General features: G+C 46.5%; 3 protein-coding genes across 4 annotated transcripts; all 3 read left to right on the top strand.

Annotated features, from left to right (window-relative positions):
• The first annotated feature begins 29,803 nt into the window (after window positions 1–29,803).
• Window positions 29,804–33,392, top strand: LOC123112866 (aspartate--tRNA ligase 2, cytoplasmic). Its single transcript, XM_044533966.1, has 10 exons — window positions 29,804–30,389; window positions 30,502–30,612; window positions 30,766–30,879; window positions 31,324–31,617; window positions 31,690–31,800; window positions 31,905–31,958; window positions 32,139–32,218; window positions 32,313–32,428; window positions 32,790–32,904; window positions 33,031–33,392. Exons 1-10 carry the CDS (start codon window positions 29,859–29,861, stop codon window positions 33,155–33,157), a joined length of 1,653 nt encoding a protein of 550 aa, XP_044389901.1. The 5' UTR covers window positions 29,804–29,858; the 3' UTR covers window positions 33,158–33,392.
• Window positions 33,393–35,554: 2,162 nt separating this feature from the next.
• On the top strand, window positions 35,555–40,764 carry LOC123112864 (DNA-(apurinic or apyrimidinic site) endonuclease 2). 2 transcript variants are annotated; one of them, XR_006455757.1, is made up of 11 exons: window positions 35,555–35,865; window positions 36,171–36,279; window positions 36,425–36,661; window positions 36,782–36,867; window positions 36,971–37,086; window positions 37,881–37,961; window positions 38,373–38,573; window positions 38,652–38,803; window positions 39,428–40,131; window positions 40,228–40,372; window positions 40,458–40,764. XR_006455757.1 is itself a non-coding variant. In XM_044533964.1 (10 exons), exons 1-10 carry the CDS (start codon window positions 35,755–35,757, stop codon window positions 40,303–40,305), a joined length of 1,875 nt encoding a protein of 624 aa, XP_044389899.1. In that variant the 5' UTR covers window positions 35,555–35,754; the 3' UTR covers window positions 40,306–40,764. The 2 variants fall into 2 exon arrangements, 1 of the variants encoding a protein (XP_044389899.1); XM_044533964.1 differs by having other exon boundaries at window positions 40,228–40,764.
• Window positions 40,765–63,121: 22,357 nt separating this feature from the next.
• Window positions 63,122–64,760, top strand: LOC123112865 (BTB/POZ and MATH domain-containing protein 2). The gene is made up of 2 exons (XM_044533965.1): window positions 63,122–63,262; window positions 63,353–64,760. The coding sequence occupies exon 2, from the start codon at window positions 63,360–63,362 to the stop codon at window positions 64,527–64,529; it is 1,170 nt and encodes a 389-aa protein (XP_044389900.1). The 5' UTR covers window positions 63,122–63,262; window positions 63,353–63,359; the 3' UTR covers window positions 64,530–64,760.
• The last annotated feature ends 6,789 nt before the right edge of the window (window positions 64,761–71,549 follow it).

Below are 71,549 nucleotides of genomic sequence, written 5' to 3'. Positions count from 1 at the left end.
GGTTGAACTTTGGGGCGACTGGCTCCATCGCATAGACGTCCCGTAGTGCTCGCTTTCGTTCCCATTTGGGAATGTGGGTGGCATAGATCATATTGACTGTTTTCACCTGGGGAGGAAATCTCTTCTGTCCCCCCGTGTTCGGACGCCAGGGCTCCTCGTCATTGTCGCTGTGCAGCCCCTTGTCCTTGTTCTCGGCATTTATTTTACCGGCTTGTTTAAACACCCAACAGTCCCTGTTAGTGGGGTTTACTGGCTTATCCGGGGTGCCGTGAATTTGGCACGAGCGATCAAGTATGCGGTCCAGACTGGACGGTCCCTGATTGTTTCTTTTGAATGGCTTTTTCCGCTGACCGGATTTTGAGCCACTGAATCCGGCATTAACTGACATGGCTTCAGTGTTGTCGCCATTGTTCCGATACTTATGTCTGTTGCGCCGTGGCTTGCCGTTGTTGTTGCGGACATCTGAAGTGTCGAAGTTTATTGGCGTGATGCTACTGCGAGCCAACCAGCTGTCCTGGCCCGCGCAAAAGTGGGTCATGAGTGTCGTGAGGGCCGCAATGGATTTTGGTTTTTCCTGGCCGAGGTGTCGGGCGAGCCACTCGTCGCGGATATTATGCTTAAAGGCCGCCAGGGCTTCGGCGTCCGGACAATCAACAATTTGGTTCTTTTTAGTTAGGAACCGAGTCCAGAATTTTCTGGCTGACTCTCCGGGTTGTTGGGTAATGTGGCTCTGGTCATCGGCATCCGGTGGTCGTACATACGTGCCCTGGAAGCTGTCGAGGAACGCGTCCTCCAGGTTTTCCCAACTGCCAATGGAATTTGCCGGCCGGCTATTTAGCCAGTGCCGGGTCGGGCCTTTGAGCTTAGGGGAAGATACTTGATGGCGTGTAGATCATCACCACGGGCCATGTGAATGTGGAGAAGGAAATCTTCGATCCATACTGCGGGGTCTATTGTGCCATCGTATGATTCAATGTTTACGGGTTTAAACCCTTCTGGGAATTCATGATCCATCACTTCATCAGTGAAGCAGAGGGGGTGTGCGGCGCCTCTATGCCGGGCTATGTGGCTACGCAGTTCGAATGAGTCTGGTTGGCTGTGTTCGGCCCGGCTGGACTTGTTGATAGTGTATCCGGCATGACGATCATCGTCACGTGTTGGGGCGCGTCCCCGCGATCCGTAGATCGATCTTGGCTATCCTGCCTTGTTTTCCAATATGTCTCGCAGGTCCTGCCTATTGCCTTGGTCCATAGTGTATTAGCATGGGGGTGCGGGCTGGTATTCGGGCTGATATGCCGTTTTATCCCGGCCACGAGGTGGCCGGTCAGCCTCGTCCTGTGCTGGTAGTATAGGCTCCTCCTCGAGTTGAGGTAGCCACTTGTGCTTTGGATAACCTTTGGTGTGGCGCTCGAGTCCATATTCCTCGGCCGCCAGGACTTCAGTCCATCTGTCTGTGAGCAGATCTTGATCAGCTTGGAGCTGCTGCTGCTTCTTTTTCAGGCTTCTCGTAGTGGCCATAAGCCGGCGCTTGAAGCGCTCCAGCTCTACGGGGTCCTCAGGCACACCGAATTCGTCGTCGCCGAGGCTAATCTCGTCTCTGGAGGGGGCATGTAGTTGTCCTCCTCTGGGTACCTGTCCGTTGCCTGTTCGTCTGGGCTGACCTGCCCGTATTCCTGTTCGGCCTGCTCGAAGGCAGGATGATCGGGGTTGTATTCATCTTAGGCACCATCCAGATTGTTTTCGTCTCCTGTGCCGGTATTGCTGTGGCGGGGCTTGGACCCGCGCCGATGACGCCCATGCTTTGCTTTCTTTCTTTAGGGGTTATCCTCTATTGCCTCATCACCATTGGTTTCTTTTGGAGTATCCACCATCTATATATCATATGAGGAGGTGGCTGTCCAGCGCCATGTGGGCGGTGGTTCCTGTTCATCTCCCGCATCGTCGTCCATCCCTTCGATGTCTTCAGAGTCAAAGTCAAGCACATTGGTCAAATCGTCGATCGTGGCAATGAAGTGGGTGGTGGGTGGGCAACGAATTCCCTCATCGCCTGCTTCCCACTCGAGTCGGACATAGTTCGGCCAAGAGTCTCCTAACAAAGAGAAAGACTTTAACGAGTTCAGCATGTTGCCAAAGGGCGAGTGCTGGAAGATATCCGCAACAACAAACTCCATTACCGGAGCCCAGCCAGAATCGGCGGGCTCGGGGGCGCGCGGTCTGGGGCCTACAACCGGACACGAGTCCAGAGGTCCGGAGACACGGGCTTCCTTGGGGGTGAGTCTATGTTCGGCTCTACCGCCGATGAGTGTGCGGCCTCCGGGGCGGGGTCCATCCACCTGTCCTCGAACGATGCAATCTGCCCCGGATTAGGTCCGGGGCTCCTGCAGGTGTGATATCCCGAGTATTGTCCGACAGCAGGTCTAAGCCGTGCTCATCGTGACTGTTCGGCGCTCCTGGCACAGGCCCGAATCCATTGAAGATCAAGTCTCTGCGGATATCGGCCGTGTAGTTCAAGTTTCCGAACCTGACCTGATGGCCAGGGGCGTAGCTGTCGATCTGCTCCAGATGGCCGAGCGAATTGGCTCATAGTGCGAAGCCGCCGAACACGAAGATCTGTCTGGGGAGAAAGGTCTCACCCTGGACCGCGTTGTTGTTGATGATTGAAGGAGCCATCGAGCCTTGCAGCAACGACATAGAGGAACTCTCAATGAAAGCACCAATGTCGGTGTCAAAACTGGCGGATCTCGGGTAGAGGGTCCCGATCTGTGCGTCTAAGGCTAATGGTAACAGGAGGCAAGGGACACATTGTTTTACCCAGGTTCAGGCCCTCTCGATGGAGGTAAAACCCTACTTCCTTCTTGATTGATCTTGATGATATGAGTATTACAAAAGTTGATCTACCACGAGATCGTAGAGGCTAAACCCTAGAAGCTAGCCTATGATGATTATGATTGTCCCTATATGGACCAAACCCTCTGGTTTATATAGACACTGAATGGGGCTAGGGTTTACACAGAGTCGGTTACAAAGAAGGAAATCTAATATCCAGATCGCCAAGCTTGTCTTCCACGCAAAGGAAAGTCCCATCCGGACATGGGACGAAGTCTTTAGTCTTGTATCTTCATGGTCCAACAGTCCGGCCAAAGTATATAGTCCGGCTGTCCGGATACCCCCTAATCCAGGACTCCCTCAACTATCATCAGGAATATTAACTCCCAGCTAAGTCAAGTGGTTATGGTACCCAGACATTCTGAGTATGTGTTCATTGACAGAACTATTCTCCTCCATCTTGCAGCTGTAGAACTTGTTGGGGACTTCATATCTCTCAACTCGGACATTTTCTTGAAATATTAACTTCAACTCTTGGAACATCTCATATCCTCCATGACATTCAAAACGTCTTTGAAGTCCGGATTCTAAGCATTAAAGCATGGCACACTGAACTATCGAGTAGTCATCAGATCGAGCTTTCTAGACGTTCATAACATCAGCATCTGCTCCTGCAGTAGGCCTTGCACCTAGCGGTGCTTCAAGGACATAATTCTTCTGTGCAGCAATGAGGATAATCCTCAAGTTACGGACCTAGTCCGTGTAATTGCTACCATCCTCTTTCAACTTACCTATCTTTAGGAACACATTAAAATTCAAGGGAACGGTAGCACAGGCCATTGATCTACAATAACATAGATATGCAAAAAAACTATCAGGACTAAGATCATGATAAATTAAAGTTCAATTAATCATATTACTAAAGAACTCCCACTTAGATAGACATCCCTCTGGTCATCTAAATGATCACGTGATCCATATCAACTAAACCATGTCCAATCATCACATGAGATGGAGTAGTTTTCAATGGTGAACATCTCTATGTTGATCATATCTACTATATGATTCACGTTCGACCTTTCGGTCTCAGTGTTTTGAGGCCATATCTGCATATGCTAGGCTCATCAAGTTTAACCTGAGTATTCTGCACGTGCAAAACTGGCTTGCACCCGTTGTATGTTAACGTAGAGCTTATCACACCCGACCATCACGTGGTGTCTCGGCACGACAAACTATAGCAATGGTGCATACTCAGGGAGAACACTTATATCTTGAAATTTAGTGAGGGATCATCTTATAATGCTACCGCCGTATTAAGCAAAATAAGATGCATAAAAGATAAACATCACATGCAATCAAAATATGTGACATGATATGGCCATCATCATCTTGTGCCTTTGATCTCCATCTCCAAACCACCGTCATGATCTCCATTGTCACCGGCTTAACACCTTGATCTCCATCGTAGCATCGTTGTCGTCACGCCAACTATTGCTTCTATGACTATCGCTACCGCTTACTAATAAAGTAAAGCAATTACATCACTGGTACGCGTCGGTGCTATACAAACGGTTTTTAACCCCTTTCCACGACGGCATTTGGAACCATCGCCAAGTGAGTGTGGGAGATAGGGGTGTCCTTCCCACACGACCCAAAAACCGTCGGGGATAGGCCCTCCTGGCACACACGCTCGGCAAAATGAGGTCGTGTGCGACCGGTCAGCAAGCAAATACGGTTATACATGCAGTAGTACTAAAAAATACACTTATACAGGCGAAATCGTTTCCGGTCGTAAGTACATCCCACACAGTCAGTCCTCGCTAAATGTTTCCGTTCGTATATACATCTCACATAGTCACTGCAAGGAAAAGGTTTTCGTTCATAGGTACATCACACACAATTTTCCCCATTAAATCGTTTGTGATAGCGTTCCCATCGCACACAATATTAATAATTTTATCGTTTGCGTTATTGAATGCATCACACACGGTGCATAGAAGAAACTATGTGGCAAAGGCTATCCATCACACACAGTTTTTATGCGGTAAATGTTTGCGCAAGGTGGCCTAACGCAAACAGTTTTGAAGAGAATATCGTGTGTGATTGTTCGTCGATCCAACACGATTTATTCCTAGAAACTGTGTGCATTGCCTTAGGTCATCGCCCATGGTATTTTCTCAATAACCATTTGCAATAGCAAAAACCAATTAGCAGGCTAATTGCCCTATTATTAATAATCCATTTATTAATCTAATTGACATTCATATTAAACACATAATATATTTCGTTCCCATATTAAGGAAGCATTATTTCATAATTGAAATACATCAGAGTACAACATGATATAGCTTCAGCACTCAGCTACCCCATTACACAACTTCACCAGCACCAAGTTTCACATGCAACATCTAGAATATTTCGAAATTAGCATCATAGACGGTACATAGACAGATGCATCTCATTGGGAAAACTGATGAAGCGGAAGGCGAATATTGAGCCTTCATTGATGTTGAAGGTCTTTGCAACTTTAGGCCAGTGCCCGTGGATGATTGATCGTCCATCCTTCGTCCTCTTTAGGAACACTTCAATATTGAACCGTGGGTGTTGTATGAAAACCTTCCTCGCCTCCTGACCATAGAGGTGGTTTGAGATCAGTGAACTGCTTTGGAAAGGCATGAAAACAAGGATGTGCATAAATATATTGGAAATGGGGCAAAGGAATAGAAAAGGCAAGGTATAATAGTTAGTACCATCTTGTAGTGAACTGATGTCTTCTTCATTGTGCAGACAAAGATCTTGTTGTTTTTTGTCGCTAATTTCTTTATCCTAACAATCTTTCTGAGTTTCTTGACTTGATTGATATTCATGGACAACTCATTTCCCCATATGCAAAAAGGGTCGAACAGTGGGTCAAAACCTCTGACATCAGGACCTACATGTGCAAGACCAAATTGTTAAAAACCTAAATATTAGAATGGTTCCTGCAATTGCACAATAATGTGCTATTAGACAACGGACCACGCATGTGCTAACCTCGATTGTAAACCTCAGTGCTTCCCATTCTTTCCCTGCAACACATATAAGGTAGTTAGTCATCAGGTTAAGTAAGGGTTCACATGCTATTAGTAAAATATGTTGATGGAAAATAAGCACATTGCAGATTCATCAGATTAATTCAAGCCACATGGAAAACCCATTTATCCAAACCAAGCATGATTAAGAAGTAGGAAATATAGCACTTGTATATGTTTCTCATGTATTAAGTGCAACCAAATTTGATTTATTCCTCACATGCAGAACAATACAAAATTCCACCCATGACAATTGGACGTCACATTGCAGAATTGAACCAAGCAGTTAACTAAACACAAAAAATGAACCAAACATTAACTAAGCACCACATTGCACAATATAACATACTCCTAATAGAAGATCAGACAGTTAACCGAACCAAGCATGCTTAACAACTTGGAAATATAGCAATTATATTTGTTTCTCATGTATTTAGTAAAGCCAAATTCGATTTACTTCTCACATGGTATACAATAACAGAATGCACCCACAAATATTGAACATCGCATTGCAGAATTAAACCAAATAGTTTACTAAACACCACAACACAAATGAACCAAACGTTAACCGAGCACCACATTGCACAATGTATAACCAAACCAAGCATGCTTGACAACTTGGAAATATAGCATTTGTATTCGTTTCTCATGTATTTTGTAAAGATAAATTTGATTTATTTCTCACGTGAAGACAATACAATATTGCAGCCTGAAGAATTGAACATCACATTTCCAGAATTGAACCAAACAGTTACCTAAAGACGACAACTAATTAACCAAACAGTTAATAAGTGAGCACCACACTACACGACATATAGAACATATACATAGGAGCAACAGATTACATGGTAAAATTAGATAGCACTATTCACTAGAATTTGTTAAGGAAAGGAAGGAGCAACACACGCAATGGGTAAACCGAGCATGCTTAACCGGCGTAGCTAGCAAATGGCAAGGTGCTCTTCCAAGATCTGGGGGTCGGCACGAATGGTAGCCATTGCGACCTCATCCGGGCGTGCCGCTGCGATTTGCTTCTCCGCTGCCAAATGCTCCTTGAGCTCCTGGATATACTACATGCGCCATGGCTTAGGGCGGTGCTTATTTGGTGGAGGGGTCGGTGATTTGGGTGGAAGGTGTCGCGCTGGCGGTCGGGGCATGTGGGATGTGGAAGGAGGAGGAGGAGGGGGGTCGGTGTGGATTACCTGCCTGGATAGACAAGGCCGAGCAGCGTGAAGGAGGGTCGCCGGCGAGGGGGGCGGCGCTGCAAGCAAGAAGTGAAGGTTTCAACTTGAAAAGGAAGGCGGAAACAGGGGAAATGTGGCTTTTGGTAAGGGGGGCGGGGAGGTAGATATTTCCGTGGAAGCCAAAATTTTGAAATCGCTTCAGCGAAAAAACTGGCACGCAAAGTGTCATCAGACACGGTCCCTTATTCAGAACTGTGTACGATATGTGAACATCATAAACTATTCAGATAGCTTAACCCGTGTGTGATGAGTTTGAGCGTCAAAAATTTTGGTTCCAATTTCCCTGGTTACAGTGCTCATCCACGTCATTGCATAATTTGGGTACAAAGGAGACTACAGCACACCCACACTTCTTAATCGAGCAAGTTTAGCAATTAAACAGAGCTAGCTGGCCTAAACATTACTCTAACAAATTAAAAACTAGCGCTCCTAATTAAACAAAACAAAGAGTACTACTACAGCTGGTGCTCGTTGATCTCCGCCGCCTCCTCCATGTCCAGCTCGCGCCCGACGGTCTCCTGGGGAAGGAGCTCCATGCCATCCATCACACCATATTCGAAAAGCATCTCGCCATCCGCGTCCGCCATCTCTTTGGAAAAGACCGCCACGACCTAGGTGTGGGCGGCCGTGATCTGGGCTTGGACGGGCTCCGTCGTTGCAAGGTATGCGGCGGAGGGACGGACGGTCGCTTGAACACTCTTGATGATTGCCAACTCTTCGGCCATGGGTTGTAGACCATTGTCGAAGAAGCTTCGTTCAATTTGTGCGGTGACCGCCACGAGTTGGGCGTGGGCGGCCTCCATCGAGGCTAAGGCCGCCGCTATGGAACGGACAGCTGCTGTGTCGCTCTCGCCAGTTGCTATCCCCGAGGCAGATGTTGCTGCCGCCACCTGAGAAGCAACAGCGGCCGTTTGGGTTTCCTTGGCCGCCCGGTCGCAGATTGCGGCCGCACTCAAGCACCTTGTTAGCATGCGCATGGCGGCTGCGGTCGCGCTCTCACCGGAGTGGGCTGCCGAAGTTGCCCTCACGACGCGGGTCCACGTCCCCATCTTTCACCGGCGATGATTGAACAGTGAAATGATATTTGGGGAGCAAGCTAGTGTGCTTGACACGCCGACTGTGGACTGTAGCCGAACATCCTCTCACGTAAGCCATAGGCGTACTATACACCAACGATGCTCTAGGATATTTTGTACTGCATCTCACACGGTTGGCGATAATAAACTGTGTGGGATCTACTTGATTTTTCATTTTGATTTGAATTACATAATGGGGTCACAGCGGCAATGGATGGTGTTTGAATTGCTAGACCTTTTATCTGCAGTGAACATGCAACTATATGTGTGTCGTAAAAAAATTGGAATTATTCAGGGTTCGTTTGGAAATTCTATACATTAAATTGGTTTTCTAGCCATTTCAGGTGCACAATTCAAAATTGAAGCACATGCTCAGTCCATAAAAACGGGTTGCAAAATCAAATGTTTGTCCTTGGTTGCAAGCTTAGGTCACATGCAAGAAATGAGAATGAATGTCAAACACCTTGACACTGCTGCTCAGCCGCTAACATAGAGATACATGCTTTTAACATTCTAGTAAATCAAAAGCTCGTCTGAAATTCATGAAACTTGATATGATATCATGGAATGACAGCGACATGCCGTGGTAAAAATATTGTCCCATTTGGGGCAAGTGTGGGTATAAGCTTCTCGCAAACCAGAGCTTCTCTCACAACAAGCCTGATGGTTTCAGTAGGGTACGTGCCACCTTGGGTGATGAGGACATCAATACCATTGTTACACCCACAGCCCCTACTGCTACATATACTGGACCAATTACTAGAGCTCACGCACGCCAAATAAATTTTACGTGCTTTCATTAGACGATTTGTGGTAGTTTACTTTGATGACATATTGATTTATAGCAGAACTTTGGAGGAACATTTGGAACATTTACATGCTGTTTTTATTGCTCTACGTGATGCACGTTTGTTTGGTAACCTTGGGAAGTGCACCTTTTGCACCGATCGAGTGTCTTTTCTTGGCTATGTTGTTACTCCACAGGGAATTGAAGTTGATAAAGCCAAGATTGAAGCTATTGAGAGTTGGCCGCAGCCCAAAACGGTCACACAAGTGAGGAGTTTTCTTGGCCTTGCTGGATTCTATAGGCGTTTTGTGAGAGATTTTAGCACCATTGCTGCACCTCTCAATGAGCTTACAAAGAAGGATGTGCCTTTTGTTTGGGGTACCACATAGGAAGAAGCCTTCACGGTATTGAAAGATAAGTTGACACATGCTCCTTTACTCCAACTTCCTGATTTTAATAAGACTTTTGAGCTTGAATGTGATGCTAGTGGAATTGGATTAGGAGGTGTGTTATTACAAGATGGCAAACATGTTGCATATTTTTCTGAAAAACTGAGTGGGCCTAGTTTGAATTATTCTACTTATGATAAAGAATTATATGCTCTTGTTTGGACTTTAGAGACATGGCAACATTATTTATGGCCCAAAGAATTTGTTATACATTCTGATCATGAATCTTTGAAACATATTAAAAGTCAAGCTAAACTGAATCGTAGACATGCTAAATGGGTTGAATTCATTGAGACTTTCCCTTATGTTATTAAACACAAGAAGGGTAAAGAAAATGTTATTGTTGATGCATTGTCTCATCGCTATACTATGCTTTCACAACTTGACTTCAAAATATTTGGTTTGGAGACCATCAAAGATCAATATGTGCATGATGCTGATTTTAAAGATGTATTGCAGAATTGTAAAGAAGGGAGAACATGGAACAAGTTCGTCGTTAATGATGGATTTGTTTTTCGTGCTAACAAGCTATGCATTCCAGCTAGCTCTATTCGTCTTTTGTTGTTGCAGGAGGCGCATGGAGGGGGATTAATGGGACACTTTGGCGTCAAGAAGACGGAGGACGTACTTGCTACACATTTCTTTTGGCCAAAGATGAGACGGGATGTTAAGCGTTTTATTGCTCGCTGCACTACATGTCAAAAAGCTACGTCACGACTCAATCCTCATGGTTTATATATGCCTTTGCCTGTACCTAGTGTTCCTTGGGAGGATATATCTATGGACTTTGTTTTAGGTTTACCTCAAACAAAGAAGGGGAGGGATAGCATATTTGTTGTCGTGGATAGATTCTCGAAAATGGCACACTTTATACCATGTCATAAAGGCGATGATGCCGTTAATATTGATGATTTGTTCTTCAGTGAAATTATTCGCTTGCATGGTGTGCCCAATACTAATGTTTCAGATCGTGATACTAAATTTCTTAGCCACTTTTGGAGATGTTTATGGGCTAAGTTGGGTACTAAACTGCTTTTTAGTACTACTTGTCACCCCCAAACTGATGGACAAACTGAAGTAGTCAATAGAACATTGTCTACTATGCTTAGGGCTGTTATGAAGAATAATAAGAAAATGTGGGAAGAATGCTTGCCTCATATTGAATTTGCTTATAATCGTTCATTGCATTCTACTACTAAGATATGCCCTTTCAAAATTGTGTATGGTTTCCTACCTCGTGCACCTATTGATTTGTTGCCTCTTCCATCTTCGGAGAAGGTTGATTTTGATGCTAAACAATGTGCTGAATTGATTTTTAAAATGCATGAGCTAACTAAGGAAAACATTGAGCGTATGAATGCTAAATATAAACTTGCTGGAGATAAGGGTAGAAAACATGTTGTGTTTGCACCTGGAGATCTTGTTTGGTTACATTTGCGTAAGGATAGATTAACTGATTTGTGCTAATCAAAGTTATTGCCACGTGCTAATGGTCCTTTTAAGGTGTTGGGGAAAATAAATGACAATGCATATAAACTTGAGCTGCCTGCAGATTTTGGGGTTAGTCCCACTTTTAACATTGCAGATTTGAAGCCTTATTTGGGTGAGGAAGATGAGCTTCTGTCGAGGACGACTTCATTTCAAGAAGGGGAGGATGATGAGGACACCAATACCACTGTTACACCCACAGCCCCTACTGCTACATATACTGGACCAATTACTAGAGCTCGCGCACGCCAAATATATTATCAGGTACTTTCGTTTCTTGGTAATGATTCTAATGTTCATGAGAATATGATGCTGCCTAAATTGGATACATTTGTTTTGCTTACAAATGAAGGGCCTAGCTTGGAGAAGGATGAACATTGGAGCAAGAACAAGCATGGAGATGATGGCATGCGCAAGGGGAACAAGAACAGAGTTACAAGTGATGATTTCAGGACTTTGAAGCCACCATAATGAGTGCATGAAGACTTGGACGAACTATACAAGATGCCACTTCATAAATTTCGTCCAGAGGCTATTCTAGGTGCTGCATCACCTTATTATTGGGCTAGGCCCATGTAATTTTGAAATACATAAGTATAGGCTATTTTTAGAGTCCGTATGTGTGGGGAAACAAGAGATAGGGATAGTTTCGGACCCCTCCACCAAGGGCCACGAAATTCACCCCCTCTTCCTCCATATATACAGCCCTTAGGGCACCGTTTAGACTTTGGGTTTTGTTTATTTTAAAAGTTCACCATAGCTGCAACTTCCCGTACTTTGTTTGTGTTCAACGACCAGACAAAGGCGTCATAGAACTCCACCTTGATCAATAAAGCTCTCATCTTATATTCGCAATATCCAGATTGCAATCATAGTTTCTTGCTTGTTCTTCGTTTGCTCGCAGGAAATAGACCCTCGTGGTCAGGTTGATCATGCTCCGGTGTGCTCAATAACCTCTAGGAGTTGGTTTAGTGATTGCTAAGGCGCGACATCCTCGCACGTTCGTAGTCGGATCGTCAAAGTCGACTTCCACCAAAGCGATAACCATCATCTCATCAAAAGACGGGACACCTTTGCCTCTATCACTGGCTAGATGATATGCTTGATGAATTGAGTGGCTCTACAATATTCCCCAAAGTTGATTTGTGTAGTGGATACCATCAAACTCGTATGGAATTGGGGGATGAATGGAAAACAGCATTTAAAACTATGTTTGGATTATATGAGTGGTTAGTCATGCCTTTTGGGTTAACTAATGCACCTAGTACTTTCATGAGATTAATGAACAAAGTTTTACGTGCTTTCATTGGACGATTTGTGGTAGTTTACTTTGATGACATATTGATTTATAGCAGAACTTGGAGGAACATTTGGAACATTTACGTGCTATTTTTATTGCTCTACGTGATGCACGTTTGTTTGGTAACCTTGGGAAGTGCACCTTTTGCACCGACCAAGTGTCTTTTCTCGGCTATGTTGTTACTCCACAAGGAATTGAAGTTGATAAAGCCAAGATTGAAGCTATTGAGAGTTGGTCGCAGCCCAAAACGGTCACACAAGTGAGGAGTTTTCTTGGCCTTGCTGGATTCTATAGGCATTTTGTGATAGATTTCAGCACCATTGTTGCACCTCTCAATGAGCTTACAAAGAAGGATGTGCCTTTTGTTTGGGGTACCGCACAGGAAGAATCCTTCATGGTATTGAAAGATAAGTTGACACATGCTCCTTTACTCCAACTTCCTGATTTTAACAAGACTTTTGAGCTTGAATGTGATGCTAGTGGAATTGGATTAGGAGGTGTGTTATTACAAGATGGCAAACATGTTGCATATTTTTCTGAAAAACTGAGTGGGCCTAGTTTGAATTATTCTACTTATGATAAAGAACTATATGCTCTTGTTCGGACTTTAGAGACATGGCAACATTATTTATGGCCCAAAGAATTTGTTATACATTCTGATCATGAATCTTTGAAACATATTAAAAGTCAAGCTAAACTGAATCGTAGACATGCTAAATGGGTTAAATTCATTGAGACTTTCCCTTATGTTATTAAACACAAGAAGGGTAAAGAAAATGTTATTGATGATGCATTGTCTCGTCGCTATACTATGCTTTCACAAGTTGACTTCAAAATATTTGGTTTGGAGACCATCAAAGATCAATATGTGCATGATGCTGATTTTAAAGATGTATTGCAGAATTGTAAAGAAGGAAGAACATGGAACAAGTTCGTCATTAATGATGGATTTGTTTTTCGTGCTAACAAGCTATGCATTCCAGCTAGCTCTATTCGTCTTTTGTTGTTACAGAAGGCGCATGGAGGGGGATTAATGGGACACTTTGGCGTGAAGAAGACGGAGGACGTACTTGCTACAGATTTCTTTTGGCCAAAGATGAGATGGGATGTTGAGCGTTTTATTGCTCACTGCACTACATGTCAAAAAGCTAAGTCACGACTCAATCCTCATGGTTTATATATGCCTTTGCCTGTACCTAGTGTTCCTTGGGAGGATATATCTATGGACTTTGTTTTAGGTTTACCTCGAACAAAGAAGGGGAGGGATAGAATATTGTTGTCGTGGATAGATTCTCGAAAATGGCACACTTTATACCATGTCATAAAAGCGATGATGCCATTAATGTTGTTGATTTGTTCTTTAGTGAAATTATTCGCTTGCATGGTGTGCCCAATACTATTGTTTCAGATCGTGATACTAAATTTCTTAGCCACTTTTGGAGATGTTTATGGGCTAAGTTGGGGACTAAACTGCTTTTTAGTACTACTTGTCACCCCCAAACTGATGGACAAACTGAAGTAGTCAATAGAACATTGTCTACTATGCTTAGGGCTGTTATTAAGAATAATAAGAAAATGTGGGAAGAATGCTTGCCTCATATTGAATTTGCTTATAATCGTTCATTGCATTCTACTACTAAGATATGCCCTTTTGAAATTGTGTATGGTTTCCTACCTCGTGCACCTATTGATTTGTTGCCTCTTCCATATTCGGAGAAGGTTAATTTTGATGCTAAACAACATGCTTAATTGATTTTAAAAATGCATGAGTTAACTAAGGAAAACATTGACCGTATGAATGCTAAATATAAACTTGCTGGAGATAAGGGTAGAAAACATGTTCTGTTTGCACCTGGAGATCTTGTTTGGTTACATTTGCGTAAGGATAGATTTCCTGATTTGCGCAAATTAAAGTTAATGCCACGGGCTGATGGTCCTTTTAAGGTGTTGGAGAAAATAAATGATAATGCATATAAACTTGAGCTGCCTGCAGATTTTGGGGTTAGTCACACTTTTAACATTGCAGATTTGAAGCCTTATTTGGGTGAGGAAGATGAGCTTCTGTCGAGGAAGACTGCATTTCAAGAAGGGGAGGATGATGAGGACATCAATACCACTGTTACACCCACAGCCCCTACTGCTACATATATTGGACCAATTACTAGAGCTCGCGCACGCCAAATAAATTATCAGGTACTTCCGTTTCTTGGTAATGATTCTAATGTTCATGAGAATATGATGCTGCCTAAATTGGATACATTTGTTTTGCTTACAAATGAAGGGCCTAGCTTGGAGAAGGATGAACATTGGAGCAAGAACAAGCATGGAGATGATGGCATGCGCAAGGGGAACAAGAACAGAGTTACAAGTGATGATTTCAGGACTTTGAAGCCACCATAATGAGTGCATGAAGACTTGGACGAAATATACAAGATGCCACTTCATAAATTTCGTCCAGAGGCTATTCTAGGTGTTGTGTCACCTTATTATTGGGTCAGGCCCATGTAATTTCGAAATACATAGGTATAGGCTATTTTTAGAGTCCATATGTGTGGGGAAACAAGAGATAGGGATAATTTCGGACCCCTCCACCAAGGGCCACGAAATTCACCCCCTCTTCCTCCATATATACAACCCTTAGGGCACCGTTTAGACTTTGGGTTTTGTTTAGATTAAAAGTTCGCCATAGTGGCAACTTCGCGTACTTCGTTTGTGTTCAACGACCAGACAAAGGCGTCATAGAACCCCGCCTTGATCAATAAAGCTTTCATCTTATATTCGCAATATCTAGATTGCAATCTCAGTTTCTTGCTTGTTCTTCGTTTGCTCGCAGGAAACAGACCCACATGGTCAGGTTGATCGTGCTCCGGCATGGTCAATAACCTCTATGAGTTGATGTAGCGATTGCTAAGGCACGGCGTCTTCGCACATTCATAGTCGGATCGTCAAAGTCGACTTCCAACAAAGCGATAACCATCATCTCATCGAAAGACGGGACACCTTTGCCTCTATCACTGGCTAGATGATATGCTTGATGAATTGAGTGGCTCTACAATATTCTCCAAAGTTGATTTGCGTAGTGGATACCATCAAATTCGTATGAAATTGCGGGATGAATGGAAAACAGCATTTAAAACTAAGTTTGGATTATATGAGTGGTTAGTCATGCCTTTTGGGTTAACTAATGCACCTAGTACTTTCATGAGATTAATGAACGAAGTTTTACGTGCTTTCATTGGACGATTTGTGGTAGTTTACTTTGATGACATATTGATTTATAGCAGAACTTTGGAGGAACATTTGGAACATTTACGTGATGCTTTTATTGCTCTACGTGATGCACGTTTGTTTGTTAACCTTGGGAAGTGCACCTTTTGCATCGGCCGAGTGTCTTTTCTTGGCTATGTTGTTACTCCACAGGGAATTGAAGTTGATAAAGCCAAGATTGAAGCTATTGAGAGTTGGCCGCAGCCCAAAACGGTCACACAAGTGAGGAGTTTTCTTGGCCTTGCTGGATTCTATAGGCGTTTTGTGATAGATTTCAGCACCATTGCTGCACCTCTCAATGAGCTTACAAAGAAGGATGTGCCTTTTGTTTGGGGTACCGCACAGGAAGAAGCCTTCACGGTATTGAAAGATAAGTTGACACATGCTCCTTTACTCCAACTTCCTGATTTTAATAAGACTTTTGAGCTTGAATGTGATGCTAGTGGAATTGGATTAGGAGGTGTGTTATTACAAGATGGCAAACCTGTTGCATATTTTTCTGAAAAATTGAGTGGGCCTAGTTTGAATTATTCTACTTATGATAAAGAATTATATGCTCTTGTTCGGACTTTAGAGACATGGCAAGATTATTTATGGCCCAAAGAATTTGTTATACATTCTGATCATGAATCTTTGAAACATATTGAAAGTCAAGCTAAACTGAATCGTAGACATGCTAAATGGGTTGAATTCATTGAGACTTTCCCTTACTTTATTAAATACAAGAAGGGTAAAGAAAATGTTATTGCTGATGCATTGTCTCGTCGCTATACTATGCTTTCACAACTTGACTTCAAAATATTTGGTTTGGAGATCATCAAAGATCAATATGTGCATGATGTTGATTTTAAAGATGTATTGCAGAATTGTAAAGAAGGGAGAGCATGGAACAAGTTCGTCATTAATGATGGATTTTTTTTCGTGCTAACAAGCTATGCATTCCAGCTAGCTCTATTCGTCTTTTGTTGTTGCAGGAGGCGCATGGAGGGGGATTAATGGGACACTTTGGCGTGAAGAAGACGGAGCACGTACTTGCTACACATTTCTTTTGGCCAAAGATGAGATGGGATGTTGAGCGTTTTATTGCTCGCTGCATTACATGTCAAAAAGCTAAGTCACGACTCAATCCTCATGGTTTATATATGCCTTTGCTTGTACCTAGTGTTCCTTGGGAGGATATATCTATGGACTTTGTTTTAGGTTTACCTCAAACAAAGAAGGGGATGGATAGCATATTTGTTGTCGTGGATAGATTCTCGAAAATGGCACACTTTATACCATGTCATAAAGGCGATGATGCCGTTAATGTTGCTGATTTGTTCTTTAGTGAAATTATTCGCTTGCATGGTGTGCCCAATACTATTGTTTCTGATCGTGATACTAAATTTCTTAGCCACTTTTGGAGATGTGTATGGGCTAAGTTGGGGACTAAACTACTTTTTAGTACTACTTGTCACCCCCAAACTGATGGACAAACTGAAGTAGTCAATAGAACATTGTCTACTATGCTTAGGGCTGTTTTGAAGAATAATAAGAAAATGTGGGAAGAATGCTTGCCTCATATTGAAGTTGCTTATAATCGTTCATTGCATTCTACTACTAAGATGTGCCCTTTTGAAATTGTGTATGGTTTCCTACCTCGTGCACCTATTGATTTGTTGCCTCTTCCATCTTTGGAGAAGGTTAATTTTGATGCTAAACAACGTGTTGTATTGATTTTAAAAATGCATGAGTTCACTAAGGAAAACATGGAGCGTATGAATGCTAAATATAAACTTGTTGGAGATAAGGGTAGAAAACATGTTGTGTTTGCACCTGGAGATCTTGTTTGGTTACATTTGCGTAAGGATAGATTTCCTGATTTGCACAAATCAAAGTTAATGCCACGTGTTGATGGTCCTTTTAAGGTGTTGGAGAAAATAAATGATAATGCATATAAACTTGAGCTGCCTGTAGATTTTGGGGTTAGTCCCACTTTTAACATTGCAGATTTGAAGCCTTATTTGGGTGAGGAAGATGAGCTTCTGTCGAGGACGACTTTATTTCAAGAAGGGGAGGATGATGAGGACATCAATACCATTGTTACACCCACAGCCCCTACTGCTACATATACTTGACCAATTGCTAGAGCTCGCGCACGCCAAATAAATTATCAGGTACTTTCGTTTCTTGGTAATGATTCTAATGTTCATGAGAATATGATGCTGCCTAAATTGGATACATTTGTTTTTCTTACAAATGAAGGGCCTAGCTTGGAGAAGGATGAACATTGGAGCCTCTTCTTACTTTCAAAATGTTTCTCGTGTCCACAGAGAACAACACAAGTGATGTGTCAATTTTTGGGATTTTTCGGTTTTCGCTTGGACATTTTTATACACTAATTGAGTTTTCTATGCATGCATGTGCATAATTCAAATTTGAACTACATGCACATGCTCTAATGCATATAAATTAGTTGAAAATTCAAATTTGTGTCCTTGGTTGCATGCTTGGGTCTCATGCAAGAAATGTGAATGAATGTCAAACACCCTGCCACCGTCACTTGGCCGCAAACATTGAGATACCTTGTTTTTAAATTCTAGTAGATCCAAAACTCATCTAAAATTCATGAAACTTGGCATGCTATCATGGAGCGGCATGTCGTGGTAAACTTTTTGTCCCATTTGGCGCAGGTTTGGGGATATGCTTCTCACAAACCAGAGGTTCTCACAACAAGCCTGATGGTTTTGGTAGGGAATGTCCCACCTTTGGAGACGAAACAATATTCATTGCCTCTTATTGCTTTCAAAACATTATAGTGTCAACATAGAACAACAGGAGTGTTGTGTCAATTTTTGGGATTTTTCGGGGTTTGTTTTGACATTTTTATGTATTCATTGAGTTTTCAATGCATTTATGAGCATAATTCACATTTGAGCTACATGCACATGCTCTAATGCATATAAATTGGTTGAAAAATCAAATTTGTGTCCTTGGTTGCATGCATAGGTCCCATGCAAGAAATGGAATGAATGTCAAACACCCTGCCACCGTCACTCGGCCGCAAACATTGAGATTCCTGGTTTTTAAATTCTAGTAAATTCAAAACTTGTCTGAACTTCATGAAACTTGGCATGCTATCATGGAGCGGCATCAACATGCCGTGGTAAATATTTTGTCCCATTTGGGGCAGGTTTGGGGATATGCTTCTCACAAACCAAAGGTTCTCACAACAAGCCTGATGGTTTCGGTAGGGAACATCCCACCTTTGGGGACGAAATGATATCCGCTGCCTCTTATTGCTTTCAAAAAATTTCTAGTGTCAACATAGAACAACAGGAGTGTTGTGTCAATTTTTGAGATTTTTCAGGGTTCGTTTGGACATTTTTATGCATTAATTGAGTTTTCAATGCATTTATGTGCATAATTCATATTTGAACTACATGCAGATGCTCTAATGCATATAAATTGGTTGAAAATTACAATCAGTGTCCTAGGTTTCATGCTTAGGTCCCATGCAAGAAATGGGAATGAATGTCAAACACCCTGCCACCTTCACTCGGCCGCAAACATTGAGATTCCTGATTTTTAAATTCTAGTAAATCCAAAACACGTCTGAAATTCATGAAACTTGGCATGCTATCATGGAGCGGCATTAACATGCTGTAGTAAATTTTTTATCCCATTTGGGGCAGGTTTGGGTATAAGCTTCTCACAAGCGAAAGCTTCTCACAACAAGCATCATGGTTTCGGTAGGGAACGTCCCACCTTTGGGGACAAAATAATATCAACTGCCTCTTATTGCTTTCAAAATTTTCTAGTGTCAACATAGAACAATAGGAGTGTTGTGTCAATTTTTGGGATTTTTCGGGGTTCATTTGGACATTTTTATGCATTAATTGAGTTTTCGATGCATTTATGTGCATAATTCAAATTTGAACTACATGCACATGCTCTAATGCATATAAATTGGTTGAAAATTCAAATTTGTGTCCTTGGTTGCATGCTTGGGCCCCATGCAAGAAATGAGAATGAATGTCAAACACCCTGCCACCGTCACTCGGCCGCAAACATTGAGATTCCTGGTTTTTTAATTCTAGTAAATCTTAAACTCGTCTGAAATTCATGAAACTTGGCATGCTATCATGGAGCGGCATCAACTTGCCGTGGTAATTTCTTTGTCCCATTTGGGGCAGGTTTGGGTATAAGATTCTCACAAACCAGAGCTTCTCACAACAAGCCTAATGGTTTCGGTAAGGGAACATCCCACCTTCGGGGACGAAATGATATCCGCTGCCTCTTATTGCTTTCAAAAATTTTCTAGTGTCAATATAGAACAATAGGAGTGTTGTGTTAAATTTTGCAATTTTTCGGGGTTTGTTTGGACATTTTTATACATTAACTGGGTTTTCTAGGCATTTTATATGCATAATTCAAATTTGAACTACATGCACATGCTCCAGTGCATATAAATTGGTTGAAAAATCAAATCTTTGTCCTTGGGTGCATGCTTAGGTCCCATGCAAGAAATGACAATGAGTTTCAAACACCAGGGCCCTGTTGATTGCCGGCAAAATGTTGAGATACTTTGTTTTTAAGTTCTATTAAATCCAAAACTCATCTAAAATTCATGAAACTTGAGATGCTATCATGGAATGGCACCCGACATGCTGTGGTATTTTTCGTGTCCATTTTGAGAGAAGAAGCACTTGAACAACAACCAACAAAGGCATTTTCAAACAAATAGCTGCCACTCTAACATCGCAAACATTTGTATAATTCAAATCGTGTGCGTTATGTTAACTATTCACGTGACGCCACGTGTCTTGGTTTTAATGGCTATATGAGGTGTCGTGCGGACAGCTGCTTGACTGAACGGGAGGCATGCGAGCGCAGTCCGGTGCATAGGCTGACCGAGAGGCGTGCAAGTTGTCCTCCAATGCGTAGGCTCATCGGGAAGCGTGCGAGTTGTACGCTGTGCAGGCTCACTGGGAATCGAGCCCTTTGATTTCCATGGTCGCTCGCCTTCCTCTCCATTAAAGGCGCTGCTTAATACGGACGGCCTTATTGTTTGCTGCTTAATATGGACGGCCTTATTGTTCGCCTCCCATTCCCCTCCCTCCCACAGACCTCCACCAATGCCATGGCGCAGAAGGATCATCTGCCACTAGTCTTCAAGTTTGGTGAAGTCGACTCCGAGCTGGAGGAGATAGAAAATAAGGAGAAATGGGGCCTCATGGACATGGCCCAAAACGAGCTGGCCGCGACTGTTGCTGCCCCCGCTCCCGTCCCAGCTCCCATCCCCGCGCCTGCGTCAGCGACCATACCCGTAGCATTGATGGGCTGGTCACCGAGCACTATCGCAGAGCTGGAAGCCGCGGGCGTCACCGAGGTCTCCGCGGACCCGCGCGAGCTTGTGTACATGCCAGCGCCAGCGCCCGTGCCCGTGACCGTGCGTGCCCCTCCACCCACCGTGGCGCCGGTCCCTGTGCGTTTGGCTGCACCCGCCGCACCTGTGCATGCGCCCCCCTCAGCGACATGGGACGCCGCCATCGACCGCTACCTCTCAGTGCCGCCAATTGTCGTCCTCCCGCGCCCCACCCATCGATCGCGCGACTACATGATGTTTGATTTACAAGTGAAGAACATTCTATGCTGCCTTGAAGACTTCAACAACGGCGTCCCGGAGGACGACAACGACAAGGACGGCGCAGCACGCCGCCGCCGGAAATAGTTTTTTTTCTTGGGTTTAATATTGTATCTCGATCGCAAACGTTTTAGTTAGAACACCAGTATGCAAACCGACAACTTCCTCGGGAAGCCAAGGGAAAATGTGCCGAGAAGGATTTGTGCAGCTCTTGATCGCAAATGTTTTAGACAGAACACCCATATGCAAAGCGAGAGCAGGATTTATGCATCTCTTCAATGCAAATGGTTGTTTTGGATGACCCGTGTGCAACCACTTACAAACAATTTGGTAAGATTTGCATCTGTCATATTGGGTATGTTGCCATTTGTCAAACTTTAAAGATTGACATTTGTTGATCTAGTAACATTGCCATTTGTCAACCTTATAACACTGCGATTTGTAAAAATATGCAGCTAAAAATCACTAGCAGTATCTAATTTTTGCAACTAAAATTCAGTAATTAAGCATAGATTTCATTCATAGATTAAGAAGTCGTGCTTAATTTATACAAACAATTCAACTCGACCAACTAAACCGACCAAACTTTTCCCCAATTGTTGCCAACCACGTACTGAAATAGCTAGTTCTACTTTATATACTAGCTAATTTTAAGTATGTTGTACAGTTCCACCACATCTATAGTCAGATGAACTGAACAAAATAGCCCCTAAATACTACTACGGAGGGGCTTTGTACTACTTCCGGTAGCCTCTCCTCTGCCGAGAGTGCTTAGTAAGAGGCAGAGGAGGAGGAGCCTCCCGACGAGCTGGACAACTGTAATACGGTGCCTGCCGCTGCTGCAACTTCAGCGACGCTCACCTCGAACGCCCTCTGCCGCTCTAGACGACACCTCTCGAAGTGGTGGTTCTCCTCATAGATCTCCCGATTCCTCACCTCTGAGGTGGCGTGTGCCGTGGCCACAGTGGCGGTAAGGCTCTTTGGGTGCTCGACGAGGCGCTCCTCCTCCTCTCGCAGGAACTCGGTGTAGCGCGCAAGGTCGCTGACGCACGTGCCGGCATCCACCTCCACCTCCCGCCTTCGGGCGGTGGTGACGGAGCGGATGATGACCCCGGCGGTCGACGGTGGGCTGGCGGCCACGGCGGCCGATGATGGGGTGGCGGCCATGACCACCACCTCCTGCCTTCGGGCCGCAGTGGTGGAGCGGGTGATGGCCACGGTGGCCGGCAGTGGGGTGGCGGCCACGAGGGCCACCTCCCACCTTCGGGCCGCGGCGGTAGAGCGGGTGATGACCCTAGCTTTCGACGGTGGTGTGGCGGCAACAGCGGCCGGCAACAGCTGCCGACGGGTACCGGCGATGGAGCGTGTGGTGGGTGTTCCGCGCAAACCCAACAAGGATGCCATAAGCACTACACTACATCGGGGACTTCGCCACTGCCACGGTGTAGCCTCCCAGCTAGAGCTATCGTCTAATGACGGTGGAGTGCCTGAGCGGCCACGACGGACCGGTGCCATTGGAGATTGTGGAAGAAGCAGACGATATAAGCTACAGGGAGGGAGGGAAAAATGCGTCGCAGGACTTGCCGGCCGTGAGGGTTTTTATAGCAGCCAGTAAGCATTGGTACTTTGGGGAATTTCATCCAGCCGTCGGGTGGGAAGCTTGCGCGGGAACCTGCGAGGTTGCGCGGGAACGGGCTCACCGACGATTCATTGGCGCCACCGATTGGCCCAAAGAACACTCCCGCGCGCTGCACAAGCGTGTATTGTAAGCCGTCTGCGGCAGCGAGGTGACAAGACGTGCGAGAGGAGGACGAAAGGCCACGTACACATACGGTTAATCAAAAAGTTTGCGATTGAATTACCTACTATACACCCGTCCTAGTTTATAAGTATGATTTAACTAATAAAATACGAATGCATGTCGCCAAAGATTATATAGTCGGATTCGTATTTGAACATAGTTTCCAATTATATAATTTTTGTAACATGCATTAACATTTTGTTGGTTAAATTTGAGGGCAAAGTATGGCACATAATATAAAGGGGGCTATAGACCAAGAAGGAGGTAGTAGCACACGACCGCTCTCTACGCAGCGACGCAAGTGTCATCCGACTTGTAGACGACCATTTCCTACGTGTTCAACTGCTCTATGTGTGTGGTTGCTTGTGGTTGAGGTGGCCGCGGCGCGCTCTGCTCTCGCGTCCCTCCGAGTGCTCTGCCCTCGTCCCTCCACGCGTGCTACCAGTGTTTGGGGTCAGCGCATGATCACGCATGTTCGTGTGCATGCGGTTGCGCTGGGCTCGGCTCGACAATGCAGTTACTTGCTGCAAAAACTGCCATACGGATGCACCGAGAATCCAGGCCTTCTGGCCCCCATTTATTCTTGTGGCCATTTACCTTCATCTCTCGTGTCACACGACACAATAAGCACCTCCACGACGACACATACAGAGAGGACATCCATCGGTTCCAATGGCGATCCCCGTGGCTCCAATGGCGCTCCCAGCGGCCGACGACGACAACGACGAGCAGTTCACCACGCATCACATAGTGGACACCCATGTGAGGGGGAAGGCCCTCTCGGTGGTGTACATGAACGATCCGATGTCGGTGGAGAGCTCCATCCAAACTATGGAGCAGTTCCTTGCCGAGGACAAGTACCAAGTGGTCGGCTTCGACCTCGAGTACACCATCGGTCGTGCCGGGCACGATCAGAAGGTTATCGTCGCCCAGTTGTGCATGCAACATGACGTCCTCATCTACCACTACCACCTAGCCACAAGGCCTTGCGAGCATTTCTCCAAGTTTATCAATAGCTCCGACTACAATTTCGCTACGGTGGACACCACCAACGATCTAAAAGCGCTCAAGGTTTCAGGCTTGAAATGCCAGAATCTTGTCAACATCCAGGACCACTACAAGGTTTGAGGCAGCAACAACAACAAACTGAACTCCGTGGTTGACCTCATCTCGGCCATCATCGACGCCTACTACATGAAGATGAAGGATGAGAGCAAGAAGGACAAGATCGCCTGGCACAGTGTTTGGCATGAGAGACTGGATGAACAACACGTCAAGTACACGACCAAGGACATGTACACAAGCTACGAGATGTACAGGCGGATCATTGACATGAGGAAGTGTCTTCTTCATTCCCCAGATGAGGGATCGAGCCACAGAGCAGTGGCAGGAGCGTCACACGAAGTAGATGACTAGACGATCATTTCTCCTACTTTAGAATGCATGCAATTGTTTATTGAGGTGTGTGCGAATGATCTACATAGTCACTTATGTAATTGGATGCTTATTTCAGTTATATATATATATATATATATATATATATATGTTATTCTTCTGTAGACAGAGCAAATCACATGGCTTATTAACAGCAATTGTCTGTGTTATTATTGGTCTTCGCACACATTTCTGATCACTGACCTGTTTGCCGCGTATCACACACATATTATTCAGTTGAACCATTTTCATTGTGTTGCGCAATAAAGGCTGCAAAGAGGGATCTACAGCAGCAAGGTCTATCGTGGTCTTTCTTTTGTAATTTTTGACATTTTTTGTTTTCTGAACACATGTTGATTGTCTTGAAGAAGGCCAATCTCGTTACTTTTTGATAATTGTTTATACGCAAGCAACTAGTTTGCATTTTTCAAAGTTTTTTGTATAAACAGAACCGTACATGAACTTGCTATAGTAACCGTCCGTGTTATAATTTCTTATCGCAGACAGTTCATCCGAGTGGGCTGTTTGCTGCGTATTACACACATCTGGTTTACACGAATCGTTTGTGTTCTTTTGGCTGATCGCAAATGCCGCAAATCACACACATCTTGTTAAGATGAACTGTTTCCGTTCTCTTGCCTAATCGAAAACAGTTTGTCCAAGTGAACCGTATGCTGTATATCACACACACCTTGATCTGGCTGACCGTTTCTGTTGCATTACCTAATAGCACACAGTTCATCGCAGTGAAATGTATGCCGTATATCGCACATACATTGATATGGCTGCCCATTTCTATTGTTCTTCCTCATCGTAAATAGTTCTGCTGGATCAACCGTATGCCCAACATTGCACACGCAAGTAAAATCTGAACCGTGTTTGATGTGTCCGCCATCGTAAACGTTTTACACCTTTTTTGACGGGTTTTTTACACCACCGTTTGCGATTATTGCATCGCACACAATTTCGTTGAAGGGTCTCTGATCGTAGTGTCGCGTTAGCAGCATCCTGTAGTAGTGCATGGCGATTGCATTTCATACAATAAAGCGACAACCATATGGCTCCTGCCAGTTGCCGATAACTTTGTTACAAAACATGATCGTCTCATACAACAATTTATATCACATCATGTCTTGACCATATCACATCACAACAAGCCCTGCAAAAACAAGTTAGACGTCATCTACTCTGTTGTTGCAAGTTTTACGTGGCTTCTACGGGCTTCTAGCAAGAACCGTTCTTACCTACGCATCAAAACCACAATTATTTTTTGTCAAGTGTGTTGTTTTAACCTTCAACAAGGACCGGCCACATTCAAACTCGATTCAACTAAAGTTGGAGAAACAGACACCCACCAGCCACCTGTGTGCGAAGCACGTCGGTAGAACCAGTCTCATGAACGTGGTCATGTAATGTCGGTCTGGGCCGCTTCATCCAACAATACCACCGAATCAAAGTAAGACGTTGGTGGTAAGCAGTATGACTATTATCGCCCACAACTCTTTGTGTTCTGCTCGTGCATATCATCTACGCATAGACCTGGCTCAGATGCCACTGTTGGGGAACGTAGCATGCAATTTCAAAAAAAATCGTACGCTCACGCAAGATCTATCTAGGAGATGCATAGCAACAAGAAGGGGAGAGTGTGTCCACGTACCCTCGTAGACCGAAAGCGGAAGTGTTAGGTTAACGCGGTTGATGTAGTCGAACGTCTTCACGATCCAACCGATCCAAGTACCGAGCATACGGCACCTCCGTGTTCAGCACACGTTCAGCTCGATGACGTCCCTCGAACTCTTGATATAGTAGAGGGTCGAGGGAGAGTTCCGTCAGCACGACCGCATGGTGACGGTGTTGGTGATGTGATCTGCGCAGGGCTTCGCCTAAGCACTAAGACGCTATGACCGGAGGAGTAAACTGTGGAGGGGGGCACCGCACACGGCTAAGAGAACAATTGATGTGCCTTTGAGGTGCCCCCTGCCCATGTATATAAAGAAGGGGGAGAGAGGCCGGCGGCCAGGAGGAGCGCGCCATGGGGGGAGTCCTACTTGGACAAGTAGGATTCGCCCCCCCCCCCCTCTTTTCCTTTCTCCACCAAAGGGAATAGGAAGGAGAGGGAGAGGGAAAGGAAAGGGGGACGCTGCCCCCTCCTTGTCCTATTCGGACTCCCTAGGAGGGGGGCGCGCGGCCACCCCGCGGGCTTCCCTCTCTCTCCCTTAGGCCCATGTTGGCCCAAAACTTCCCCAGGGGATTCTGGTAACCCCTCGGTACTCCGGAAAAATATTCGAATCACTTGGAACCATTCCGATGTCCGAATATAACCTTCCAATATATGAATCTTTACCTCTCAACCATTTCGAGACTCCTTGTCATGTCTGTGATCTCATCCGGGACTCCTAACAAACTTCGGTCACCAAAACACATAACTCATAAAACAAATCGTCATCAAATGTTAAGCGTGCGGACCCTACGGGTTCGAGAACTATGTAGACATGACCGAGACACATCTCCGGTCAAAAACCAATAGCGGAACCTGGATGCTCATATTGGCTCCTACATATTCTACGAAGATCTTTATTGGTCAAACCGCATAACAACATACATCATTCCCTTTGTCATCGGTATGTTACTTGCCTGAGATTCGATCGTCAGTATCATCATACCTAGTTCAATCTCGTTACTAGCAAGTCTCTTTACTCGTTCCGTAATACATCATCCTGTAACTAACTCATTAGTCACATTGCTTGCAAGGCTTATAGTGATGTGCATTACCGAGAGGGCCCAGAGATACCTCTTCGATACACGGAGTGACAAATCCTACTCTTGATCTATGCCAACCCAACAAACACCTTCGGAGACACCTGTAGAGCATCTTTATAATCACCTAGTTACATTGTGACGTTTGATAGCACACAAGGTGTTCCTCCGGTATTCAGGAGTTGCATAATCTCATAGTCAGAGGAACATGTATATGTCATGAAGAAAGCAATAGCAATAAAACTAAACGGTCATAACGCTAAGCTAACGGATGGGTCTTGTCCATCACATCATTCTCTAATGATGTGATCCCGTTCATCAAATGACAACACATGTCTATGGTCAGGAAACTTAACCATCTTTGATTAACGAGCTAGTCAAGTAGAGGCATACTAGGGACACTCTGTTTTGTCTATGTATTCACACATGTACTAAGTTTCCGGTTAATACAATTCTAGCATGAATAATAAATATTTATCATGATATAAGAAAATATAAATAACAACTTTATTATTGCCTCTAGGGCATATTTCCTTCACACGTACTAGGATAGGACTAGGAGGCGCCGGCGGTGATGGGCGCTCATAGTAGCGAGGCTAAGAGCATCTCCAGCCACGCCCCCAACAGGCCCCCAGGTGTTTCTTCGCCACCGGCACCCAAAAAACGGCCCAGTCGCGCTCCTAGGAGCCCGTTTTTCGCCGGTTTGGGCCGAAACTGGCGCCGGCGGGCCCAGGCTGAACCCGACGCGCTGGGGAAAGCAATTTTGGTACGAACGGGGATGGGCCCGCCGAGTCAGCAAGACACCGCTTCGTCGTCCTCACCGCCTCGGTTTTCGTGGGAATCAATGCCAAGGCTGTCGCGCTGCTGCGCCGGTCAGCCTCCATTGATGCCTCACGGACGGCGCACTGAAGATGCCACCGACGCGCGTCCTGCCCGCTCCCGCCACGCGCCGCTCGGCATGCAGGCTCTCACCGCCCCGCTTTGGCTAGAAAAGCCGGCCACCCCGCCGGTGAACGCCACAGTCGCCACAACTTGCCAACCACAGAAGCAACTCTCCCCCCTCTTCCCGCCGACGAGCAATGGCTGAGCGATACCCCGGCGACACTACGACGGCGACTGGCTTTTGCCGTCGCCATCTCCATGAGGACGAGGCGCAACTCCTCTACGAGGCTGACTATCCGGCGCCCCGGACATGCGGGTGCCGGGCTCGTGGAAGTTTAGCGTCGGCGGCGTCCTGGTACCACCGGTGCCCGAAGGGGTTGCACGGCGGGCCGAGATCGCCCGCATCCGGTCGTCGCTAACGGAGGTGCAGCGGAACGAGCCGAGGTACGCCGTCGACAGCCACACGCCGTGGACGATGTACTTTGAGCACCGCCGCGACAGGCGACGCGACTGGTGGGGCGTGCCCAGCCGCACCCTCGAGGCCGTCCTCGACCACATCGAGACCGGCAACACGCCGCGCCTCGAGTACCCGCCGCACCCGTCGTTCTCTTGCCGCCGTGGCAGCTCCTGGACGTCGCGACGAATGGAGCCGGGGACGTCCTCCTCGTCGGGCTCCGGCTCGCTCTTCTCCGGCTCACCGGCGCTCCGCCCCGTCAAGCCGGAGCTAGAGGAGACACCACTTCGGCGCCGCACCTGTAGTGGTGACCTCGTCATCAATGAGGGCGGCCGCCCCTCCATGCGCTTCCTCCGCCTGGTCCGGCCAAAGACCGAGTCGGGGCACGCGGAGATGGCCGCCGCCGACGAGGCCGCCCTCAAGTGGGCGAGGGAGGAATATGTCCGCGAGCAGGTGCTCCGCCAGCGCCGGGCATACGCGGAGCTCTAGGCCTGGCGCCGCGGGCGCGAGGAGGGTGGCGTCGTCGTCCTCGACAACGACGAGGAGGACGAGGCCGGGCCGTCCAACCCCCCCCCCCCCCTGCGCATCGGCGACCCTGGCCAGGGGTGCAGTAGGGACGGCGGCGGCTCCGGCAGGGCGCGCTACGACGACGGCGTCGACTACACCCGTTTCTACAGGCTCCTCGGCATGTAGAAGGCGGGCGGCGGGCGCGGGGTATCATTGTTAGGCGCAGTTCTAAGCGTAGTTTGCATGTTTATCTGTTTTTATATAAATTTCTATAAAATATCGTCGAGTTTGTGCCTGAACGCCTAGTTTGTATAAATTTCTTTGAAAGATCGCCGAGTTTGCGTGATTTTGACGGCGACGACTGGAAACGCAATCACCCCATGCACCAAGCAAACGCCGGTTCGACCCCAGACGGCATTTTTTCGATGCTCTGGGGACCGAACGGCTGGAGATGCTCTAAGAAAGCGCGAGCAGGTACAGGCGTTATTCAACCACACAGAATCGTCATCCATTGGTTGTAGACGACCCAGCCAGCAGCGTCGCCGATCGGCGAGCAAGACTCCGTCCGCGAGGAAAAGAGCAAATCAGATTGTAGTAGTAACAAAATAAAATCTAATCTGATCGGAGTCCTTGGCCCACTAGTATATACGCGGCGCTGCCTTATTTGGCCCTGCACGGGTAAATCCTGCAGGTGATCGAGCCGGACCCCTTGAACGTGGCCGCCACGGAACTCGTCGCCTCTAAAACCGTGGCCGCCACGGAACTCTTTCAAACCCTCGCCTACAGTATATATACTCGTAGAATAGAACCACGCTTAAGCCTCCGCCTGCCGCCGTCGCCCACGCAACCTTGCTCCTCCGCCCGCCTCCTCCCCGCCGGCGACGACGTGATGTCTTCCGAGCCCGCGAAAGCGCCGCCCACCCCCGAAGCGGGCGTCCCCGCAGCCACCGTCAGCAATAAGCAACGGAAGAGGGACGCCAGGAAGGCCGAGAAGGCGGCCAAGTACGCGCACGCGCAGCAGAAGCCCGCCGCCGAGAACCCCTCGCCGGAGCACGAGCAGCAGCCCGCCGCCGCCGAGGACGACCCCTCGGCGGCCAACTACGGCGACGTCCTCCCCGGGGAGATCCTCCCCGCGGCGGTCCCTGACGAACCGTGGGCCGAGATCGGCCACCTCGACAAGGCCGCCGCCGGCCGCTCCGTGCTGGTCCGCGCGACGGCGGAGGCGGTCTACCGCGGGTCCAAGACCAAGAACGTGGCCTTCCTCAAGCTGCGGCAGGTGCTGAGCACCGTGCAGTGCGTGCTCGCCGGCAGCGCCCAGATGATGCTCTTCGCCTTGTCCCTCCCCAAGGAGTCCATCGTCGTCGTGGAGGGCGCCGTGGCCCTCCTCGACGAGCCCCTCAGCTACACCACAGTGCAAGAGGTTTCCTTCTGCCGTAGCCAATGTCTTCCTGTTCGAGTTGTCAGCTTACATACATACATAAATACATACAAAATACAGAAGTTATTTGTGATTCCCGTTTGATGTCTGGCAGGTGGAGATTAAGGTGAGGAAGCTCTACTGCATCAGCAGGGCCGACCCGAAGCTACCCATCAGCGTCGAGGACGCCGGCCGGAGTGCGGCGGAGTTTGCAAAAGCTGAAGCAGTATGTCAATCTGCACAATCTGCATGCGTATTTGCTTGCCTGCTCCTCCTATTTGAATGCATGGAGGAGGAGGACACAGTTTGTTGTTGCTCCAATTCTCCGATGATGATGATGATATCTGGGTTCAGCTAATGGGATCTTCTTGTTTTGCAGAAGGGAGTGCCACTTCCCCGCGTTGGTCAGGAAACACGCTTGGACTATCGAGTTATTGATGTGCGGACACCGACCGGTCAAGCCATTTTCCGTGTACAGCATCAAGTTGAAAACGTCGGTATTTGTTCTTGCTTTTAGGGATTGTCGTTGCATTTTGTATCGTAATAGGCTCTTGCCTCTTCTTCTATAATACTATATGATACACATCCTTGTGCATATGTTCTAGAGAAAAAACTTTAGCCTCAGCCTATAATTATTTCGTACCAGCAAAAAAAAAGCCTTTATTGAGCACTGTGCTGGTCTTTTAAGTTGTTTCTACACACTGATCGATCCAGTGATGTTAATGTTATGCCTGCAATCTGATTACACTAATGATCGGATTGAGTTTTAACTTTAACATTCTGTGTTGCATATGGATTTGTCAAGCCAATGCATATGCTTTTACAAAAGCTGTTTTATGAAGGCTGCAGGGACTTATATTTTATGCATTTCTGCAGCATGTGATGCTTTTTTTCTTGGTGCTGGTTAGTAAATATGTACCATTGTTGGATACTGCAGAAATTCAGGGAGTATTTGTCGGCAAGAGATTTTATCGGGATCCACACTCCAAAGCTGATTTCAGGGTCAAGTGAAGGTGGAGCAGCAGTATTCAAACTTGAATATAAGAATGGCAAGTCTGCTTGTTTAGCACAATCCCCTCAGCTGCACAAGCAGATGGCTATCTGTGGTGGGTTCCGTCGTGTCTTTGAGGTTGGGCATGTGTTTAGAGCTGAAGACTCCAACACACATAGGCATCTGTGTGAGTTTGTTGGTTTGGACGCTGAAATGGAGATTATGAGGCACTACTTTGAGGTGAGCAAGTTTGGTAGAGTGCTCTTCTTCATTTACAAACACGACAATGGCTGAACTTGTTTCTTTACACAGGTTTGCGATATTGTGGATGGATTATTTATAGAAATTTTCAGACACTTGAATGAAAATTGCAAGAGGGAACTTGAGGCAATTAATAGGCAGTATCCATTTGAACCACTGAAGGTATAAAATATTTGTTGCTTCTTATTGCTTGGTGGTTCCAGTAATGTTACAATATCTAGGTTTTGTAGCTGAAATGGCGACTCACGTTGTGTTAATTCCTGCAGTACCTAGAGAGAACCTTGAGGCTCAGTTACGAGGAAGGAATACAAATGTTGAAGGTAGTACAAACATGTAGCTATTTCATTGCCACCCTGATGTTTTTCTCTCATCATTTGAATTTTATGCTGTTTTCGTGCAGCATGTAACTGCTACTTTAAGTCTACTGTACACAGCCTGATGTATGACATCATAATAAGAAATTAAAAGAATTAAGCGTTGGTGATTTATTTGCTTTGCAGGAAGCTGGAACAGAAATCGAGCCTATGGCTGACCTCAACACTGAAGCTGAGAAAAAACTTGGTCAGCTTGTTAGGGAGAAGTACGTAGAAGTGTCCAACACTGCTATGCTTATGTTCATTTCATCATTTTGTCTCTTCTATTAACTTAACTCGCTCTTGCTGTAATATTTGTAGGTATGACACTGAGTTTTTCATTCTCTATCGATATCCTTTGGCGGCACGCCCCTTCTACACCATGCCTTGCTATGAAAACCCAGCGTACAGCAACTCTTTTGATGTCTTCCTTCGAGGTGAGCACTGAAATTGCTCAAGCTGTACCTGACACTATTATGATAGTATAGTAGTATAATGGAAGTAAGAGCAACTATGTCCCTCATGAATTCATTTGCTGATGTACTATTAGTTAGTTCATATAGTTGCAACTTGCAAGTATTTCTCAGGCCATCTGAATCTATGAATATACTAGCATTACGAGTGACCATCAGTGCTAGTGGGGATAGTTTCTGTTCCACACTCTGCATTTTATGGTGCCTGACTAGTATGATCCTTTTGTTGAAGTGAAAGTACCTGATTTCCTGAAGTTGGAGCGGTAATGAATTATCATGTGTAGAATTTGCTGAACGAACTTTGCACTTCTTGCTTACTCGACAGGTGAGGAAATAATTTCCGGAGCACAAAGAATACATGAACCCAAGCTGCTGGCCAAGCGTGCGGCGGAGCATGGAATCGGTATGAGTTCCATCAAGTCATACATCGACTCATTCAGGTATGTTCACCAAAATCCCGTGCCCGCGATCATTTAGTGTTGCAGCACCTACCATGTATGTAGTTCTATTTGTGAGGTCTCTGTCTCTTGATGTGATTGTCATCTGAGAAATGCTTACTGTTGCAGCTACGGCACACCTCCTCATGGCGGGTTCGGGGTCGGGCTGGAGAGGGTGGTCATGCTGTTCTGCGGACTGCACAACGTCCGGTTGGCATCGCTTTTCCCTCGTGACCCGCAGCGGCTGAGCCCATGATCCCTCTTCCTCTTAAGAGCGAGTCTGATCCATGCTTATTCTAGTCTTGATGACCTTCTCGATGCTTAGTTACCTTTACCTTTTAAGCAATGTTCTGCTGTAAAATGGTTACCAAACTGTCACCTTGTTGTGGGTAGTAGTAGGCTAGTTTCAGTAGCAGATCAAAGACTTGAGCATGGAGAAGTTTGCAGATAATTGAGAATCAATATAGTTAACTGAAGAAGGTTTGCGGTAATTCATTCAGTCCGCATGTTGAAGTTGCCAGTTAATTTCTCTTTGCATCGCCTACTATCTATCTCATGAACCAGGGAAATTCAGGCAAGGCGTACATGATTTTCGACCGTGTTGATAGAGAATAAATGTTGTGTCCACTCCAATGGTGAACACAACAAGTCTATATGGTGGTCACATTGCATCCACCACATGCTTTATTTACAAGTACGAGTTGCCTTCTGCTCTCTCCTTCCCCGTTTCATTTTTGTAAGCATGAGAATCGTTCTCTCCACTCTGAATTCTAGATGATATTTTCTGGGCGCACCGTGCCCGTCGTCCCTCCTTTCCCGGTAGGTCCTCGCCTCCCTCCTCCGCCGGCGTGGGAGCGCACTGATCATGGAGCTCTATTCCCGCTTTAGGGGATTCACTTCTGATGGTGGGGATGACACTGATCATGTGAATAAATTTTCCTTGAGTGTATCCGGCTCCATGGTGATGATGGCTCATTGGCGTAAATTTATGAAACCTAGAAATTCCACTACCTCCAAGGGATGTTGTGGTTTGCAGGGTATGTCGATGTGGTGGTGTGGCTACCCTTTACAATCTTTTTTTTCTTGAGGGGTAGAATGCGACTTTATACAATCAAAATGGAGTGTGGCAAGTATTCTCAACAGCCACACATGGGGTCCCACATCAAGAGTAACTGAAGGTTTAGTGAGATCATGCGCCTCACCATTATGCTCCCGCTTTTCATGATCCACACAAACTTCGTCCATCTCTCCCATCTACATCTTGATCTCATGTATAGTGTCACTGCTTTGGCCCATATAGCTCTCCTGGAGATGTTTAATGGTCACCATACAATCCGTCCCTATATGGATTCTCCATGGATAGTGATCGCCCTGCCAATGCTAGAGCTTTATTGAGCGTAATAGCTTCAAAATCTCGGGTTGCACCAGATCATGGAGAACAAATGTTAATGAAGCCAAACAAAATTTTGCCAATTCAAAAAAGTTCATGAATGAAAAATATCCTAAAAATTCAAAAACTGTTTATGACTCACAAAATAGTTTATTTGTTCACAAAATTTTCGTTCATTCAAAAAATGAACATGCATTTGAAAAAAATCGTCAAATCAATTTTTTTTGTTAAATCTAAAAAATGTTCATGAATTTTAAAAATTGTTCCACCAATTTCCAAAAATAAGTTCACCGATTCTAGAAATGTTCACCGAATCAAGAAAATTGTTTCAAGAAATTTTTTGCAATTTTTAAAAAATGTTGCAACTGGTATAAAATGTACAGAATTCAAAAAATGTTCTTGATTTTAGAAAATGTTCAAAATTTTATGGAAGTGTTACTCCCTTCATTTGCTTATACAAGGCCACTATGGAATATATATTTTATATTTATACAAGGCCACCGACAGTAACCGGGGCAAAATTAATGATGTTTGCTCGTACTAGCAACTTATTTAATACTTTCATGCATGCTGTCATAATAACACTCTTCACTCACTTTTCTTCCATGCATGCGGTGTATTAATGATCCCGCTAAACGAAAAGAAAAGTCGGGTTGTAAAACATGTATTAAATTTTACCTTAGTACTACCTTCGTCTCGGTGAATAAGTCATTCGCGTAGTTCTAGGTCGGCGATTTAACTATTTAAATATGTATTATATGTAATAAAAAAAATTAGAAACTACGTCCGTGTAGAAATCTAGTGATATACTTTTCATGACATATAACACATATTTAATTTCTCAAATCGATGACCTAGAACAATGTGAATGACTTATTCACCTAGGCGAAGGTAGTACATGTAATTGAGTTTGTGTCCTTGTATATAAAAATGAAGGGAGTAACGAATTTGAAAAATTGCTCATGATTTCAAATATGTGCACGAGTTTAAAAAATGTTCACGATTTCACGAAATTGAGAGTGATACTGTATCTCGATGATGTAGTAAAATGTGGTCATGGCCGTTGAAGATTATTATATATATATTTCTTCCGTTGTAACGGCCCTTGTGCTAGTAAAAATAAAATATCTAGTGCAAGCTCAAGAGATGCAAATATTGGAGCATTAGGGTTTTCAATGCGAAAAATAGAGCAAGGGTTAAGGTGAAGTTTACCGCGGCTGGATCCCAGCCTCATCGCTCCCATCGGACGGTGCACGTGAGTCGCAGGCCTAAGAGGTCCGGCGCATCGCACCTGCCGCCGCCGGCGTGGGGGCGGTACCGGACATTTCACCGTGCGCCACACAACGAACTCACCGGCGAGGCGGCGGCGCCCAACTCGTCTCGCCCCCGCGGAAGAAGAGTAGAGCGTCCCTCCTAAGTCCGTCGTGGGTCCTCGAGAACCTCCGCCTGCTAGCTCGGCGGGGATGGTGAAGATAGTGACGTACAACGTGAACGGGCTGCGGCCGCGGGTGGCGCAGCACGGCTCGCTCCGCCGCCTCCTCGACTCGCTCGACGCTGACATCATCTGCTTCCAGGTCCGACCAATTGCTGATCCCCTTCCTCCCCATCTACTACGTATTATTCGAGGGTCATGCGTCCGAACCCTAGCCTTTAGCTGTCTGTGGTCACCCCGCCGCCAAAATGTTACCACTTCACTCATTGCTGTTCATTCCCATGTACCGTTTATACTCCATGAAATCCGGGTTCACCAAGTCTGCACTGTACTGTGGTGCCTGCTTCTTGATTTCTGCGCGCTGAAAATGAATGGATTTACTAGATGAAGTGGGGTTAAGTGTGTGGTTCGGTTCAGCTGACCTTGCCGATGTTTGGTGTGCTTTAGGAGACCAAATTGTCGAGGCAGGACTTGTCTGGGGATGTCATAATGGCCGAGGGATACGAGGCTTTCATTTCGTGCAATCGTTCTTCGAGAGGGCGTGGACCATACTCTGGTGAGTGATTAATTCGAATAGTATGCCTGGTTGGTTTTTGGAGCATTTGTGTGTTGGAGGTGTTGTTTTCTTCCACATGACACTTTGCTGGTTAAGTCACCCCGAATGCTTCATCCCTTGTTGTTGATTCATTTATGTATTGTAGGTGTTGCAACGTTTTGCCGGGTGACATCAGCATTTGCCAGTCAGGAGGTTGCTTTGCCGGTAGCAGCTGAAGAAGGCTTTGCTGGATTACAGGGCTCTGCAAAGGACAATGAAGTTATTGGGGATTTTGTTCTTGATATGCCTATGGATGAGGAAGATCTTGGCGAAATAACAAGAGAGGAGCTGCTCAGGGTGGACAATGAGGGGCGATGTATCATCACTGACCATGGACATTTTGGTAAGCCGCTTCTTGCCAGTAAAGTAGGACTATGATTTCCATATGATGTGCCAATGTTCTTTTGTCGCATATCTGGTCTGTTCTCCGTTTGTGATGATATGTACTGTGCTATCTGTGTAGTTCTTTTCAATATATATGGCCCATCTATTGGAGAAGATGATGAAGAACGGATTCGTTTTAAGCTACTGTTTTACAAGATATTGCAGGTACTCATGTACATCTCAGTTAGTATAGTGCTGATTTCTCACGGTTTTAATGGCTTAGTGAAGGACTTCTATTAAACTGCGGTCATCTTTCCAAATCTTTTAGAAACGATGGGAATTTCTATTGGCTCTTGGAAAGAGAGTCTTCGTTGTTGGAGATTTGAATATTGCTCCTAGTTCGATAGATAGGTGTGACGCATCTCCTGGATTTGAGAAGCAAATGTAAGCTCTTTCCCCTTTCCTTTTTATTGTGACTTGCTTGCACTAAAACTTAATTCTGCGGCAAAGGTTTGCTGACCAGCATAATTTGAAGAATGAAAATGAAGAACATAAGATGGGCATTTTTTATGTAAAGATGACAACCTGTTTCACAAGAAAATGTTGTTGCATATGCACTGGTGATAATTTTCTCCACATAAGTGTAAATTTTGCTATGAGCAACTGTTGTTGGGTGGTATTATAACTCATGGGCTGTTACAGCATAGGTTAATGCAATCGGTTAATAGCATGAGAAACAACTGTGTGTTGCAAAATTACGAGATATATAAACTGGAATCCCATTCACAGGCTGCACGATACCTGACTTGTATCGTATTTACCTTCACCCCTAATTCACATATAATGACCCGACATACCTTGATGTAAGCTTCGAGCTCAGTAGAAATTGTTAATAACAGCATTTACAGTGAGGCTGCATACTAAATTCCATAAAAGCTTCAAACTAATAGTATGGGTTTCCACTTGTGATGAATGCATTAGTCTGCTCTCTGTAGAGTTTCGGTTTATATCTTCTCTATTTTACTGTGCTGTATGAAGACTTCGAGCAGAGTAAAAAGATACAAAATTGTTAATAAGAACTGTTTACACTTTGCAGTGAGGCTTCAAACTAATGTATTTATTAGGCTTTCCAACGGTGATAAATGCATTGGTCTGCTCTCTTAGAAGTAAATCTAATAATGAAATTGAAATTGCTCAAGAATAACGCTAGTTAGTTATCATCCTTTTCCTGATTCAAGGTTTCGGGAGTGGCTGAGATCCATGTTAAGAGAACATGGAGGTCCCTTTTTTGACGCTTTCAGATCAAAGCACCCTGAAAGGTACTGCGGCTCCTTTTTTTTACTTGCCCAATATATATTAGTAGTCCGACTTATTCTATTCTTGATTTTGTAATTTTGTTATAACTTGTTACTCCATACCAACAGTTTAAGTGCATATTTCACTGGTGGTTAAACAGTTTCCTCAGAATGTAAGCACTACTATGCACGTATCCCATGTGTAGATTTTGAAAGCACGCTATATCAGTTTTTGTAGCTACTGATTTCCATCTTTAAAAACTAAATAAAAAGGTAATAATTTGCTGATGTGGCAGGCTGTGAGCGCAGGAAAATTATTTAGTGGGATCAACTTTATAGTTATATAGGATTTATAATTATTACACCTAGAGTGGACTCCACGGGAACTAACATTCTAACCCTGCATTGCATGCTTTCTGCATTTCTTTTATGTAGGACGGGAGCTTATACTTGCTTTAATCAAAAAGTTGGAGCTGAAGAATACAATTACGGTTCTAGAATAGACCACATTCTCATTTCTGGTGCCTGTTTTCATGACTGCAATTCGGTGGAAGATCATAGCATTTTCCATTGCCATGTTGCTGATTGTGAGATAATGAATCATTTCAGAAGAGGGGATTCAGGAAATATCTCAAAGTAAAGATGGGTTGAAAATTTTCCTTTCTGAGATTAAGGTGGATAACAAGCAGGATTTGACTATTGCATTGCCCACAGGTGGAAAGGAGGGAGAAGTAGTAAGCTAGAAGGGTCTGATCATATTCCAGTTTATATGATACTGAACGGAATACCTGAACTTCCTGCCCATAATACCCCACCATCAGCTGCAAGATATCTCCCAGAAATCCGTGGGCGGCAACAGAGTATAGGTGCGCAAAATTTGTCTTATGTAACATTTTCCAAGCAACAACTTAAATTTTCAACTTCCAGTGTAAGCTGAAACTAAGTTGTATTATAGTGTCATTCTATTAACATAAGCCACAGTTGTTAAACTACTGTATGCCTTAGCTTCCCATCAGCTGATAAGATATATATTTCTTCCCTTAAAACTTTGTAAGCAACTGCCTGTATTTTATAACAATCACATGGATGGATGTGGTTACTAAACTTGCTTCAGGATTATTGCTTTCTTATTGTTTTGAATACAAGTATACATGCATGCTAACTGCTTCATAATGTGGTGTGTTTATGCAAATCAACTCCCATAATGTTCACCATCAAATTTTGAGTATTTAGAAATTAGAATAGGTTAATTAGAATTTCTAGTTTATATACTGTATCCAGTTCAGACAACACTATCTGTTGTTATGCTAACTAGCAAGTTTTGCTGTGCATGTCATTTCTTATGGTAGATTGTGATACTGATACACCTTCCTAGATGATAGGTAGCTTCGAATGTGCATTTCATCATGTCTTATCACTTGGTAACACAACTATTCCTGACCTTACCTATGGTTTTACTTGCATGCAATTGTGATACATTTTTTGTTCAGTATCATTCCTCAGTAAAGGAAAATTGTGCGAAGCTGAAGATGGCCCAGGTTTAGACATATCCAGGGATAGAGAAAACCAAAGCTGCTGTAGTGATGACCTGGAAAGGAGAAGCATATCCAAGGAAGAATTAGCAACTGGTATAACCGAGTTTTGTAAAGGTGTTAACCAACCTAGTCCGACGTCTAAGCGGAGGAATCTTGATCATTGGATAAATGAAGGTTCAAGTGGCAGCTCCCAAAATAGCAATGTAACATTAGTAGCAGCACAAGGTATGAAAACTTCCTTTTCTGGTGTCAAGTCTGTGTCAAACAAGAAAAACAAGCATAACTTATCCTCACAGCCAACAATCAAGTCATTTTTTCGAAGACCAAAAACAAAGCCAGGGGATGCCAATATCAATAGCTTAGCTAGTTCAGTAGATACAGTACCTAAGATGGATGAATTATGTTCTCCAAAAGATGATCGTCTGGAAGAAAACATCCAGTGTACAGCTGCAGCTGACGGAGATCCGGATAACTCAAACATATCATCTTCACTTTCAACTGATAAATGCAATATTGCAACATTGGAGTGGCAAAGAATACAACAGAGAATGAAGATGACCCTACCACTTTGCAAAGGACACCGTGAACCTTGCATTCCAAGGTCTGTGAAGAAGGGCTCCAATATCGGTCGCTTATTCTATGTCTGTGCCCGTGCTCAGGTACTTAAACTTCAGAATTTGTTACTTAGTTCATAACAAAGGAGTAGTTATAATATGCTGTGCAATGTGCACAAATCAAATCATTTGTGTATGCAGGGACCTTCATCAAATCCAGAAGCGAACTGCAATCACTTTCAATGGGCCTCTGTAAAATCTAAAGGGAAGCGGCAATGACTCTTTTGTTTTTCAGTCATTTTCTGCCGTTGCCGTGCAGGTCAAATGACTACTTTCTGCACTTGATGTGAGTAATATCAGCAGTTCCCTAAGAATGTGTTGATGCTTTTGTTGGACAATTTAGTTTATTTTTCTGCTAACTTCTGTTTTAGTCCCCAGAAGCGCTGGACACTTGTCAGCTTGTGCTTCGCGTGAGTCTGATGCATCGCCTGCTCCCATGTTGGGAGCAAGATGGTCCTTATTCAGTGCTAATTCTTTTACTAAGAGGGGTACATAGTTTGTCCTTGTAGAGTTCTAGTTAGATGGTTTTTGTACCTGGTACCCTGCTTTTCTTTCTTGAAGAGAAGTAGCCTCCTCCTTTGTTGTAACCTCCAAGTCAAACAAACAAAATGTGACTCTCTGTTGTCAGGTGGCTAATGAAATGCCACCTGGAGCCCTCATGTGGTTCTGTTTGTTGAATTCTGGCTTAGCTTATCTTGAGAATGAGAACAACTGAAAAGTAATTGCATATATATACACCAGGAAAAATCAACTGAACCCAATAATGTATGAGTAATTTTGATGCGACTACTTAAAAATAAGTTGTGCTGTAGCTAATGCTGGAGGTATGCGCCTAAATCATGTCAGTATTATATAATAGTCTTGCTGTTGTGCATCTCTATCAAGAAATAAGTGCCATCCATGAAGGGGGTCTACTGATTCAGTCTATTCGGACGTGTACGCATCAAAGGATAAGTAGGAGTATATACTTAATCTCCACCAGGTGGCATGCCACGGCAGGCGCTATTTGGTTTCTTAATTGTTATTTTTTTTAAATAATAACATAGGGAGATTTATTCATTTATTAAAGAAACATCAACATGCAATCTGCTCATCTGTAATAAGTGCCACCTGTGCTCATCGGCAAACACCATGTGGAATGAATGAGTTCATCGACTCCCTCTGTAAAGTAGTGATCTAAACGCTCTTATATTTCTTTACAGAGTAATACATTTCCAATAGATGGGTAGGATGCAATATGTTGGTCTAGGGAATTCCTTCTATATTATGTCCAAAAGGAAAAAGGATTTGACGGACCATTACCATTTAAAAGCACCCTACCGTCATTTTTGCCTCGTGAAGTGCAACTTTGGGTATCTAGTTAGCTGGTAGCTGTGCTAATATCTGGCCTTTGCACCTTTGCTGGATATAGCCTTTTTATTTTTTGGAGATCCTTTTTGGTGGTATTGCCCTGAAGGTGTGAACATCTTTTTTTTTGAAAGAAACTAGTTGCCCCCTTGTATGATCTGGCATTGTGCTTCAGTTCATTCCTTCCTGGCAATGCTACGCTATGGTGCTGCGCTTCATGGATCACCTAAATTACTCGAAACAACATAGCGCTGGGTAACCGACTACCGTTGGCAAATGATTACATGAAGCTCCGGTTGGCTTGATTTTTCCCGCTTTTTCTTTTATTGGAGGTAAAATACCTGTCACCATTGGCTGGTTGTGTGCAATGTGCATAGCCGCATAGGTGAAGAATGGTGGTGACGATCTTGTACGAGGATCTGGGAATACATGACCTGAGATGTTTTTCCTTGTCTAGTGTAGTAGTCTCATCATTGATACACGCTACAAGTAGACCAAGAAATAATAAAAATTACATCTAGTACCGTTGGCAAATAATCCTATCGGTAGCTTTATATATATTGTTGGTGAAGTCGCAACATTGATCAGGTCAAAAAGCTTGCCGAAGCTTTAACATTGGTCAGGTCAAATAGAAACACAAATTATGTTACTCCTTCCGATCCAAATAAATTGTTGTAGCTTTAGTACAACTTTGTTGGATCGGAGGGAGTACAGCTTTTTTCCGCGAAATAATCTAGCTTTTCTTCGAATATGGGTGTCGGTAGCTTTACGATATTTGTTCGTGAAGTTGCAATATTTGCCGGGTCCAAAAGCTTGCCGAAGCTTTAGCACGGTCCCATTACAGCATAGGCAAAATTTGGCCATTACTAGAAGTTCCCTGCAAAAGATGTTGGCTTTGGTAAACACATAGATGACCCGCGAAACAAAAAACACAAAGGTGGGCAATTTTGACTGAATTCGCAGAATTACAGACAAAGCTAGCGGTTTCATAAATATATATTCTAAATATAGCACAAATTGTTGTGTTTTTTTTTTGTTTCAAAGACAAACAAATTGTTTTGGCTGGAATATATGAGAGCAACTAATTAACGAGTGCTCCTTTGGGAGCCTCATAACGATCAGCGTCACTTGGCGCACTTTTTTGGGTTTTTTTTACTTTTGGTTTTTCACTGGTCTTCCTTAGCTTTTCGATGAAAAAAACATGTTTCTTTTTCTTTCGCGAGAGTCACGGTTTTGCTTCCACGAGAGGCATGGTTTTGATTTCGCAAAAGTCACGCCTGTGCCTCTCGGAAACGAAAAAAATGTGTTTTCTGTTTTTTTTTCGTTTCACGAGTCATGGTTTTGCTTCCGCAAGAGGCATGTTTGTGCTTTCGCGAGAGTCATGGCCGTGCTTCTCTAAAATGAAAAAAAAACGTATTTTCTATTTTTTTTTTCTTTCGCGAGAGGCATGGTTGCGCTTTCGCGAGTCACGGTCCTGTCTCTCAAAAACGAAAAAAATGCATTTTTTGTTTTTTTTCTTTCGCGAGAGTCACGGTTTTGCTTCCGTGAGAGGCACGATTGTGCTTTCGCGAGAGTCACGGCGGTGCCTCCTCGGAAACGAAAAAAAACACATTTTCTTTTTTTCCCTTCCGCGAGAGTCACGGTTTTGCTCCCGCGAGAGGTACGGTTGTGATTTCGTGAGAGGCATGGGTCAGCGTGCCTCTTTCGGAAAGGGAAAAAACCTGTGCTCTCGGTTCGATTTTCCGTCCGATTTTTTCGTGAAAAAAAGTTCGTCAAAACCTATCAATATGGGATCTAGTTTTGAAGATCTCGACGCGAGGAATCCAACGGTGAAAGCGATTCGAGATTTGGACGCACGGTTTAAGAGATAAAACTTTTTAAATAAACGGATCTATAAAAAAAGGAAAAACTCCCCGGTTGCGACAGGTGGCGCATATGCAGCACGCCACTTGTCGCAACCTGAGGAGGTTGGAGTGATCTTCGCAATGAGTACTCCTCAACTAGTTTTTTTAGGGTGGTAAACCGACTTTATTCATGGAATTCCACATGAAGTAGGATACATCTGAGGTCGTGGGGAGCGCCAAACCAGACATGGCGTCCCGGGCCCCTGTTCAAACAAAACTTAGCTAATCTATGTGCTTCATAATTAACAACACGACTCTCAAAAGTAAAAGAAGGAAGCTTTCAGATTTATCTCGCTAATGATTGCTCTATATTGTCCCCGGGCTCTCCTTCTAATGTCAGAAACCACCTCTTGGCAGTCAGAAGCCACTACAAACTGGTGGATACCCAAATCTTCGGCGAGGGCTAGTGCCTCCCGACATGCCACTGCTTCCAAGGTAGCCGGATCAGTGACTCCTTCGATCACCAGCGCCGAGCTACCGAGAAAGTTTCCCCCTTCGTCCCTACATATTGCCACGACAGAACCTCCTGTTCTCCCCCGAACACCAGCGTCGACATGTATTTTGCAGTAACCTGCTGGTGGCTTCTTTGGATACGTGGTTCTTTGTACCGGAATCATCCGGCCCGTCCTTGTTTGCTCTTGATTGCCTCTGAGGGATCCCAGCTTAGTAATAAAGCTCGCAATGAAACCATATGTTGCATGGGGGCTATGAAAAATTGACTCGTGGATGGCCTTGCGCCTTGCATGCCATATTGACCATAGTGTTACCGCCACAAGGACAAAATCATCGTGAGAGAGAGAATCCATCAGTGTGAATAGCCACTGCTTCGCCTTAGGCTCGGTAGTGGTTATGATTTTATGTGTGATCTCCTCGCTCGTGAGCACCCATACGCTTCTTGACGAGGTGCATTCTACCAGTGAGTGATGCCATGAATCCCGAGCACCACATAGACCGCACTAGGGAGAGTCTGTCATGTGGCGGTGAGCATGGACGTCATTCGTCGGGAGTGAATGTTTGGCGAGTCGCCATAAGAACATGCGCACTTTGCCTGGGACCTCAATTTTCCACGGAATTTTCCATGCTCCTACCTCTGCCCTTGAGCTAGACGGCCCCGGTCCCTCTTCAAGCCATGCTTCTCTGCAAGCTCTCATTGCGACTAGCATGTTGTAAGCAGACTTCACCGAGAAATTGCCATGTTTTTCGTGATGCCATGCCCAAAAGTCTAGGAGATTTGTGGTACACAACGGAATCCCCAAGATTACTTGAGCATCCATAGGCCGGAAGGTCGCTTGCACCAATTGTTTGTTCCATGTTGCTGAAGTGCTCAGTATCAGCTCAGACACCAGCGTTGGTGGGTTCACAGTCAGACATCCATAAGGTTGTTTCTGCTCTTCCCTGGGTAGCCAGTTTTGTGTCCAAATAGTCGTAGTAGATCCATTACCAATTCTCATTATCAGACCAAGCTTTAAAGTATCTCTTCCTTCTAAAACCGCTCTCCAAACTTGACTCGGATGGCCCCCTAGATCGGCATCCAAGAAGTCTTTGTTTGGGTAATAGACGCTCTTCAAAATTCTCGCACTTAGGGACTCAGGATTTTGCAAAAGACGCCATGCCTGGCGGGCCAACATTGCTAAGTTAAATCTCAAAATCTTTGAATCCCAAACCCCCCATGCTTTTGGGCCGGGTCATAGATTTCCACGAAACCCAATGAGGTTTTCTTTTTCCCTCTTTACTCCCCCACCAAAATTTCCTGATGAGCATGTTGAGGTGTTCACACATCCCTCTTGGTAACTTGAAACACGACATAGAGAAGACCGGGACTGCCTGGGCCCCAGCCTTAACCAGAACCTCCTTCCTTGCCATGGACATAGCCTGCTCAATCCAACCCTGCACTTTGATCCACAAACGGTCTTTAAGATACTTGAAAGCACCATTTTTTGAATTGCCAATGTCTGAGGGCATCCCCAAATACTTCTCGTTAAGAGTTTCATTAGGGATGTTGAGTGTGTCCTTTATCTCTTGTCTGACAGCATCCGTACCCCTTTGCTGAAATACACCGATGATTTTGAGTAGTTGATGCGTTGTCCAGTTGCTTGACAGTAAGTTTCAAGACCTGGTAGACCTCGTTGGCCCCCACACCTTTTGCCTTGAAAAACAGCAGGCTGACATCAGCAAATAAGAGATGGTTCACTGGTGGCGCCATGGGAGCTACCTGTAGACCATGCAAGTTGGATGACTCACTTCTTGATTTTAAGAGGCACGAAAGGCCCTCTGCTGCTAGCATGAACAAGTATGGAGAAATCGGGTCCCCTTGTCTGATACCTCTTGAAGGGATAAACTGTTGCAACTTCTTCCCATTGAACAAAACAGAAAATTTTACTGTGGTGACCATACTCATGACTATATTCACCCACCTCTCAGTGAAGCCCAACTTCAACATAACTGCTTTTAAATAAGGCCACTCTACCCTATCATAAGCTTTCATCATATCAAGCTTGAGAGCACATGACTGATTTTTCTTTGCTTTATTCCTCTTCATGAAATGCAAGCATTCATATGTTGTGATGATGTTATCAGTGATCAACCTGCCAGGGACAAAGGCTGACTGTTCTTCTGAGACTATATCAGGGAGCACTTGTTTCAATCTATTAGAGTTCACCTTTGAAGCTATCTTGTATAAAACATTACACAAGCTGATGGGATGGAATTGAGTCAGGAGGGTTGGGTTTTTTACCTTGGGGATGAGTACCAATATGGTGTCATTTATACGCTCGGCCGATTCTGTCCCCTCAACAATTCCCAGGATGGCCGTTGTCATGTCTCCCCCACAGGTATCCCAGTGATGTTGAAAAAAGTGCGCCGGGAAGCCATCAGGGCCCGATGACTTTATCGGGAACATCTGGAACAAAGCGTCCTTCACTTCTTGTTGGTTGTATGGTGCATTAAGCATTTCGTCCATCGCTTCTGTTACTTTGACAGGGACTATTTCAAGCACCTGATCCATATCGTGGACTCCCTCGGACGTGTACAGGTTCTGGTAGAAGTTGGTTGCCATAGCTTCCATTTCCACCAAGTTGTCAGTAATCTATCCATATGGTCTCTGTAGCGATTTAATCTGATTCTTCCTCCTTCTCCTGCTAGCCCTAAGATGAAAAAAGTAAGTGTTCTTGTCGCCATTGAAAGGATCGATATGGTTGACTAGAGGGGGGTGAATAGGCAACTAACAATTTTTAAGCTTTTCTTTAACAATTTAAACCCTAAAACAAAATAGGTTGTCTAGATATGCAACTACGTGGACAACCTATATGATGCAATGACAACTAGCACACAAGCAAGCAATAGAAACAACACAAGTAAGCTTGCAAAAGTAAAGGCACGAAATAACCAAGAGTGGAGCCGGTGAAGACGAGGATGTGTTACCGAAGTTCCTTCCTTTTAAGGGGAAGTACGTCTCCGTTAGAGCGGTGTGGAGGCACAATGCTCCCCAAGAAGCCACTAGGGCCACCGTAATCTCCTCACGCCCTCACACAATGCGAGATGCCGTGATTCCACTATTGGTGCCCTTGAAGGCGGCGACCGAACCTTTACAAACAAGGATGGGGCAATCTCCACAACACTTGGAGGCTCCCAACAACACCATGAAGCTTCACCACAATGGAGTATGGCTTCGAGGTGACATCAACCATCTAGGGTGCTCAAACACCCAAGAGTAACAAGATCCGCTAGGGATTAGTGGGGGAATCGAATATCTCTTGGTGGAAGTGTAGATCAGGCCCTCTAAGTGTGGATCGAGCAAATCAACAAGTTTGATTGGCTAGGGAGAGAGATCGGGCCAAAATGGAGCTTGGAGCAACAATGGAGCTTAGAGGAGGAAGAGGTAGTCAACTAGAGGTAGGAGACGCCCCTTATATAGTCATGGAAAAGATCCAATCGTTATCCACATGTTCAGCCTGCGACAAGCGGTACTACCGCTCCAGGGGCACGGTACTACCGCAAGGCCACGCGGTACTACCGTGGAGGACCACGGTACTTCTGCGACAGCAGCAGAGGTCGGGACTTGCCTGACTTGGGTGCAGTACTACCGCTTGCACGGTACTACCGCTCCCCCTTGTGGTACTACCACAAGGCAGGAAAGTCACTGCCTACGAAGAGCGCGAATGAAATAAATTACATCCGTGCCTACTTCCGCTGAAAATGAAAGAGTGCAAAAATCCGACGCGGTACTACCGTGCACGAGGCGCGGTACTACCGTGGAGTCGCGGATGTAAAAAATTACATCCGCTCCTACTACCGTGACGCAGCGGTACTAGGTATGAGGGCCACAGTACTACGACTCCGGGGGAGCGGTACTACCGTGGCCTCCCGCGGTATTACCGCGCAAGACGTGCGATACTACCGTGGGGGCGCGGATGTAAAAAATTACATCCGCCCCTACTACCGTACCGGAGCGGCACTAGGCCTGGGAACCACGGTACTAAGGCTCCAGAGGAGCGGTACTACCGTGACTCCCAGCGGTACTACCGCGGGTGCTTGCGGTACTACCGCTCCTTAGAGCAGTACTACCGCAAGTACAGCAGTAGCCGTCAGATTAGGCACAACTAGGATAACGGAGAGATGCTCCAAAGTGCAAGGGAAAGGAAGGACATGTGTACGTGTTGATTCCACCCGAACCTTTCCGACGCGGACCCCCTCTTAATAGTACGGCTCTCCTACGACTCAAATCCACCAAAGAGAAACGTAGAACAACGCCGTCTTCAACAGTCTTCGAGGGGCACCGAATCGTCTCGTGCCTAGAGATGAAGCGACTGAGAAACTAAAGGCACACGATTAGTCCGCAAAAGCATTGTCATCAATCACCAAAACACTTAAGGGATAAATATGCTCTTACAACCTCCCCCTTTTTGGTGGATTGATGACAATACGGGATTTGCACATAGAAGAGATAATATAGGGCACAGGCAAACCCCTCCTCTCTAGAATATAGACGGGCTCCCCCTAGATGTGTGCAATCTAGATAGATGCTTTGGACTGCATCGCACACAACCTAGGATCAACACTCCCCCTATATTATAGAGACAAAGGCAAGATAACTAACATCTAAGCAGAGCATATCACAAAGGTAGCACAATATATCACAAGCTTGCTAAGATAGATAGAGTGCATATGTCTTACACCATATGAAGTAAAGCAACCCAAAGCAACTGAAACGAGGTTCGAAGAGAAAGCAGCAAACACACCGAACGACGACACAAGACTCGCAAATCCCTACACTCTCTCCCCCTTTGGCATCGAGACGCCAGAAAGGCAGAGAGGACACCTACACACATGGGGTGGCTCAAGCAGGGAACTCATCTCAACCCTCTCCATCGGGCTCCTTGGCAGCAGGGGTGGTCTCCTCGACGTCCTCCTCAGAATCAGTCCACATGTAGCCTTGCTTCTCCATCCACTCGGCCTGTGGAGTGATGCGATCCTCAGAACCGCCAGACACATCCTCACCATAGAGTTGCAAGATCTTCTTGTCCCGGCGACGACTCTCCTTGGAAGCCACGTGAGTCCTGTACTGACCCTTGGCTTGCATGCAGAAAAGAGTCTTCATCTTGTCCTTCAGCTCCTTGGCCCACGAGGGCATAGAGGAACTATGGGAAGACCTGGCAGCATGGTCCTCAGCAACATCCTCTGCGCCAACATCCTCCTCATCAACAGCAGCCCTAGCAGCAGACGCCTCAGCGCGAGTAGTAGTGTTGTCCCAGTGGGACTTGACACAGAGACAGATGGGATCATGGTGAATCCAGTCTGGAGCAAGGAACTCCTCACCAGGGAACATCTTCTCCCAAGTCTTCGAGATCAGCAGAAACAGATAGGGCCCATAGATAGGTACTTTGCGGTTGAACACCGCAAACCGGAGCTCACACCACATGATGTGTGAGACATCAAGTGGCTGAGTCTGAGACGAACGAGCCTCCTCGCAAATGAGCATCATATCCACCATATAGGCATGAACCTTGTCCTTATCACCAATGCGAGGGAACAAGGAGTTGCGAAGATGCGATACATGATATCCAGGAAGGAGTTGAGCACCCATCCTGTCTTGCCATTGGGAAGCGCCTTCTCAACATAGTAGGGCTGAAGCTTGTCCTTGCTAGCAGACTCAGGATTGCCATGAGGGCGAACACCCACGGGAGTGTCAAGCCCGTCATCAGGAACGTGGAGCAAATCCATGAACTCCTTCCAGGTAGCAGTCAATTGACGTCCATCGGACATCCAGGTCATCCTCCTCTCCTCATCAGGGTGAAAGTAGACTGAGGCAAAGAACTGACAAACCAGCTCAGGATCATAGTCAAGGCGAAAAGAGATCACATGTTCAATACCAAACTGCTCCACCAAATCCAGAGCTTCTCCAAAGTACGCACGATGCTTGTCCTTCCTCAGGTGATGCATTTCTATCCATTTGACATCCACATAGGTATTATGCTTGTTCTTGATGACATCCAGATAAATGAGAGTCTGTTGCTTGTTCCAAAACAGTTCACACCCTCTGGCAGGAGCACGGGGATGCACATACGGGTTGAGCTTCCGGAGACGGATGAACTCAGATTGGGGTATCTCGTCCATGCTCTTGTTGGGTTCCTTGTACTTACTAGCTGATGTCTTGACATGGCGCTTGGGGCAGTGGAGCCCTCTGATGCTTCACCTGGATTGCGCAGACGCTTGGAGCCTGTGTCGCGGCTAGGGTTGGAACGGCGAGAGCCACCACCTGAGACACACACGCAAAACACGCACGAAACGCAAAAGGATCAATGTAAAGACCATGGTAAAGCACAAGAAACACATAGGAAGTATACGTGAAAGTTGCCATGAGGTAGATGCGAGCCACGGTAGTACTGCCAGATCCTACGGTACTAAAATTTTAGTACCGCTCCAGGTCGCGGTAGTACCGTGCGAGGCACGGTAGTACCGTGGTTGGAGCGGTAGTAAATTTTTAGTGCCGCAGTGAGTGCGGTAGTACCGCGCCAGAGGGCGGTAGTACCGGACAAGCGGTAGTACCGCGCCAGATGGGCGGTAGTACCGCACCGCGTCAGATCCAAACGACAGTTCGAATCTGAAAAGAACCGTGAAACCATGGCAGTGCTACGGCGATCACATCTAGCACATGACAAAGGACAAGTATAATTCCTACGCAATACTATGCTCCTTCATCCTACTCTTGCTAAGAAAAAGCCTAAGAAACTCAAGAACACACAAGTCTCCCCCCAAAACTAGAGACAACAAACACAACAAAAATGAGAAGAAGTTGGGGAAAGACCTTGGTCCATAGCAAGAGCACGTGGTGGGGAACGATCCCACCGATCGGAATCACGGGAGGGCAGCCGGAGGCGGAGATTCGGCGATGGACGCCGGCTCCATTCTTGAGCAAGGAAGAGAGAGAGATGAGATGGGGAACGGGCGAATGGGTATGGGGGAGTTAGAACTCCCCCTTCCCGTCCTTATCCCCACGCATCCTAGCCGTCGCGGTAGTACCGCATGTCATCGCGGTAGTACCGCTTGGGCGGAAGTACCGCACCGAAGCGGTAGTACCGCTCTCCCAGGTGACAGTAAAAAATTACTGCCGTGTGGGGGCGGTAGTACCGTGCTCCCCTCACGCGGTAGTACCGCAGCTGGCTGCGGTAGTACCGTGAGATCAAGAAAATGCATGTTTCAACACACGAAAAGAGGTCTTTGCAAAGAAACTTTTTGCACAAATGACACCACAAGAACATGAACAACCCAAAGGCAGAAAGACAACAAGAAGCAACCGCGCAACCTAACCTCTCAAAAGAGAGGGCGGTGGCCGGAGCCACCTATGTTTGAGTTAGTTGGTATGGCACCGCGAAGAATTATCCTTGGGCCCATGACCAAAACTCGTCTTTGAAGCACAAGTACCATCAAAAATGGCTAATGTGAAAGAGTTGATCGATTTATGCATAATGGGGGGAGGGAGAGTTCATTGAGAGAACAACACTCCCCCTATGTCCATGCCTACATCTAAACTAGACAACAAGTTGAGTGTGGTGGGAGGGCAAGGGTTCAAGTCACATTGCTCGAATCAATGATATTTAGTGTAAGGGCATATTTATCCCCAAGATGTTTTGGTGATTGATGACAATGCTTGTGCGGACTAATCGTGTGCGTTAAGTTCTTTCAGAGATTCATCCTTTGGCACGAGACGATTATCTCCCCTCGGTGTTTTATTCAAGACGGTGTAGCTCCTTCGTTTCGTTGTTGGTGGACTAGTTTCGTAGGAGTCACCGTACTATCAAGAGGAGATCCGCTTTAGTAAGACTAGGGTGGAATCAACACATACACATCCATATCACACCCGTCGTTTTCTTTCCGCTTCATTGGAGCTGCCTTTTTCCTCTAAGTATGCTTTGTTCTGCCCCAGCGGTAGTACCACGATCCACAGCAGTAGTACCGCCGAAGCTCCCCAGCGGTAGTACCGCTCTCCGAACGGTAGTACCGCTTGGGGTCTTCGGCCGTAGTACCGCAGTGCTTCCGGGCTACTACCGCCTCGATTCGAGAACGAAGTTTTTCGTGTCGGGTTTTGCGGTACTAAGGGCGGTAGTAGTGGCGGTAGTGCCGCTCCAAGCGGTAGTACCGTGCCTACACCCACGGTAGTACCGCCCTGGGGTCAGGGTCCTGTCAGCGCGGTAGTACCGCTGGGTATGAGCGGTAGTACCGCCCTGAGCGGTAGTACCGCCCTTCCCTAGCGGTAGTACCGCTCTGTGCGGGGCTGCTCAGTGGAATAACAGTTGGATTGTTTCCCCCACTATATAAAGGGGTCTTCTTCCCCAAAGTTGACCTACCTCTTTCCCCCAAAGCTCCATTGTTGCTCCAAGCTCCATTTTCACCCGATCTCTCTCCCTAGCCAATCAAACTTGTTGATTTGCTCGGGATTGGTTGAGAAGGCCTAGATCTACACTTCCACCAAGAGAAATTTGATTCCCCCCACTTATCCCTAGCGGATCTTGTTACTCTTGGGTGTTGAGCACCCTAGATGGTTGAGGTCACCTCGAAGCCATACTCCATTGTGGTGAAGCTTCGTGGTGTTGTTGGGAGCCTCCAAGTGTTGTCGAGATTGCCCCAATCTTGTTTGTAAAGGTTCGGTCGCCGCCTTCAAGGGCACCAATAGTGGCATCACGGCATCTCGCATTGTGTGAGGGCGTGAGGAGATTACGGTGGCCCTAGTGACTTCTTGGGGAGCATTGTGCCTCCACACCGCTCTAACGGAGACGTACTTCCCCTTAAAAGGAAGGAACTTCGGTAACACATCCTCGTCTCCATCGGCTCCACTCTTGGTTATCTTGTGCCTTTACTTTTGCAAGCTTACTTGTGTTGTATCTATTGCTTGCTAGTGTGCTTGTTGTCTTTGCATCATATAGGTTGTTCACGTAGTTGCACATCTAAACAACCTATTTCATTGCAAGGTTTAAATTGTTAAAGAAAAGTCTAAAATTTGTTAGTTGCCTATTCACCCCCCCCCCTCTAGTCAACCATATCAATCCTTTCATTTAGCTCTTGCCTTAACTCGCGAAATCTTGCTTCATCCAAGGGCTTCGTGAAAATATCTGCAAGGTTATCATGAGTGTTGACATACTTGAGCTCGATCTCCCCTCGCCGAATGTGATCCCGGATGAAGTGATACAGAATCTCAATATGCTTCATCTTGAAGTGTTGCACCGGGTTGAGATAAATCTTGATGGCACTTTCATTGTCACACCAAAGAGGCACTTTGTCACAAAGGACACCGTACTCCTTTAAAGTTTGCCTCATCCATAAGAGTTGTGCACAACAACTACCGGCCACCACATATTCCGCTTCGGTGGACGAGAGAGAGACACAACTTTGCTTCTTGGAAGACCAACTTACCAAAGAGCAACCAAGAAATTGGCACCCTCCGGAAGTGTACTTCCTCTCCACCTTGTCTTCCGCCCAATCAGAATCCGTGTATCCTTCAAGCTTGAAGTTAGCTCCTCTTGGGTACCATAGGCCAAAGTTTGGGGTATGAGCCAAATATCGAAAGATTCGCTTGACCGCCACAAAGTGGCTTTCCTTTGGTGTGGCTTGGAACCGTGCCCACATTCCCACACTCAACATGATATCCGGTCTAGATGCCCAAAGGTAAAGCAAGAAACCAATCATAGAGCGATATACCTTTTGATCCACCGCTTTACCATTGGGATCAATGTCAAGTTGGCACTTGGTGGGCATCAGAGTAGAGGCCGGCTTGACATCACTTAGCTTGAATCTCTTAAGCATGTCTTGAGTGTATTTGGCTTGGTTGATGAAGGTACCTTCTCTTCTTTGTTTGATATCAATACCAAGGAAGAACTTCAACTCTCCCATCGAAGACATCTTGAACTTAGAGGTCATGAGAGCGGCAAATTCTTCATTGAAAGCATTGTTAGGGGAACCAAAGATAATGTCATCAACATATAGTTGGCACAGAAACAACTCCCCTTTGACCTTCTTAGTAAAAAGAGTGGGATCGATTTGCCCTACTTCAAATCCACGATCTTGTAACAACTCGGTAAGGTGGTCATACCACGCACGTGGGGCTTGTTTAAGGCCATAGAGTGCCTTATCGAGTTGATACACATGATCCAGGAAGTAAGGATCCTCGAACCCGGGGGGTTGCTTGACATAAACCAACTCACTAAAAGGACCATTAAGAAAAGCACTTTTCACATCCATTTGTTGTAACTTAAAGTTGTGATGGGAAGCATAAGCAATCAGCAAACGAATGGATTCAAGGCGAGCAACGGGAGCAAAGGTTTCACCATAGTCGATACCCTTGACTTGGGAGTAGCCTTGTGCTACCAATCTTGCCTTGTTGCGAATGATGTTCCCATGAGCATCTTGCTTGTTCTTGAAGATCCACTTGGTTCCAATGACGTTATGGTTCCCCGAAGGCCTTGGCACCAACCTCCACACCTTGTTGTACTCGAAGTTGTTGAGTTCTTCATGCATGGCATTGAGCCAATCCGAGTCTTCGAGCGCCTCATAGACCTTTTGGGGTTCAACACAAGAGACAAACGCGTGATGTTCACAATAGTTTGCTAATTGTCTACGAGTGCTTACCCCCTTTCTTAGGCTTCCAACCACATTCTCCATGAGATGGCCTTTGGTGGTGAGTTTGGAAGCAATCTTTGCGGCACGACGCTCTAATTCCTCCTCGGATGTGGAAGGAGGAGGGTTAACTTGATCATCTTGAGCGCCGTCTTGAGCTTGTTCTTGATCTTGAGCTTGCTCATGATCTTGAACTTGCTCAAGGGGGAGAACTTGACCTTGGGAATCATTTGGAGGTTCACCATCATCTTGAGATTGATCTTTCCCTTGGTCTTGTTCCCGAGGTTGAGGGCCTACACTTTGTTCTTCGGAAGCGTGTGGGTCTTGAGTAGGTGAAGGCTCCACTTGAGTGGAGCATTGTCCTTCTACTTAGGCCACAAGGGGTTCCTCAATGGGTAAAATATGACCAATACCCATTCTTCTTATGGCTTGGGGAGGAATTTCATCACCTACATCACAAGTACCACTTTGCTCCACTTGGGAGCCGTTATTTTCGTCAAACTCCACGTTACACGTCTCCTCAATGAGTCTGGTGGACTTGTTGAGAACACGGTAAGCATGAGAGTTTGTAGCATAACCAACAAATATGCCCTCATAAGCTCTAGCCTCAAATTTAGACAAATGAACACCTTTCTTGAGAATGAAACACTTAAACCCGAACACCCGGAAGTACTTGAGATTGGGCTTGTTTCCGGTGAGTATCTCATAAGGAGTCTTGTTCAAGCCTTTGCGGAGATAGAGCCGATTGGAAGCATGACATGCGGTGTTGATGGCTTCGGCCCAAAAGTTGTATGGAGACTTGAACTCCGCCATCATGGTCCTTGCCGCATCCATCAACGTCCGGTTCTTCCTCTCCGCAACACCATTTTGTTGAGGGGTATATGGTGCAGAATATTGATGCTTGATCCCCTCATCACTAAGAAACTCATCCAAGGTGTAGTTCTTGAACTCGGTGCCGTTGTCACTTCTTATTGTCAAGATCTTTGCATTATGTTGACGTTGAGCTTCTTTTGCAAAGTCAATGACGGTTTGTTGAGTCTCACTCTTCCTCTTGAAGAAGTATACCCAAGTGTATCTTGAATAATCATCCACAATCACCAAGCAATACTTTCTACCCCCAAGACTATCAAAGGATGGAGGCCCAAAGAGGTCCATGTGAAGGAGCTCCAAGGGTCTCTTCGAGTAGATGATAGTCGTGGGAGGGTGAGCCGTCTCATGAAGCTTTCCTTCGACACTGCAAGCATGATCTTTGGCAAAACTAACATTTGTTAGTCCACGGACATGGTCCCCCTTGAGAAGACTTTGCAAAGATCTCATATTGACATGGGCTAAACGGCGATTCCAAAGCCACCCCACATCAACTTTAGACATTAGGCATGTCGCGGTCTTAGTGGGTTGCTCCGAAAAGTTAATCACATAGAGACCGTTCTCGACATGCCCAACAAAGGCTACTTTAAGAGTCTTGCTCCACAAGAGGGCCACGGTATCAATATCAAAGAAGGTGGCAAAGCCCATGAGTGCGAGTTGACGAATGGACAATAAATTGAACGCAAGGGACTCAACAAGCATGACTTTCTCGATCGTTAGATCATGAGAAATGTCAACCTTGCCAAGACCCAATACCTTAGAATGTGAGGCATCATCCCACTCGACATTGGTGGGCATAGATGGGATCTTTTGCACGCCACCACCAAGTCCTTGCTCCCGGTCATATGATTTGTTGCTCCACTGTCGAGCAACCATGATCCCCCACCGGAAGCAAACACCTACAAGAGATCAATGCTTGGTTTTAGGTACCCATTTAGTAATGGGTCCTTTGATGTTAGTATCAAGGGTCTTAGGAACCCAAATAGACCATTCAATATACTCATAAGAAGAACCAACAAATTTAGCATAAACATGCCCATCACTAGCACGGCACAACACATAAGAGGGGTTAAAGTCGCCGGCTTTGTTGGGAGAGATGGCTTTGCGCTCTTTGGCATCACCACTCTTCGCATTGTTCTTCTTCTCCTTAGGAGCACCCTCTCCCTCCTTCACAAAAGTTTGCTTGAGCGGGGGAGGTCGTTTGGTCTTGTTATTCTTCTCCTTGTTCTTCTTCTTGTTCTTGGACTTGGGTGAGAACCCAACTCCCTCCTTGCCCACAACTTCCTTTTGATTGCTCAAAAGATCATTTAGGTTCTTCTCACCTTGTATGCATGACACAATACCTTTCTCGAGTTGTTCCTTCAACTTGGCATTCTCCTCCACAAGATGCACATGCTCACAACACGGGTTAGTAGCATTTGCATTATCAATTAAGACCATGTGAGGAAATGTGGCCTTTTCCTTGGTTAGCTTAACTTGGAGTTGAGCATGAGACTCCTTGAGGTTTGCATGAGCACCTTTCAAGACCTTATGGGCCTTGTCAAGTACATCAAACTCCTCCTTGAGTCTAGCATGATCAACCCCAAGTTTAGCCTTCTCGGAAGTTAGAACACAAGACACAACAAGAGCATGATCAAGATCTTTCTTTAATTTGGCATGGTCATCGTTGTGTGACTCCTCAAGAGCCAAACGATGCCCACGCTCTTCCTCAAGAGCATTAGAGAGATCTGATATATCATCGGCATAGTCATGACTATGACCTTCCATCTTAGAGATGGTTTCTTCGTGAGCCTCGATCATGTCATTGGCTTCACCAAGTTGTTCCAAGAGAGCAACAAAGTGCTTCTTGGATTTGCCCTTGAGCTTACTCATGAAGGACTCAAATTCATTTACCTCCTCATTAGACCCCTTACCATCATCAAAGCCTACCGTCGAAGAAGGGTTAGGAATAATGGTGGTTTTGATGTTGGGGGTTACCTTGTTGGTGGCTTTAGCCATGAGGCACTTGGCGGTGATGTTCTCGTTGGGTGAATCGAAGAGAGACACCCGGGGAGTTATGGCAATGGCAACGGATGCCATAGCCATTGCTTCACTATCTTCATCATCATCGTCATCCCCACGGTATTCTTCTTGAACTACCAACCCGCATGTAGGAGTCTTCTTGGTGAAGTTGTTCTTGTTGGGGAAGGACTTGGCTTTGTCTTTTCGGATGAACTTGCCACCATTGTCTTCCCGCTTCTCGTAAGGACAATCCGCAACGAAATGGCTCACATTGCCACAGTTGAAACAAGTTCTAACTCGTTGCTTGCCCTTGAGGCCACTTGAGTTGTTCTTGTTGAATTTGGGTCTTGTATTCTTCTTACTCCAAAATTGTCTTGAGGCAAGAGCCATGTGCTATTGATAATCATACTTTGTGTCTTCGGGGTTTCTCTCCTCATCTTCTTCTTCTTCCTCTTCTTCCACATTTACCTTGGCCTTCAAGGCAAGGTTGGGATTCTTTGCCCTTTGAGAACGGAGCACCGCATTGTCGGCGGTCTTGTCCAAGATGCTCATTGCAACGAACTCATCCAACACTTCACTTGAGGTCATGGAGTGGAAGTCCGGTCTTTGACAAATGACGGAGGACATGGCCTTGTTGTAGGGCATCATGGCCTTGAGGAACTTGCGCTTGATCCAATTGTCATCCGTGTCCTTGCTCCCATGATCTCGGAGTGCAACCGCGAGTTTGGTCACTCTTCGAAAGAGCTCACGAGGTTCTTCATCTTCTTTCATTGCAAACTCATCGGCTTCATCTTGCACCACTTCGTAGTTGGAGCGTTGAATGCTACCACTTCCTCGATAGAGAGACACAACACATTTCCATGCGTCTTTAGCCATGGCATGAGGTCGAAGATGAGGGAGATCTTCGGGAAGGATTGCATCTTGGATGATGAAGAGAGCACTCTCATTGAATTGATTATCCACGGCTTCTCGAGGGGTGAAGTTGCTTGGGTCATGTGGATAGAAACCTTCTTCTATAATTCTCCAGAGATTAGTATTCACATGTTTTAAATGACGCTTGAAATGATACACCCAAGCATCAAAATCCTCATTTTTCACAATCTTAGGAGGAGGACCGGCATGATTTAAATGAGTTGTGGGAATCGGTCCACCATAAGTAGGAGGTTCCACATGGGCAAAGATGTCGGAGCCATTTCTACCACTAGTAGAAGGGCCTTTTTCACTATTAGCTTCCCCCTTGTCGGAGGTGGCATCTGTCACCTTGTTAGTGGGATCACCCACTTTCATTGGCGAGGTGGATAGTTTAAGTCCTTCTAAGAATTCAGAAAACATGCTTTTAACCTCGGCCTTCATGGAGGTTTTCAATGTGTCTAAAGCCACATTGAATTCCTCACATGAGACCAAGGTTCCACCATCGGCCGTAGACGATATAGGATTCACACCGGAGTGCTCCTCCACACCGTCGTTGGTGTCAACCATACTCTTCGGACGGCAAAGTCCTTAATAAAGAGAAGAGGCTCTGATACCAATTGAAAGGATCGATATGGTTGACTAGAGGAGGGGTGAATAGGCAACTAACAATTTTTAAGCTTTTCTTTAACAATTTAAACCTTGCAACAAAATAGGTTGTCTAGATATGCAACTACATGGGCAACCTATATGATGCAATGACAACTAGCACACAAGCAAGCAATAGAAACAACACAAGTATGCTTGCAAAAGTAAAGGCACGAAATAACCAAGAGTGGAGCCGGTGAAGACGAGGATGTGTTACCGAAGTTCCTTCCTTTTAAGGGGAAGTACGTCTCCGTTAGAGCGGTGTGGAGGCACAATGCTCCCCAAGAAGCCACTAGGGCCACCGTAATCTCCTCACGCCCTCACACAATGCGAGATGCCGTGATTCCACTATTGGTGCCCTTGAAGGCGGCGACCGAACCTTTACAAACAAGGATGGGGCAATCTCCACAACACTTGGAGGCTCCCAACAACACCACGAAGCTTCACCACAATGGAGTATGGCTTCGAGGTGACCTCAACCGTCTAGGGTGCTCAAACACCCAAGAGTAACAAGATCCGCTAGGGATTAGTGGAGGAATCGAATATCTCTTGGTGGAAGTGTAGATCGGGCCCTTGTCACCCAATCCCGAGCAAATCAACAAGTTTGATTGGCTAGGGAGAGAGATCGGGCCAAAATGGAGCTTGGAGCAACAATGGAGCTTAGAGGAGGAAGAGGTAGTCAACTAGAGGTAGGAGACGCCCCTTATATAGTCATGGAAAAGATCCAATCGTTATCCACATGTTCAGCCTGCGACAAGCGGTACTACCGCTCCAGGGGCGCGGTACTACCGCAAGGCCACGCGGTACTACCGTGGAGGACCACGGTACTTCTGCGACAGCAGCAGAGGTCGGGACTTGCCTGACTTGGGTGCAGTACTACCGCTTGCACGGTACTACCGCTCCCCCTTGCGGTACTACCGCAAGGCAGGAAAGTCACTGCCTACGAAGAGCGCGAATGAAATAAATTACATCCGTGCCTACTTCCGCTGAAAATGAAATAGTGCAAAAATCCGACGCGGTACTACCGCGCACGAGGTGCGGTACTACCGTGGAGTCGCGGATGTAAAAAATTACATCCGCTCCTACTACCGTGACGCAGCGGTACTAGGTATGAGGGCCACAGTACTACGACTCCGGGGGAGCGGTACTACCGTGGCCTCCCGCGGTACTACCGCGCAGGACGTGCGATACTACCGTGGGGGCGCGGATGTAAAAAATTACATCCGCCCCTACTACCGTACCGGAGCGGCACTAGGCCTGGGAGCCACGGTACTAAGGCTCCAGAGGAGCGGTACTACCATGACTCCCAGCGGTACTACCGCGGGTGCTTGCGGTACTACCGCTCCTTAGAGCAGTACTACCGCAAGTACAGCAGTAGCCGTCAGATTAGGCACAACTAGGATAACAGAGAGATGCTTCAAAGTGCAAGGGAAAGGAAGGACATGTGTACTTGTTGATTCCACCCAAACCTTTTCGACGCGGACCCCCTCTTAATAGTACGGCTCTCCTACGACTCAAATCCACCAAAGAGAAACGTAGAACAACGCAGTCTTCAACAGTCTTCGAGGGGCACCGAATCGTCTTGTGCCTAGAGATGAAGCGACTGAGAAACTAAAGGCACACGATTAGTCCGCAAAAGCATTGTCATCAATCACCAAAACACTTAAGGGATAAATATGCTCTTACCGCCATGCATAAGCCACTCCAACCTGGCCCGTTGTCTCCAAAGGATTTCTTCTCTATGATAGAGCTTTGTTAATTTTTCGACAATTTTTAATTCTGCATGAGATGGGCCAAATCTGCCTTGGATCGCGTGCAACTCCTGTAGCTCAGCTTTAAGTCGCTGGATGTCGCGTCTGATATGACCAAAGTGCGCTCTGTCCCACTGACTAAGATCTGACGACAACGACGTCAACTTGTCGCTTAGCTCCTGGGCCGAGTCTCCCTGTCGTTGCGCCCATGCCGTCTGAACCACTGGCTCCAAGGCTGGGTCCCGCTCCCATGCAAGTTCATACTTAAAAGAACATGGGCCCCTCCTGCATGCAGCCTCATGCACGTAGTTTACGTATAGGGGGCAGTGGTCGCTACCTGCTGCAGTTGCATGCTCCAGACACGCTGAGAGAAAAGCGATTGACCACACCGGGTTAGCAACGCCTCTGTCCAGCCTGACTCTTGTGTACGTGCCTCCCGACACTTTCTTCTCGAAGGTCCAGTCATTTCCTTTATATCCTATATCTGTCAAGCCACAAGTGTCTAGAGCATCTCTGAAGGCGTCCATTTGGGCCTGACTCCTACTTCCCACACCATCATGTTCATGTGCATGGAGAACTTCGTTGAAATCGCCCAAGACTAGCCAAGGTACGTCATTGGTGCCAACTATTCCCCGGAGTGTATCCCATGTCCTGTACCTCTCAGTCACTTGAGCTTCACCATAAATAAAAGTGAACCTTGTTTTGACCTCGACCATTTCATCAATAACTACATCAATATGATACTTTGAATAACCAGCAATTTCGAGCTTTATTTCATCATTCCAAAAGATTCCAAGACCGCCACTTCTACCCGAGCTACTAACTGCAAAACTTTTATTAAAGCCCAAAGAACCCATCATATTCTGGACCCTCGATCCCTCTATTTGTGTCTCAAGGATGCAAAGTACAGAGGGGGAAAATTGCTTCGTCAAATCACGAAGCTCTCTAACTGTCGCGGGTTTGCCAGCCTCGCGACAGTTCCAACACAGTAGACTCATTGCGCTTGGCGGGACCCCCGCGGGGGCCCGCCAGAACGTGCATCAGAGTTTTTGGGTACTGTCGTGTTCTTCCCACTGTTTTTGTCGCTAGTCATCCCGCCGGTCTTGTTCCTCTTTGTTTCCTGCTTGGTCAATGGGCTGACTGGTGTTTTTGGGGCTGGCAACATCAGCAACTTTCCTGACGAATTTGTTGCTGCCGGCTTGATAACGGAAGCTGAAGGGTCTGTCGCAATGGCTCCCCCTTTTTCTATTATTCTCTGCCTCCCCCATGGTGACATCCAAACCTTGGTTAATATCGTTGCTGAGCTCCCGTGAAGCATTGATATTTTGTGTTGATCCACGTCCTCGTCCTCTCCCCGAGCGGCCAGTGCCTCGTCCGCCCCTTGAACCGTTGCCATCATTCGAGCCTCGTCCATCTCCTGGACCTTTGCCCGGACCCTTGAACCAAGATGCCTTCAGGTCCTTGAAAAATAGATCCTTGGGAGGATGAACTCCATCTCCGCACTCCTTGTATAAGTGTCCAAGGTATCGACATACATCACACCAATCCGAAAGTCTTTCGTACTTCACCCTGAAGATCTCTCTCTGGACTATGTCCTTCTTTCTGACCACCAGAGACACGGCATTCTTGAGCGGTTTGGTTACATCGATCCTCACCCGAACCCTAGCAAAGTTTCCTTCAAAATCCTGGGCCATTGGCTCGGCGTATATGAACTCTCCCACAGTAGACGCGAGAGCCTTGTTTTTGTGAAGGAACCGTTCGGGAAATCATGGATCTGGATCCAGATCTCTATCTTGTTGAGCTCTATCGACGATGGTTTTGTGTAGCCGTCGTAGGGTTCCAGCACCACCGCCTTGCCCTTGAACGACCACTGCCCATCCTGCATCACTCATTCCCAATCACCCAAGCATGCAAACTGCAGCGTATACAGGTTGTCCTCGAGTGGCCTGATTTTCACTTCCTTGGCCAGATCCCAGGCTGCCCACATGTTTCTGAAGAACCAGTATTGGCTGTAGGTTCGGTCCGTGTGAACCCTAGCTATGGCCATCCAACGATTCGCCTCCTCCAAAAGCTCTTCATCCTCGATCACTACATCCTGGAGATCGGCCTCCTTCAATCCAAGCTCCTCCATCATTGCCTCTAGGTCCGACGTGAAGCCGCCCGATCCAAAAGCTGTTCACCCATAATTCTCTTGCCCGAGGTTTCTTCAATCTGCAGGCGTTTGGATCCCAGCCCCCCTTGTCCCTACGTCGCCGTTTGACGCCAGCGAGAGGGGTTAGTGTGTGGGGGGGGGGGGGGGGGGGGGGAGGTGGTTCTCAATCGCCGCTGCCGAGAGGAGTCAGAACCCTACTCCTCAACTAGTGATTTCGAGAATGTATGCTGCCTGCAAAATTCAGCTCGATTTATCATGCCGTGAGCGGTATTTTTTTTGCGTGGGCGTTGTATGGGCTTTGCAGATTATGGGCTGCGGGGGCCTTAAAAGCCCAATCATTGTGACGACTTATAATTAGACCCTTAAACGTAGGCAGATCCAGGCCGCACTCATCGACGAGCCGGCGGCGGCGCAAACTCTGCTTCCGGCGAGGAGCCACCCGGGCAGCGCAGCGACTGGAGAGGCGGCGACCCCGCGCGGGACGCGACCAGGTTTGCCCCTCTGCTCAGCTCATCGACCCCAACTCTGGAACTTGGCCTGTCGATGGTGACTGAGTAGATAGATTTTCGGTGGACTCGCAGATCCCTCATGTCGTTCGCCGGTGTGTCGGTCGTCGACGGCGGCAAGCGCTGCACCTGCGACACGTCGGCAGTCTACGCCGGCGCGGACAGCGGGTACCACCTGCTTATGGTCAGGGACTACTCGCGTACCAAGCTTCAGTTGCCCACCGGCGAGAGCGCCACCACCGGCCTTTTCACGGTGGGAGAATATGATTGGTACATCGAGTACTACCCCAACGGAGAGAACCCAAACTGCCGGGACTTCGTTTCGCTCTACGTCACGAGGCATACCCTCTACGACTGCGACGGCGAAGAGGATGTGGAGGCCAAGTTCAGCTTCAGTCTCGTCGACCAGCTTGAGAAGCACAAGCCAGGGTACATTCATGGAACCAATAAAACTTGCACCTTCTCCAGCAGTGCTCCCTCCTGGGGCAGCGACAGATTTGTGAGAAGAGACGCCCTGGAACGATCGGCGGACCTAAAGGGTGACTGTCTCACCATCCGGTGCGACATCATGGTTGTTTGCAAGGATCACAAAATCGAGGATGCCGCTGGCACCATATCTGACATAAACCAGCATTTTGGCCACCTTCAGAACAAGGTGGGTGCTGATGTGACATTTGAGGTCGGTGGCGAGACGTTCGCTGCACACCGGTGTGTGCTTGCAGCCCGGTCTAAAGTGTTCATGGCGCAGCTCTTTGGCCCCATGAAGGAGGGCGCCGCAACATCCAGCGTCATACAGATCAAAGACATGGAGGCAAAAGTGTTCAGGGCTTTGCTAAGCTTCATCTACACGGATTCACTCCCTGCGATGGAGAAGGACAGCATGGAGGAGGATGAAATGTCAGAAGTTATGGACGAAGGGCGAGAAGAAGCAGCAGAGTTTGAAATGTGGCTGCAATGGTTGGAAGATTTGTTTGTGGCGGCAGACAGATACGATCTCCAACTGCTCAAGTTAATCTGTGAAAAGCAGTTGTCTGAGCACATAAGTGTCAGCTCGGTGACGTCCACTCTTGCTCTAGCTGAGAAGCACCACTGCTGTGGATTGAAGGAGGCGTGCTTGAAGTTTATCCAAGTGCAGTCTCCCTCGTGCTTGCAAACAGTAATGGCAACTAGTGGCTGGGATCATATAGCAGTGACCTATCCCTGGGTTGTGAAGGAGTTCATTGCCAAGCTTGCTTCGAACCAGCGCAAGTAACACTCTGTATAGGGGTAGGTATGTTCCTTAGACCTGCAGTGGCGCTCTTATGCATATATGGATCCTCTTAAGAGAGGTCATAGTCCGTGGCTCTTGTTTTTGTCTCAGTCATGTAATTTGCCTATATGCTGAATATCAACAAAAAAAATCCAACATATGGTCAAATTGTCTCTTCATTATTCTCAAAAAGAAAATGTATCTCTTCATGGAATGGATTAGTCTGTAAATTCAGGCGCAAGCGTCAAAGTTGATTTGCATTGCAACATATGGTGGATAGTGATATCACGTCTAACACTCTGCCTGTTTGTTTTCCTTTTTTTCTTTTGGGAGAATTTCAAACGCAAGAACTATTCATCGGCATCAATCATCTACAGGCAGAGGCAACCTATCCACATGCCCCCGTTTGTATATCCCCAACCGCCCCTGGTGTGTTATTCAAATTAATTTCACAAAATAAGTGTTTGATAGTATCTGGTAGCAGGTCCTTCTCTTGCTAACATCTGGTCTTTATGTCTACGTTATTCTGAATTCTGTTTGCTGATAAAAAAAATTGAGGGTATGAACTGAACTTTCTTGTTAGGAAAAAAATTAATTATTGGAAAGGAACTGTTTGACCTGCCTTCATCACGCTATAGTACCTGCCTTCCTGGCAAGGTAGGCATGGCCAGTTAAATTACTCGAAACAACATAGCACCGAGTAACCAACTGCTGTTGCCAGATGATTACAGGGAAGCTCTGGTTGACCTCAAGATTCTTTTCTGTTGTGTTCTGTTAAACGTGTACAACATGGTCAGGTACTCAGGCGTCGACCTCCATTCTGGTCCGGTCGGCAGCTATTGGATTTATCCATCTTTGTGGTTTGATCAATAGTTCATTGGTTCAGCTGACTATGGCCTACATGTTCCATCTGTATATTCCCTAGTCACTTTCCAATGCCATTTGTCCGGAAAGTCACCCTTATCCACGTGCAAAAGCATCATCATGTAATAAAAGATGAAAACTGAGGTGAGATGCTCACTAGCTCTTGTCTGCCAGTAGACCACATGGTTTGATTAAAGGATGCATCCCATTGATATTTTACTCATTTACTGTAACCACCGTGTTTCTATGCTTGCAGGGACCTTCATAAAATCCTGAGGCTATCTGTGGTCACTTTCAAGGGGCTTCTGCAAAATCTAATGTGAAGCGGCAATGTTTTTATTTATTTAACTGTGCATCTAATATGAAACAGCCCTCACTGTAAGTAAAACCAGCGATTTCATAAAAAATGTGTCGATGCTTTTGTTGGACATTTTTTTAATGCTAACTTCTGATTTTGTTCCCCAGTAGCCTGGATACTTGCCAGCTTGAGTTTCCTGTGAGTCTGATGTATCACCTGCTTCCCGTGCTGGGGAGTTCTCTGCTTGGCGTTGAATTATTTAGGCCCTGTTCGGATCCCCTCCGCTCCCCAACTGCAGCTCCGGGAGCGGAGGGAGCGCCAGCGCAATCAGGCGGAGTGGCTCGAACCCAACTCCTCGCGCGGAGCGGAGTTGACGGTCTGGAGAGCTACCGAACAGGCTTTTACCAACAGAGGTACATAGTTTATGCTTGTGGAGTTCTGGTTAGATGGTTAGTGTACCCAGTACTGGTAGAAACTAGGGTTCTACCGGGTCTTAGCCGGAGGTTGTAGGGGAAGGAGGGAGCTGGTCGTGGACGAACACGCGGACGCCGGCGGCTGGGCGCCGTCGTGCGTGAGGAGGCGGCGGCTGAGAGGGAGATGGCGCAGGGAAGGAGGCGGCTAGGGTTAGGTCTCCCGGCTCCCTAAGGAAGCCGAGCAAATATGATTGCTTCTTGTTTGATTAGATTGATACATCTCCTCTCCTTATATAGAGAGGTTTACTTGACTCCTAAGCAAATGATAAGATAATCGGGCTAAGCCCCTGATGACGATAAGATAACTTGGGCCACAACCCACTGGGCTAAGCCCCTAATATGACGGTCATAACACTTCTCCCCGCCTGCACAAACGGCTCGTCCTCGAGCTGTAAGGTGGGGAAGCGCTTGCTGAACTCCTCGAGGTGATCAACCAGCGTCAAACACCTTCGCGACAACTGGGACGGTCAGGTCAGCGGCGACGGCGTCCTCCTCAATGTAGTCTGCAACCTCCAGGTAGAAGAGTCACGGGCAGACGTGGCCGGGCGTGTAGGGCTCGTCGCAGTTGAAGCACAACCCTTGGTGGCGACGCTCGAGTAGCTCGGCCGAGGTGAGCCGGCGGAACGGGCGCGCCGCGGTCGCGGCGAGGGGTGCCGCGGAAGCCTGAGCAGGCCGACCCTGCGCGGGAACATCTGGTCCGGGTAGCGGCCCAGTGGCCCGGGTCGGTGATGCCTGCTGCATGGCCACCGCGCGGCGCTCGAACGCGCGGGCATAGTACATGGCCGTCTGGAGGTCCTGGGGTCCCTGCAGCTCGACGTCCACGCGGATATGATCTGGCAGACCACCGATGAAGAGTTCGGTTCGCTGGTGAGCCGTCACGCTGGACGCGTGGCACGCCAGGGCCTGAAAGCGGTCGGTGTAGTCTTGCACCGTAGAGGTGAAGGGGAAGCGGCCCAACTCGGCCAGGCGGCTCCCGCGGATCGGCGGCCCAAAGCGAAGGAGGCACAACTCATGGAAGCGCTCCCACGAGGGCATGCTCGAGGGCGTAGTACCATGTCTGGGCTGCACCGCGGAGGTGGTAGGATGCCAGCCAAGTGCGCTCCGACGCGAGTGTGCGCTGCCAACAGAAAAACTGGTCGCACTGGTTGAGCCAGTTAAGCGGATCCTCCGTGCCGTCATAAGTGGCGAAGTCGATCTTGGCGAACCGTGGCGGCGTCTGGGTCGGCGCGCCATGGCCGACCGGCTCGGCGGTGCGGAGCAGTGATGATGACGGCACCCGGTCAACGGTGGGGAGGCCGTCGTAGGCCCCCGCGGAGCCGGACGAGGCCCCAGACTGCAGTGTGGGTACCGATGGGTGCCCAACCTCCGTGTAAACTGGCGGTGGTGGAATCGGGGACGGTGACGGCGGAAACTGGGCCTACTGGATCGGGAGGCTCCCCGGTGTGGACTGGCCCAGTCCGGAGCTGGGCGACGGCAGTGGAAGCTGGACCGGCGCGGCCGGCGCGGTTGGCGCGACTGGGGCCGGCGCGGGCCAGTACGGCCACTGCGGCGCTGGGGCGGGCACGGAAGGCGCGGGTGGCGCCGCGAGAGCCGGCGCGGGCCACTGCGGCCAGGACAGTGCTGGGGCGGGCGGGGAGGCGTGGGTGGCGCCGTGAGAGCCGGCGCGGGCGACTGCGGCCAGGACAGCGCTGGGGCGGGCGGGGGAGGCGTGGGTGGCGCCGCGAGAGCCGGCGCGGGCCACTGCAGCCAGGACAACGCTGGGGCGGCCGGCGGCTGGAGCGACGGATGGTCCCCGGCGATCGCCGCGGGGACCGAGTACCAGGGCAGGGCCGGCGGCGGAGGCGTTGGCGGCCCGTACGGACCGGCCAGGAACAGCCGGATTCCTTGGACCGCGACGACCAGATAGTTGAGGACGCCGGTCATGGCCTCCGAGGAGTAGACGAGCGGCGTGGTGGAGGGTGATGGCGGCGGACCCGTGGAGGGGGGCGGCGACTGGCCGGTCCATGCGCCGGCGGTGGAACCCATTGGCGCCGAGGGAAGGACCAGCGGTGCCGTGGAGAGGATTGGCGAATGCGCGGCGGCGGTGGTGGCGAGGGGCAGCGACGGGCTTGGTGGTGGTGATGACATGGTCGAAACCAAGCTAGCTGATACCAAGCTGGTAGAAACTAGGGTTCTACCGGGTCTAGGCCGGAGGTTGTAGGGGAAGGAGGGAGCTGGTCGTGGACGAACATGCGGACGCCGGCGGCTGGGCGCCGTCGTGCGTGAGGAGGCGGCGGCTGAGAGGGAGATGGCGCAGGGAAGGAGGCGGCTAGGGTCAGGTCTCCCGGCTCCCTAAGGAAGCCGAGCAAATATGATTGCTTCTTGCTTGATTAGATTGATATATCTCCTCTCCTTATATAGAGAGGTTTACTTGACTCCTAAGCAAACGATAAGATAATCGGGCTAAGCCCCTGATAACGATAAGATAATTTGGGCTACAACCCACTGGGCTAAGCCCCTAATATGATGGTCATAACAAGTACTCTCTTTCTATTTCTGTTGGAGAGAAGTAGCCTCCTTTGTTGTAACTTCTAAGCGAAACAACAGCTAAAAAAAACTTTTAAGCAAAGGAACAAAATGTGGCTCTCTGTTGGGTGGCTATTAAATGCCAGTTGGAGCCCTCATGTGGTTCTGTTTTTTGAATTCTGTCTAGCTTATCTTTGAGAACATTATCGGGATAATTTCAACCGAAAACTAACTGATGTTAGAGGTACGCGCGTAAATCGTGCCAGCATTATATAGTAGTCTTGCTGTTTCGCATCTCAATCAAGAAATAAGTGCCATTTGTGAAGGGGGTCTGCTCATAGAGTCTATTTTGGACATATATGCATCGAAGGATACATGTATATTTGATCTCCACCAGGTGGCAGTCCATGCAGGCGATATTTAGTTTCTTATTGCAAAAAGATAACATATGGGCTGTTTATTAAAGAAAAAGAAACATGCAACCTACTCGTCTATATTATACACCAGTGCTGACCAGCGACCACCACGTGGAAGTTCATGGTCGATAGCTCTGCATTTCTAATAGATGGGTGATATGCAATATGCTGAACCAGAGAATTCTATATATGTCCAAAGGAAAAAGGATTTGATGGAGCTTACCATTTAAAAGCGCCTTTTCGCCATGTGAAGCGCAATTATCGATATCTGGTTAGCTGATAGTACTTATTTCCAATATTTTGCCTTTGCACCTTTGCTTGTTATTCTGAATTATGTCTGTGTAATGGTATTTTTGAGAGATTTTTTGTGTGATTGCTTGCGCCCCCGTCTGGTCATCTGGCATTGTGCTGATAGTTCCTTCCTGGCAATGTTACGGTGCTGCGCCCACAGCATGCGGTGGGCATGGTCAGCTAAAGTGCTTGAAACATCATAGCACATAGTAACCAACTACCATCGCCGCATGATTACATGGAAGCTCCCGTTGGCCTCAAGATTCTTTTTCTGTTTCCGTTCCTGGGGTTAAGTTGCTTCTTTTGTTGCTGAGAAAAACCTGGGGTTAAATTGCCGGTCCATTGCATGATGTGATGATGAGGCTCCCTCTTTTGGGTTGTGTCACAGTTTACTCATTCTGGGCCATCTGTGAGCTACTGATTAATCTGATCCGTTACAAAATTGTAGAAAAAACCAGAGCTCGTGGTTAATGTTTGACAGGGATCGCATGTCTAACAACTTGAAATGGAATGGATAACGAATTAATATTTCTACATTTCCAGGGGTTGGGCATGTTTGATACTCCCTCTGTCCCAAAATATAAGATCATTTTTGACACTATCATAGCGTAAAAAATGATCTTACATTTTTGGACGGAGGGAGTAGTATCTGGTAGCAGGTCCTTAAACTGCTAACATCTGGTCTTTACGTCTACGTTATTCTGAATTCTGTTTGGTGATAGAAAAATTGAGGGTATGAACTGAACTTTCTTGTTAAGAATTTTTTCTAATTATTGGAAAGGAACTTTTTGACCTGCCTTCATTGCGCTATAGTCCCTACCTTCCTGGCATGGTAGGCATGGCCAGTTAAGTTACTCGAAATAATGTAGCACCGAGTAACCAACTGCTGTTGCCAGATGATTACAGGGAAGCTCCGTTTGATCTGAAGGATTTTTTTTCTGTTTGTATTCTGTAAAACGTATACAACATGGTCAGGTACTCAGGCATCGATTTCCATTCTGGTCTGGCAGCAGCTATTGGATTTATCCGTCTTTGTGGTTTGATCAATAGTTCATTGGCCTACATGTTCCATCGGTATATTCCCTAATCACTTTCCAATGTCATTTGTCTGGAAAGTCACCCTTATCTACAGTGATTTTTCTATTTAACCATACAGCTAACATGAATTATTTCAGCCCTCGCTGCAAGTACCATTAGTAATTTCATAATAAAAAAAACTTGTTGATGCCTTTGTTGGACAATTTCAAATTTTAATGCTAATTTCTGATTTTGTAACCCATTAGCCTGGATACTTGTCAGCTTGGGTTTCCTGTGAGTCTGATGTATCACCAGCTACCGTGTTGGGAGCAAGAGTTCTCTGCTCAGCGTTGAATCCTTTACCGACCGAGGTACATACTTTATCCTTGTAGAGTTCTGGTTAGATGGTTATTGTACCAAGCACCCTCATTTTATTTCTGTTGGAGAGAAAGTAGCCTCCTTTGTTGTAACTTCTAAGCGAAACAACAGCTAAAAAAAAACTTCTAAGCGAAACAAACGAAATATGGCTCTCTGTTGTGTGGCTAATTAAATGCCACTTGGAGCCCTCATATGGTTCTGTTTGTTGAATTCTGGCCAAGCTTATCTTTGATGTTAGAGGTATGCGCGTAAATCGTGCCAGTATTATATACTCCCTCCGTTCCAAATTACTTGTCGCAGAAATGGATATACCTAAAACTAAAATACATCTAGATACGTCCATAGCTGCGACAAGTAATTCGGAACGGAGGGAGTAGTAGTCTCGCTGTTTCACATCTCTATCAAGAAATAAGTGCCATTTTTGAAGGGGGTCTAATCATAGAGTCTATTTTGGACATATATATGCATTAAAGGATACGTGTCTATTTAATCTCCACCAGGTGCAAGGTCAAAAAAAAAAAATCTCCACCAGGTGGCATGTTCAGGCAGGCGCTATTTAGTTTCTTATTACATAAAGATAAACATATGGGCAGTTTATTAAAGAAGAAACGTGCAATGTGCCCATCTGTATTATATGCCTGATACACCTGCGCTAGGCAATGGCCAGCACGTTGAATGGAATGAATTCCTTCATGGTTGATACTCCCTCCGTCCGAAAATACTTGTCGAAGAAATGCATAAAAATGAATGTATCTAGAACTAAAATACATCTAGATACATC

This window comes from Triticum aestivum, chromosome 5B (genome assembly GCF_018294505.1).
Source record: "Triticum aestivum cultivar Chinese Spring chromosome 5B, IWGSC CS RefSeq v2.1, whole genome shotgun sequence".
In the NCBI taxonomy this organism is placed as follows: Eukaryota; Viridiplantae; Streptophyta; class Magnoliopsida; order Poales; family Poaceae; genus Triticum; species Triticum aestivum.
The sequence above is the reverse complement of the archived record's forward strand: the minus strand, read 5'-3'. Positions and strand labels throughout refer to the sequence as shown.

What these genes read in the sequence shown, in the direction of transcription:
- LOC123112864 (XM_044533964.1), top strand. Translation starts at nt 35,755, where the DNA reads ATGGTGAAGATAGTGACGTACAACGTGAACGGGCTGCGGCCGCGGGTG. An exon ending in CACTGACCATGGACATTTTG is followed by an intron (nt 36,662 to 36,781) that starts GTAAGCCGCTTC and finishes CTATCTGTGTAG; the next exon opens with TTCTTTTCAATATATATGGC. An exon ending in TGGGCGGCAACAGAGTATAG is followed by an intron (nt 38,804 to 39,427) that starts GTGCGCAAAATT and finishes TTTTTTGTTCAG; the next exon opens with TATCATTCCTCAGTAAAGGA.
- LOC123112866 (XM_044533966.1), top strand. Translation starts at nt 29,859, where the DNA reads ATGTCTTCCGAGCCCGCGAAAGCGCCGCCCACCCCCGAAGCGGGCGTC. An exon ending in TACAGCATCAAGTTGAAAAC is followed by an intron (nt 30,880 to 31,323) that starts GTCGGTATTTGT and finishes TGGATACTGCAG; the next exon opens with AAATTCAGGGAGTATTTGTC. An exon ending in TCATACATCGACTCATTCAG is followed by an intron (nt 32,905 to 33,030) that starts GTATGTTCACCA and finishes TTACTGTTGCAG; the next exon opens with CTACGGCACACCTCCTCATG.
- LOC123112865 (XM_044533965.1), top strand. Translation starts at nt 63,360, where the DNA reads ATGTCGTTCGCCGGTGTGTCGGTCGTCGACGGCGGCAAGCGCTGCACC.